Source organism: Falco cherrug, chromosome 7 (assembly GCF_023634085.1).
Source record: "Falco cherrug isolate bFalChe1 chromosome 7, bFalChe1.pri, whole genome shotgun sequence".
NCBI classification, from domain to species: Eukaryota; Metazoa; Chordata; class Aves; order Falconiformes; family Falconidae; genus Falco; species Falco cherrug.
In genome coordinates, this window is record NC_073703.1 from 45,044,707 (window position 1) to 45,116,202 (window position 71,496).

At 47.5% G+C, this 71,496-nt stretch overlaps 2 protein-coding genes across 7 annotated transcripts in view; one reads left to right on the forward strand and one right to left on the reverse strand.

Moving 5' to 3' along the window:
• Positions 1–2,699, forward strand: part of SYT13 (synaptotagmin 13) — a 20,191-nt gene extending 17,492 nt beyond the window's left edge. Inside the window, exon 6 of the mRNA XM_005446940.3 lies at positions 1–2,699. This exon is cut by the window's left edge and continues 3,233 nt beyond it. The gene's annotated coding sequence lies outside the window, so the exon portion shown is untranslated.
• Positions 2,700–6,989: 4,290 nt separating this feature from the next.
• PRDM11 (PR/SET domain 11) lies at positions 6,990–59,312 on the reverse strand. Of its 6 annotated transcripts, XR_008733078.1 has the most exons (9): positions 58,747–59,312; positions 40,064–40,182; positions 39,408–39,511; positions 38,221–38,483; positions 37,165–37,232; positions 21,114–21,301; positions 17,384–17,986; positions 11,876–16,570; positions 6,990–11,832 (listed from the first exon to the last, which is right to left on the reverse strand). XR_008733078.1 is itself a non-coding variant. In XM_055715447.1 (8 exons), the coding sequence occupies exons 1-8, from the start codon at positions 59,173–59,175 to the stop codon at positions 14,406–14,408; spliced, it is 3,939 nt and encodes a 1,312-aa protein (XP_055571422.1). In that variant the 5' UTR covers positions 59,176–59,312; the 3' UTR covers positions 6,990–14,405. The 6 variants fall into 6 exon arrangements, 5 of the variants coding, with proteins under 5 accessions (XP_055571422.1, XP_055571423.1, XP_055571424.1 ...); XM_055715447.1 differs by having other exon boundaries at positions 6,990–16,570; XM_055715448.1 differs by lacking the exon at positions 58,747–59,312 and adding an exon at positions 58,254–58,730 and having other exon boundaries at positions 6,990–16,570.
• Between the last annotated feature and the right edge of the window lie 12,184 nt (positions 59,313–71,496).

Sequence of the window (71,496 nt, forward strand, 5' to 3'; positions counted from 1 at the left end):
ATAATAGTTCTGTGTTCATGATTTGCCTGTAGATATACCTGTAGATTTGGAATAATTATTTCCCTTTAAGTGCAAAATTCACTGTAATGTTGGCCTACTCTACATATATGTTCCGTGATTCTTCCTTCTTTTTAGGGTAAGGATAAGAAGGATAACTTCATGGTATGTGGCGCGATGCTATTTGGCTGGCACAGGAAAGCCTGAAGGGCCAAATATTTGCCTTGCTGCCAAGAGGTTTCTCTAGTTCTGCCTTCTGCTTATTTTAATGAGCCTTTTATAACATCTTGGTGACTGATTGTAAACAGCATTATCTGCCTCTGCCCCTGGTGATTTTGGCACACCCTGTAATTAGATGGCAATCCTATAGCATCTAAAGGCATAGCCACTTGCAATCTGATTTTGCTGTGACAAAATAATGTCTTCTTTTACAGCAGAAAAATATGTGTATACACACTACTTAACAACAAATCTGTCTTACAAGCAAAGTGGTGCCATCAGCATTAAAAAACTGTTGCTCCTTGCTTTGCTGCAACGGAATTTAAATGGGGAAGAGAGGAAGAGTGAAAACACATGCATCTTTCCCGGCTGGATCATTTTTGTTGTCTGGCATTTTAGCCTAGAAAGAATGTTTCTTGCATTTCAGCTCAGCCTGAACAAAGGCTGCCAGGTGTTTATTTAAGGAGGCAGCCATTTGCTATGCTGGGGTCAGAAGCAAGCACAGTTAAGGGTGCTGGCTGTCCCAAGCAGGAGGAATGCTGCCTACGTGTGGTACTGGAGGGGCAGGGATGCTCAGCCAGGGCCCTTTTGAACTCTGTTAATAGGAGTTGTTTGTCATTGCATTCCAGCACCTGCCCAGGGCCTCGCCCTTATCCCTCTGAACACCTATATCACCTGTTTAGCAATGCTTGTATGCCCCTGAGCCTCGGCATCCAAAGGGCTGGAGGTGCTGAACTGGCCCAAGCAGACAAACTGGGGGGAATTGTTGTGGTAGGTAGACGACAACATTATTGACATAAATGCAAAGTATTTGCAAATGCATAGTCCCATCATATCCAGCAGCTTCAGAAACAGAAGCTGTTAAAGTATCACTGAAGTGCAGTAAGTCCAGAGAAATAAAGCCATGGTTTTCAGCTCCTGAAGCTGTAAATACAGGAGCATCAGCGAACACCACTAGCATGTTTTAAGTTAAAAGGTGCTGCTTATAAACTGCATCAGAAGAGAAGAAGCAAAAAAAACCCCAGTTATGGCACTTAATGTTCTTTAGCTACGTGTGTGACCAAAAACAACCATTAGGGTCTCCAATGGCTATTTGGTGGTTGCGCTGATTATTCTGCCTACTATAACGTGTTCAAATGAAGAAGCTGGAAGTCAAGAGACTTTGGGGAGAAAGGAATAAAAACCCCAGAGGGTGGGGGCAGTCCACCTGGTGGAATGAACAATCCTTTTCACAAAGGGCCAGAGAGTTGTGAATTTAAGGACAGGGATGTGCAGTCCCCCGTCCTGTGACAAAACCCGAACAACATATCTACTGTAAATGAGAAACCGCTTCGACATCGCATCCAGCATTGCATGGGAGAGATGCTCTCCTGCTGTGGCCTCTGTTCAGAGGCCAGAGAAAGTAACTTGTGACTACATTAAGGAGTTATTTGGTTAAAATATAGGTTATAACCATGCTGTTTTGCCTCAACCTGCACTCAGATCTAGATCTTCCCAGAGAAATTTTTATTTTAGGCAATTTGTGCTACAGTAGACAAGATTAAAAAGCACAGATCACTGATAGTCACTAAAACATCTCTGGGATGTTTTAGACTCATCACCACCCTCAATCCTCTGCCCCAGTTGTAAGGGGGAGTAGTTGCAGCTGGTCTTCTGTAAGGGTAACACTTTTTCACTGCACAGTTTTCCCCTCACTTCTTGTCCCAGATATCCCTGCATGGTGATAGGAACCATGTTCACTTTGCTATGAGGTAATAGATCAGAAATTAATGGAAAATTCCCTTCAAAAGGGCTGGGAAAATTTTCAAGCTCAAGTATTCTCCCCAGCATTACTGTGCTTTCAACACCTTGAACAAAAGTACTTTGCATTTTGCTAGCATCTGTCATCAGTATTATCTGGCAGTAGTGTCCAAAGACACCCATTTTTTTCCCAGAGGTTTTAATTTGGGCTCTAGAAATACAGCTCAAGGTTTTGCCCAAATTTTCCTGATGCCTGAGATGAGTTGCGCACAATGACATTTAGTAAGGGCTGGGAGACAAGAAGGCTTGGACCACGCTTCTTGCACTGTTTTGAAGGTCACTTTGAAGTTTAATTGAATTGAAGGGCAGAGCTTTGGCAGCATTTTTTTATGTGTTTCAGAATTTAACTATGTCCAAAAATGTATTTCATTCATTTGCTGAAAGATAAGCATGATGTGTAAATATACTTCACACTTTTATTGTTTCTTCTGTTGGTAATAATCAAATTGCACTAGAGTAGTAGCAAAGTGAAATAGTGCTTTGTAGCCTTCCAGCATGAGAAGGTTACTTGGTCCTTTAGTGTCCCAGTGTGTTTATTGTACAGAGCCAGATATTGTTTGTCAAGTCTATACTGTTTGCACAGTCCAAAGCACAAAAACAGAGCATGAGGCTCAGCCATTGCGTCTAATGTTAACAGCACAACATGTACATCACCACAAGTAAATAATTCCAACCTGTATCAACAGTGTGTCTGCGTTGTTTACTCTAGGATAAGACCCCTCTGCTTGCAGCTCATGTCAGGGGTGCAAAGCACGGGGATGAGCCAACATCAGAAGGTCCTTGGAAGGGTGTCATCAAGGGATGAGTGTACAATGAGAAGGTGAGCACTCAGCAACGGAGTCCCATCCTGGCCAAGCATAGAAAACCTATTGGCTTTTTCAGCAAGGTGGCAGCTAAACAAAGCTGTAGAGGCTTTCCTGCAGCTGCAGGGAGGTGACGGAATAGGATCCGGGAATCAGATTCCTCACAAATACTGGCTCCATCTCCAAAACAAAACAAAGAAGTGAGTTTGGATTCAGTCTTTTTGCTGATCTCTGTACTTTCAAGGTGGTGCTGATGATACTCTGTAAACTGTGCATCTCTAAGGAGGAATACCTACTTAGCTGACCTGATACCATCACTGGAATTAGCTCGTTCTGAACAAGACACAGAGATCAAAACCTGCACATAAAAGTAAGAGAAAACAGATTTTTGGGGCAGGAATGGGAAGTATTTACTTCATTGACAGTTTGGGGGCACTCCCTCACCCATCACAGTCAGTGTTAAAGCACGAGGAGAAACAACAAAGTGAGTTTGCGGGAGCCCCAGGCTGCTGCTGGCTTCACAAAGAGCGTTGCCACCAACCTGTCAGCTGCACAGTGAGGCTGATTCTACTGAAGTATTTGCCATGGACATGGAGGGAAAGTAGCTGTGGTTTTGCCACACTGGGAGCTGAACATGAGTGGTGCATTTGCCAGGGACAATCCTTCCTGCCTAGGGGATTAGTGCAGGGTCAATCAGTAATTTCCAGCATGGCATATTGAAAAGCAGCAATAACCGCCACAGAACCATTCTCCTATTAACCCTGCTGATCATTGTCACTTCAGATTTATTAGAAGCCTTTCCCCTGCCACTGTATTTAAAATTTAAAATGGGACTGGCCCATAATCCTCTGTCTGCCAGGAGGGTGACACCTAACCCAGCAGTTGTGTCGCACCCTTCACCAGTGCTAGCCCTGGAGGTTTGCAGCCAGTTCCTCCACTTCCCTGAACTCTTAAGTGACTGCTGAATGTGGAATAAACCCAGCAAGGAAGGGGCTCCAAGAAGCCCCTGAGAAGGCAGCTTAGGCCTGCAACCTACCCTCTACCCAGTTTTCGAGGTAGTCACCTGGAAAGTCACTTTCCCAAGTGTCATCTCCATGCTGTTCTCCCACCCCTGCATGCCTCTAGAGGGAACACCAATCTCCTCAGAAATGGAGCAGCTGACAGCAGTGCAGACAGGATGCTTGTTTTTCCCCTTGAATCAAAACAACTTCAAATAGGGGACTTCAGAGAGCTGAGAAGTCTAGTTAGCACATATGCTGTTCTGCAGGAGCCTTTGATTATCCTTCAGATTTTTTAGAGCTCCTTGTAAATGAGCTGTGGCTCCATTTGTGTGGCAACAGCTCTGCGAGAAGCAGCCTCTGATCCCCTGTGCCCACTGCTCTGTGCCACCATGGAGCTGGACCTGGCACTGCCTCAATGCCTGCCCTGGGCCCTCTGATTTAAACAGCTTGGGGGGCACCCGCCTAAAGCCACTGATGTGCTTGGCTGCCCAATTTCCCTCCTGCCGCAGGAGAGGCAGATAGGGAAGACAGACCCTAAGAAGCACTGCAACCCCCCTCTGGTTATGCCTGCAAGCCCTGAGCACTGCAAGCACCAGAGTCCTCCTCTTTCCAGGAAGAAATAACACATTGGCTTTTTTAGCTAAAACAAGTTTTAAGTGCCAGCTGCTAACAGCCATCTCTGTGAAGGATGTCCTGGACACCAGCAGAGTTGAGGAGGAGGAGTGCACCAGGTTTAATGCTATGACAACCATCACAGAGGAATTTTTCAATTTCCTTTTCACTCATATTGACATGAGAATCAGAGGTCCTAAAAATGAAGGGTGCCTTTAGTCCTAGATCAGATAAATTTGTGCAGGCTTCCCTTCCTGACACTGGCTCAGATCATGCACTTTGCTTGAAGGGTTCTTGCTTTTAAGTCCTTGGTTTGAAGTTATCTGCAAGGAGGCTGATCACTGCCAACCATGGCAGTGTCCACAGCACAAAGCCACTTCTAGGAAATTAATTACAGTCAGCAATGCATTTTACAAGCTGCTCTGGTTCTTTACACACAGTTGAGCTGCTGAAAGTGAAGCATTGTCCTGCTTTATGTGCTGCTAATTGACTAGCAAGGGCAAAACCCCAGAGATGATGTTTCCACCACTGGCTGCCAGGTGCCTTGCAAACCTGGAGCCTGTTAAATTGCAGCTAAGCCCGGACAACCACCAGAATTTTGCTGGGCTTGTTTACTGATCAATTAAATCACTGGCAGTGAAAGGTGCCAGAGAATGGCAAATTGTTTGTAATACTCCGACTGCTTGATGTCTTCCAGGAAGTCACTAAAAGCAACCTTTTCTATTTGATCACTAATTTTGGGATATTTTCACTTCTGAGTCTGGAAATCGCTTCTTGCTTCCAGCCCCTGTGGCTACTGTCCCTGGTTAAAACTGGGCGGCATTCACTCTGAAACAACAAAAGCTTCTGCACAGCCCATCATCTGTGGGGACCAACACATCTGCACGCATGCTTCCCCTGGGCCTAGAGCCCTCTAAGCCCAAACCTCCCTCAAGGCCAGAATTTCCACCCACATTTCCTTCCCTTCAGGATGACCAGCAAGCTGTGTTGCACTGGCACCTTGCAACCAGAACAGCCACCAGTGGGACACAGCTCAGGCATCAGGTTGACATCCAAGACTATGAGCATCCATATGACAGTGGAGCCTCAAAGGGGAAGCGAAAAACTTTTTATGCCATATGCATCCATCACATTAAACATTTGCTAGAGGGCTGAACTGCTTCCCACTTCATGTAACACTGGCTTATCCACTGGTATCCATTCCCAGGTATCCATACCCAAGATCAGTTGGAAAACTGAGATCCCTCCAGACCCAGTTAATTAAAAAGCCAGTCCTCTTTATGAGAGCTTTCACCTCTACATACTGAAGCTCAGCAATACTATCAGTATCAACACTTGCAGCATGCGGTGCAATATACAGGATCCATACAGTCAGCTGCAGAGCTTCCTCCTGTTTTCCGATTCCTCCCACCGACACACAGACACATTTTCAGCTGAGCGAGTAACTGTTTGAGCTGTAAGGGGCTTTTTTCTGCCTGTGTTTCTCTTTAGCTGTGGTTGCCACCCTGTAGCAGGGTTGGCCTGAACCTTTGCAATGCCCTCACTGCTTGCACTGCTCTGCAGACATGCACTGCTCTGCAAACATGCGCTGTAGCGGGGGAAGGACAGCCCATAAGTCCATGCTGTGCCTTCACGGTGGGGCGTATCTCCCGCAGCAGCCAGGCAGAGCCTGAGGAGGCAATGTTTTCAGCTTTGACAGCTGTTTGGTCCAAAAGCACAACTCACAGCCCAGTGCTAGACCATGGACACTTGTACTTGTTTCAGGGGTTGGCTCTCTCACCCACGCCGATTTAGCAGATGTAAGAACTCCTGCATACAAAATTACTCTTATTTCATTGAACTGTTTTAAAAGTTGCACCTTTAGTTAATCCACTGTGGACCCAACCTCAATCAAAATTTTCATGTCGAAGAAGAACCAAATTTAAACCAGCCCATTCTTTTAAGGGTAGAAAAAGTCCAACTTCCTCTGGCTTTGCAGTACACAGAGTTCATGAAAAGACTCTCCATCCTTCAAACCAAACCAGACATACAGGCAAGGTTTTGTCAACGTGCATTACAAGCACAGCCCACCACAGCAAAGCCAACGATACCACCACTGTACCTGACTGGAAAGGGAGACCAGAGGCTGCAAGGGCACCCACTCCACACCCTCCCCAACTGCGGCACATGCCGACATACCTGCGCTGGTGCCAATGCCTGGCAGCCACGAGCTGCTGGGAGGTGGCAGCTCCTGCTCTGCACCCCTGCAGCCCTGGCACAGCACTGCTATAACCCAGCCCATGGTGAAATGACACAGCTCTATCACAAGACATGCTGGACCTGCTCACCAAGGTGAGGGCGTTGAGGGGCTGCAGTTAGGCCCAGCATGGGAGGAAGCAAGTCACCCAGGAGAGCGCTTCAGGGGGCTGCAATTAACCCTTCTGGATAAAATAGCACCGGACCCGCTCCTTACAGTTGTGGGCTGGGGAAAAGGAAATGCATCAGCTTACACGCCCTTGCTCTGGCGAAATGACATTAACCTCCAAGACCAATGTAAAGAATTAGTAACCCAACTTGATAAATTTAAATGTTTTTTTATTAACAATCATTTTACATTACAAGGATAATATGACAAAAGGAAGGTTCTCGTGTACATACTATGATATATCAACATAGCTCTATTCGTATCCAGTGTCCTAGGTCCTTTCACACAGGTACTATAAAGCATAGTCTGTAAAGTAATAACATTTTAATGTTCTCCAAAAGAGTGATATTAACATATTAATACATATGTAGTAATAGACGTCTAGATATTTTTCTCTCATTTTGTGTGTGTGGGTGTGGGTGGTGGTGGGGTGGGTGAGAGATTGCTTGAAACAGTTCAGCAGGGCTGTGCTTGGATGTGGATGTGGAGAGGTCTGAGACAAAACCTCTTGTCTTCTGGAAGTAGAAATACATTTTTGCCAACAGTCAGGTGAGTCTATGAGGATGCCATAACTGGCAGAAAACTCCGTAGCCCTCCTATAGCATTCAGGACATTACAGCATATGAGACATGGTTCCCCCACGTAGCCCAGTGAGCTTATTTGACATGAGGTGCAGTGCATGGGAGCCCCTCGCCGGGCAGCAGCACTGTCGGCATGGGCGGGTGGGCAGTGAGGCAGCGGGCTGAGCCTACGTGAGTGTCAGTGGCATCCGAAGGAGGGGGCTGGGAGTGAGGAAACCGTCTCTGAGGTTTGTGAGGAACACGTGCCAGGGAGCTCCCCACCGGCGCTGCGCGACTGAGGGGCTGCAGTGGAGTGGGGAGCCGCTGGCAAGTGGGTTGCGGCTGAGGTGGATTACCAGTTGTGTGGAGGAGAGAGGCCTGGGAGAGGGTGCTGAGGTGTGTGACAGGGCTTGGGGGGAGCTTGCACAGCGTCTGCTCATGCAATACCAGTGTAACGAGTTATTTGGTCGTCGGAATTACAACTCACCCTCCTCCCAACCGAAGCCAACAACTAAAACAGCGAGGAGTGCAGTGGTTGCCAGGCCTGGTGTGGAGCTGCAAAGCCAAACCTCCATGCCTCCCCTTCGACTCTTGTGGGGAAGCAGTGCAGTGACCCACCACCTGCTGCCAGCCCAGCCAGAGGTGCCTCTCAGGTCTCCCCAGGTGCCCACCAAGGGCTTCACCCTGCAGTGGGGTCACTGTCCTACAAGCGGCTGTGTGAAGGGAGGGATGAGGTGGCTGTCCATCCTGCAGGCATTGGCAGACACCCAGGGAAGGCTGATCCACCCCCAGTCAAAGCACAGAAACACCTGTCAGGTGAAAACAGGTGTCTCTTTGCATGGGCAGGGCAAGAGGGATGCACCCTTTGGTGCTTCTAGTCTGGCAAGGTCAGCATGCCGTGTGTTAGGGCCTAAAGGCACACATGTGCCACCGACCATGCCTTCTGCGTGACCACATCATTCCCTTTCCTCCAGAAAAGACACCCGGGCCCTCAGCCAGGCAGGCTGCTCACCAGCCGAGACGCAGCTGCGAGACCTGAGGGAGCGGAGCAGCTCCTGCAGCAGAGCAGCAGCCAGCCTGACCCAGCAACAGAGCTGCACGTGCCTCACCAGCGGGGCTTGCACACTGTCATCCTTACCACTCCGAATTCACGGCCTCTTCTCATTTGTGCTGCTCCAGCTCTATACACCATCCCTGCCACCAACAACCGTGCAGCAGCGACCCTCCCTCCACGCAGTAACGCCTTTGCTTTCCTGCTGCCTTTACCCCAGCACCACAGCCGTGTCACTGACTGATGCCCGTGAGCAAACCTACGCTCTCACTTGGTGCGGTGTGAGCGCCTGCTGGCACACGGTCTCCCTGGCAGCGTGCCGGCGACTGCCGAGGAATGCCGGGCAGAACAGCAGAAAGCCACGTTTTCACAGCACCAGTACCCGCAGTTGCCAACCGCATCCATGCAAAGAGAAAAGTGCATATGAGGGTGGGATATGTATCTGTCCAAGCCTGTCCACAGGACCTCAGCCAGAGGCTTACTCGGGAGAAGACAAGGACACTCAATCATTTTCCCCCCACCAAGACATTCCCCTATTACACAAATCTTATTTAGCACTTGGTTAACATGCCAGCAAGGAAACCCCTTGCCCTAACCACAGCAAAGCCCCTCTCCATAGAGTGCTATACACGTAAATGTAGGCCTCAGTGTATGGCTAAAACTATCCCAAAGTCCAAAGTCTTCAGTGTTACATGCCTTGTGCCTGAACACAGGGCCAGCCTTACACAAGGGTGGTTGAGTCTATCTCTATATTATATCTTTATATCTATCGAAAACATAGAAATATATAAATATATAGGATTTTATTTATAGATATATAAGCATGTGATTTTAATCTTTTGTACTGTGTGTATATGTACTGGGATGTGCGTATATACAATATATAGACCATATGCGTATGTACTGTATACATACACTAGCTTACATGCACACACATCATACGTGTCTCCAAGGGAGACAGGAATTGCATAGGCATTACTGCATTGAATACAATGGCTGGGGGAGCAACGTACCATTTCTCTGCTTTTAAGACCTCTTTCGACAGGGCTGAGGGGAATACGCAAAAGCAGATGCTGTTGCTGCTCATTTGCAAGCCGGCTGTCTAGGTTGTCTTACCCACTGGTCAAACAAACACCAGTCTTCATGAGACAAGAAAGAAAGGGGACCCTGAAGACCCCACGGGACACCTGGTTGAGTTTGTGCTGTGAGAAAGAGATGGACCGAGCCTGAATCATGTCTAAGGAGTCATGTCAGCAAAAGTGCGACCAGAACAGGGGACCATCGCTGTGGTCAGCTCGAGACCCAAGGCAGATGACACACTGGGACCCTGCCCACTGCATCCCCTCACAACCTCCTGTGGCATCTGCATACTTTTGCTGGTATGGGAAGAGCTTTGGTCTCTTGTGAGGATTATCCCTGCTGAGTTCAGTCTTGTGGCCGGAGGGTCTGGACCTCTGCAGCCACTGGTGAGCCCTGCAGAAGGACATGTCTGAATGTGCTTCATGGATTTCTGCTTCACAGCAGGGTAAAAGAGGCAAGGAGCCTGAGCAAAAAGTGAGGAGAGAAAATGGCAACCAAAAGGCCCATGGGCTAGAAATACAAACCCAATGGTCTAGAGAAGTGTGCATTATTCACAGTCAGATGCCATAGCAAAGGCGCAGGGGGAAAGAGAGAATAAAGAGCTCATTTGAGAAAAACTAAACCCTTCTCTCTTTGCAGCTGAAGCACTTCAAGATGCTGTGAACGTGTTCAAAACAACCTCCTCTTGCTCACTCAGGGCAGCAGGAAAGGCATGGATTAAACCTGATGCGTGGCTATCTCTGAACAAAGGTGGCCTCCCTCTCTGCCATGCTGAGTGAGCCCTCCCCATGCCTGCCGCTGCCTCCTGAGGTTTGCAAATAGGGCACAGAAAAGCACTTGCTCCCGGGAAAGGCTCAGCAGGCAGGCCACTGGGAAGCCAGGGGCACTTTGCATTGGTATTCCTCCCTCCTCCCTATCTTGCTCATGCCGGCAGTCACAGCAGTCACGTTTATCCATGGCAGTAATAGCTACAGATCTGAGATAGGTGGGTAAACCTACAGGGAAAGCTTTCAAAGCACCTGCGTTTGTCTAGGACAAAAGCTGGGCTTATTTTCTGACTTGGGGGCAATCAGGAATTGTTTGTGTTGTGGGAGCTGGGCTGGGCCAAGCCGGCTGCTCCGCCAAGCACTCATTTCCCCCCTATCACCAATGCAAGGGGTCTCTGAGCCTTCCCATCATGGGTATCTGCAATATCCCATGGCAGGGAATCACACTTCCTACTGACATCACTCACAGGTGCAGGCAGTTATTTGCAAAAGAAACCAGCACTTTCCCCTTGCCACCTGACTGCACAGATAAAAAAGCCACTCGCTGTGCATTTCGCTTTGCCATCAGGAATAAGAGCAGCCAGTGAAAGCTGTCACTGATGAGAGTGGGATCTGCAAACGCACCAAAGGGAAGGAGTGACAAATTAGAGGAATCATTTCTGAACAAGGCTCTGGCAGCTCTAACCTCGCTGACAAGGCAAGGCACCATTTTCTCCCCAGTGGCAAAAGTAAAGAGGCTCAGAGCAGGAGTTGTAAACAGGCCTCTCAGGTGCTCAGGACAAGCACTGGGGGAGCACTCCTGTCTGCAAAGGTGTCTGGAGACTGTCTGCAAGTGTCCCTTCCCTCCATGTAGGCCAGGCACTTTGACGGGCCTCTGTGACAGAGCCATGTGCAAAGGAGCTTCCACTGCAGCAAACAGAAAGGCAGGTGTTTTTTAGTTCCCCCCACAAAGAGCTATGGAGTTCGGCAAAGGAAAGTGAAAAAAAGGGGAGGACGGAAACTGTCTTTACAGCCTCTCCAACAACCACGGCAGCCTGCATCAAGTATCTTTGTTACTTTTGCTTCTACTGCCTGCTGTGTGCATGCTCGACAAGGAAGACTGTCCCCCACCTGCCCATTCCCTGCTGGTGCATCAATTCACTTCTTGTCTCCAACATCTACGTTCACCTTGCTCATTTCCAGGTCAGAGACTGAGCAGCAATTCTTCTACCTTTTCTACCTGGTTTTTTTTTTTTTGGTGGGGTTTTGTTTTTTTTTTTTATCTCCAAAAATTCTAACTAAGGAGGGAGCCTGCCATCTCCCCAGCAGGGAGCAGCTTTGCGACCTTTGTGGCAGCACCCTGAGCAGAGCTGAGTTGCCGGGCCTGAAGGGCTATACAAGCACCTCTTGTGGAGAGATCCCTATTTTATGGTCAGGCAAACAACCACCCAAGTCTGCACAGCTGGCGGGGGATTTCTAGTTTAATTTTCACTCCTCTAAATGAATGGGGGTAAATCTGATCACATCATTTATTGGGAAAGACAGGAAAAAATGCAAATCTGATCACATCATTTATTGGAAAAGACAGGAAAAAATGCAAACAAAGCCTTTTTTTTTTTTTTTTTTGCTTGCTAGGTGTTGCATATTGACACCCCAGCGCTGCAACGGCGCAATGACCTGACCTAGCTTGTGGCGTTCCCATGAGGACCGCAGGGAGAAGTGCCCAGCGCCTGCACTGCTGCCGGTGGTTCAGCAGCAGGCCCTGGTGCAGGTGCCCCCCACTGCCCGAGCCAGCCGGCAGGCTGCACATGCCATCTGAGGTAAGGCAGAGGGGACAGGGAGTAAGTGCTACGGAGGGTATGCCGCCTGCCCAGCCCTTGCTGCTACATTCGTGGGGTCTGCTCTGCTCCCTTTGGCCTCTCTGGCCAAAGAGCCCCGTTTTACAGCAAAGAGTGCAGAGTCAGGACGCAAGGATGGACCAACACTAGTGCTTCAGGTGGGCTCAGTCCCTTCTCAGTCCCACAGGGACAGAAGGGGAACACTCCCAAAACGCTGACCAACACCAGTCTAGCTGTTCCTGTGGGGTCTGAAAGCTGAGCCAGTCCACAGCGGCTTGGCTGTACATCTCTGCCTGGTGCTGGCTGTGTGGTTCTGCTGAGGGCAAAGTGGTTAGCGGGAGGTGAGCAAGACCTAGGCAGAAGTGCGTGTTTTCCCGGGGAAGACAGTGTGTGAACCCTGGCAGTGAAAGTGACTCCAAAAGAGATCGGTTCCAAACATGCTACATCTCCATTGAAAACAAACAAAAAAGTTTAAAAAATAAAATAATATTTTTTATATATATATATATTTATATAAATGAAAAGCTATCAACTAGCAGCAACGGTTCTAGAGATATCTTAGCACCAAGACCAAGGGCAGGGGGGTAACAGGAGAAAGGAAAGGTTCAGTGTTGCTGATACCACCATCATGTTTCCAAACAACACAGCTTGGCACAAAGCTCATCCCTCTGGGAAGTGAGATCATGTTGGCTCGGACACCTTCTGGACAACAGGTTCTCACTCCCATGATGGTCTGGTCAGGTTGGTGCTGTCCATGCCACATCAGCAGGGCAAGGCACTAGCATCTGTGGAGTTTTTGCACCTTTTTTGTGTTTTTTTTTTTTTTTGTTTGTTTGTTTTTTATTTTTTTGCTTTTCTAACCTGAAGTGATATTGTGTGAATGCCTGGAGCTCATTTACTTTAAAAGAATAAAACAACGAAGAACCCCAAGCCCACAGAACAATCTCTTTGTGATGGAAGGTGCAAGTCCCCCATTCACATTTCAGCTGGACTCTGCATCTCTTCAAGAAAGGAAGAAACATTTCGCAGGAAGAAGCAGAGCATCCCTTCTTCCTGCTGTCATCAGGCTGCTGTGCTGTGGAACATGTTACCTTGGTCACAAGAGAATACGTGAACCTTTGTAGGACATCATCACATGAATATAATCCAAGATAATCTTGCATTGATAGCTCCTGCCACCAAACTGTGGCAGGTTTTTCTTTCAGTCATTCCAAACAAAACGAAACAAAACAAAACAAAACAAAAACCCCACAACAATCTAGGATTATAAAGACGTAGTATAAATAATGTAAATTAGAATATAATTTTTAAGCCTTTGAATCTCTGCCCAGAGATGGCTCTTGACTCATTGGCTGTCTAGCTTCCACAGCAGCCCTGGTTTTGAATGAATAGTTGTATATATATATATATATTTATCTCCTACAATATAAAAATATAAATGCAAAAATTTCCCCCTGCCTTCTCTATTTTGCTATTTTATAGTCTGCACATGACACCATGTAATAATATATGTATGATAGACTGGTACTATGGTTATCATAAAAGGAGCTGAAAGCCAAGTATTACTCTACAGCCCAAAAGTAGGGAGAATTGAGAAAGGGGCATCACAGTTTAGTGGAGGCATTTGTTTCTAAATCAGAAGAAAAAACCAAAATAACACCCCCAGCCTTTCCCTCCTGCCAGTAATCTCTGTAAGGAAAGCTCCCACTTGAGTCAAGAGAACTGGGTGGAGCTGGAGAGCCAGGGGCAACATAAACGCACAGGATGCTCTGTCGGAAATCAGAAATCTGACGGTTGTCAACAAAAGGCTCAAGTGGCTCAATAACTGGACTGAACAACGGAAAGAGAGGCAGAGATCAAAACCAAGGGGAAAAAGAAACAAACAAACAAACCCCGAAACAAAACAACACAAAAAAACAACTCAACAAACCGACAACACACATACAAAGGAAACCGCCGGGAGGCTGAGGCTGACAAAGACCCGTCATCTAGCTTATAGATAGTTAGGTTTGAACATGTAGAGTATGGCCCCAGCACATGCTTCTAAAGAATGAAATGTTGCCACCTACACTGCAGCTGCCATGGTTGGAGACACCAGTAAATGTCTAAACATTGTCTCAATCTTTAAAATTCTGCTTAGCTTCTATCAGACGCACATCGTCTAAACTTTTAAATTTTCAGTGTGGGTTTTTCCTTAATATAGATTATATATATTTTTTTTTTATAATATATCAAAGTTTAGAGTATAGATTAAAAAAATTATTCAACAGCTTTCTGATCTGAGGCATTCCTTCCTAAATATCGGGGTAAAACTCAGAGCCATGGTCCATGCTCTGCAACATTGGCTTCTGATCAAGAGATGACATCCGGCTCAGCATTTCGGCTGACAACGCGTAACTATTGCCCGACTTCTCCTCGAACCAGCTATCTAGCGCCCTTTTGCAATCAAAGTTGGCAATAGGTGGCCCATTAACAGCAATCGTCAAAAGATCACTGAGCTGCTCCAGCGTGAGCCGAGAGCGGTTGTTTTTGCGCACCCTCTGCAGGGCGGTGCGCCCCTTCTCACAGCAGGCCGATGAGGTGGGAAGGACTTTGAGGATCTGAACTATTTTATTTAGGAGGGGGAATCTCTGTTTGTACTTACAAATGTGACTGAGCAAGTCTTTAAAACCATTTTTGGTATAATAATCCACTTTGAGTTCTCGCCACTCCATCAGCAGACTCCCTCGGGTGTCCATCCCCTCTCTGCAAACCTCTCTGGAAAATGATGGGACCGTCTCCAGGTGTTCGAATATTTGTACCATATCCTCTTTCCCATAGCTCATGAGCTCATCAGTGCTTCTGGGCCAAGCTGCGAGGTCAAATACCTGACAAGCCTTCACAAATGTCCGGCTACGGGAATCGAACCTTTGGGCTAGGATCACCTGGGTCTTCTGGCAGATCTTTTCTCTGATCGACTGGAATTTGGCTTCAGCCACCCGTAGGTTTTTCACAGCAATGCCATTAAAGCTTTCACGGAAGTTTTCCTCAAACTCCTGCAAGTACTCCCCAGGCGAGTCTGCTAGCCGGCTGATCTCCTGGATGGCCTCCTCTATTTTATCATCCACCTGTGACACAAGAAGGTACTCCCCTTGGAAGACGTAGGCGAGGCGTGAAAGCACAGCAATCACATCCAGCAGGAAGTAGATGAGTTTAATTGACTGGTAGTCCATCAGGAACTGCAGGAGGGCCAAGGCAATGGCAGATGCATCTGCCCTTTGGGTCTGGCCGCTGACATCTTTGAGATGGGCCACAACCTCCAGGTAATCTTTGATTAGAGCGTTGAGCACATTTTGCTCCCCAATGATCCACTTCACTGCTCGAATGTCCCCTAAGAACTCGGTCTCCTCGCACAGAGTGGCAGCAGTCACCCTCAACTCACACATGAGTCGGGGAGAGTAACGATAGAAACTGAGCAGTTGCTTCAGGTTGTTTTCTAGCTCCTCCAGGCATGGAAGTTCTTTGCCACTGATTGCATCCAAAATTTCCAAGTGTGGCCTGTGCACCATAAAGGGCAGGCAGAGAAGCCAGGGCAAGGTCTTTCTGATTGTCATGAACAAGTTGGCTCTCAGGCTGGCAGTAATGTTAGCACCATCAACTCCCAAACCAATTGTTGGCTTCTCATCCTGCAATCGTATTCCAAGGCTGGAAAAAGCCCTGTCTAATGCCTGGAGGTAACTGTCTGTTGTAGAAAAGCCCAGTTCCTGAAGAGACAGGAATTCAGTTGCCGGAGGCCCATCGCTGCTCGTGTACTGCACATAAACCGCGACCGTGTCTGCAAGCAAGTCATCGCTCTGCCCATCTAGAATGATGCTGAGGAAGGGAGACTGTCGGATGCGTTCAACCAGGTCCTCTCGAAGAGCCCGGGCGATATGGTGGATTAAGATTTGGCAGTCTCCCTCATTCATGTATTGATCCACCACCTTGAGTTCACACTTTCTCAGTAGTTCTGCCAGAGGCCGAAAGTCATAGTAGGGCCTGCCCTCCAGGGCCAAGTGGTAGGCTGTATTGAAGAGTAGGGTCATATTTCGGCACATCTCTTCTGTCTTCTCTGGGTGCATCCTGAGCTTGTAAAGCTGCAGGCACTTCTTGTGGAGGTTGCTCTGGCTGTGAAGCTTTATTGTGTGTATCTTGAACTGCTTTGAACCAATGATGAAGGCTGAAGTCCGAGAGGATTGCACTGTGTACTGCCTACAGACGTGGCACCACATTTCATTCAATGTTGGGGAGTACCGCAGAAACCAAAACTTTTTAAGCCACTCCTGCTTGAACCGCCGTATCCTCCGGCCTGTCGCAGAAGACATCTTGGAAGGCTCGTCTGTAGCAGCAATCATGTCATTGGAAACCGATTCATCAGCTGAGTCCACTTCTTGGTCATCGTCCTCCATAATCGTGGGAACAGAGATGATACTTTCTGAAGCTGTAAAAAAAAAAAAAAAGAAAAAAAAAGGAAAAAAATACGGTATTTACAAAGTTGCTAAGCTACTGGTGACCGTAGAACATTGCCTGATGAGCCGGCCACAACCTGCCCTCTCCTGCCCACAATGCACTATGGGTAGAATTTGAATCATGGCTTTTTGAAGGGAAAATAAATCAGTGTTTCTACATATGAACTTTGTCTCCAACATGCCACAACAGACAGCAAGAAAGGACACTACATGATATGACCCAAATATTCCCTTTGGTGAAGGTTCTTGGCTGCTTGACAGCACGTTCCTGGAGGAAATGAAATGTATCTTCAGAAAGGGACACATGGTTGTGTTAAGGCAGTGGAGGAAACAGAGAGGGCCTTTCCAACAAGGGACACAGCAGGACATCATTTCATACACAAAGAGCACACATTTCAGTGTTACCACAGAGTCATTCAGACTTTCTTGGTAGCATGTGAGGCACTGCGGAGGGGCTTCCGCTGAAAGAGAGTGCATCAAAAATACAGCAAACAAACTGTCTGCAATGGAATGTCTTTTTTATTGGCAGTGCATTATTGATTACAATGGCAACAAATAGAGCAAGTTGTCATACAGAGTCTTTCCCAGACAGTGGTTTCCACTGTGCCCACAGCATCAGCTCCTGGCCCACCCAGTCACAAAACCACATGAATGAACCTTCCATGGAACCACGTGTTCACCTGAATACTCAGAGTAAAACACTTTAGATGGGTACACAGCACACAGGCATCTCACTACTCTCCTTAGGCAGGGTTTGGAGAATGCTGTTACTCGGCAAGGCTTACCTGTGGGGTCTGAGAACTCTTGGAGCTCAGGTACCTGGGGCGGTAACACAGGTGGCTCAGGTAACTTCCCAGATCTCAGCATGTCTAACTCTGCCTGCAGCTCCCGGATCTTCTTCTTCAGCCGGATGCAGTTGGGGCAGAAGGAGGTGGTGGGGATTTCGTGGGAGTTGCCTTGTGCAGAGGCCAGTGACAGCTCGGTTGGGCTGTCTGCTTTGAGTAACAGGGGCTCTTCTTCCTCGTCTTCAAGGATGCCCACCTCTTTGGCTGAGCTGAAAGAGGAACTGTGGGGGACCTTCCACTCCCCCTCACTCCGGTTTCTGCTGAGGCTCAGGGAGCCATGCTGCATGGCACTGCTACACCGCTCAAAGATGTCTTCAGCCTGGTTCTCTTTGAATTTGGCAGACTCCAAAGAAGCCTCCAGGACATCTTTGAAGATGAGGTCAATCTTTTTTTTCTTTGTTTGGGGGTGGAATTCCCCCTCGTCACAGCTGCGCTTATAGGGGCTCTTCCCTTGCTTTAAGGTGGCGAGCTGGAGCGGCCCCCTTGCGTCCTCTTGATTTTCCACATTCTTTTCTGACTTTTCCCTCTGTGACTTTTTGTCTCCTAGAAAGGAAAACGAGGGGTGGGGATTATCACTGGGAACCGAGCAACATCCCTCAATCTAAAACTCAAACGAAAAAAGAACAAAAAGGCAGGCTGAATCCCTGCAGGTCTGCATGTTGCATTACGAACCAGGGAACTGACACAACTCAGTGGAAACCGAGGCTTGTGAGAGGAGGAGCCCTGCTAATGGGCACGTCTGCAAAAACAGAGACAGTCCTGGGTAGCCACAGCAGAGTAGAACCCACACGCTTTAAAGAGAAGAGAAACTACAGGCAGCTTGTTTAACCTGAAGGTATAACCAACCTGTGCTGGAAGAGGACTACGAGGTGAATGACTGATCACAGTGGAACCTAACGCCCAGAGCCCAAGCGCCATTTTGGCTGGCTGGAAGACCTGTGTCTGTTTTGACTTGGTAAAAGGTATCAAGTGTACAGCAGTGCAGCGAGAGATTCGGACCGTTTCATGACAACCCCAGCGTCTGTGCACGCTACAGCACAAAGTTTGCAAGCCTCTTTACTGTCATCAGTTTGGAGGCTGCTCCAGAAATGCAAAGGTAAAGGAGTAAAAATAACTTGCACTCTTAAACCCCAAGGTACTCATTGTTAACTGAGCTACAATAGGTGAATGCCCTCCAAGAATGGAACACATAGCTTGTCCCAATGGAGTCTAAGAGCGTGGCCATTCAGTGATTTAAGAAAAAAAAAAAAGGCAAAAAAAAAGCAACCTCAGACAAATTATTAATTGCTTAAAATAAAGGGAATAGCCAGATTTCCTTACCTGGAAATTCAAAAGACGATAGGTTTGGCTCAATTTCCATCATTCTTCTATCTTGTAAATAACTTCAAGCATTGATGGCTTCCCAAACAAGACGCTGCTTTATGCTGATTTTTTGGGGTTGTTTGCTTTTAAAGTGTATTCATGCTTTCATAAGAGTTACGGAGCAAAAGCTACCATTCCCTCTCTAAGGAGAGCAATGCTAAGAATGCAGAAAAGATGCAAGACTCGACACAGTTAGAGTAAGGCACCGTAAAAAGGGCTGGCCTGAATGGCAGGGATTTTGCACTGGGTTTGGATGCTGGCTGGCAAATCTAGCCACTTCTTGAGTGAATCCATAACAACAGATCTCATTTTCAACACACTGATGAGAATTCCTATGGGCAAAGCTTTGAATCTCTGCCTTAGTATTTCCCCTGTTATGGACTGTAACAGCTACTGGCAGAAGTAGCAATTTAGAGAATGGATTCCTCTTCTTTCTCAGTGATTTTTTCCCCCAACCAACTGAGTGGTTCAGCCCTATGGAAAAGCCAGAAATCACAAGACAATCCCTCATATTATTGGTCTCAACTCCCTTGAGGAGGCGGGTCAGAAACTACCGACAGCAACAAAACCCAGGAACCATGTTATTTTTCCATGAGTTAATGAAGTGTGCCACGTCACGCGACAGAATCATCTGCAGGGGATTTCAAATCTTTTAAATTGAAAGTGACTCAACAGATTTTGGTGCCCCTCGCTGACCACCTCCCAGTGCCCTCCCAGCTGAGGCTGCAATGTCTCTCACAAGTCTACAACAGCCCAAGTGATGCTCCATTTTGACAACGTCTCTGCACTCCTTTTGCAAACACAGGCTGAGGCCAGCTTGCCGCAGGATGAGCCCATCAGGATGTCAGGGGGTTTCTAGGATGGTCTCCGCAGCCGCATGGGATTCAACCCGACTGTGTGGTAGGCTACGGCAGGTCCCGAGAAGCCCAGAGGCAGATGTTCACCACACATGTAGTGCAGAGCAGGCTGTGAGTCACCATTCCAGCTCACACAAACCATGACACCATGACAAACCATGACTAAAGGCATGTCTGTATAGCAGGGCAATAGCTCATAGCCTTGGTGCCCCTCCAGAGCAGCTGCTCCAAGAGCACAGTCTTTCTCTTGCCGTACTTTCAGAAAGTACTAAGCCATCCAGACAACTAATGTGTGCATGTTACACAGCAAAATCACTGCAGCCTGTACCTATCACTCAGTGCTGTTCATTAACATAAAAAAGCACATTCATACCGATGTCAATTCAGAAGTGGGAATTGCCCAAGTACAGCCATCAAGACGTAACACTGGAAGTGCATAATAACTCTAAGGTGGTAGAGGATAACCAGATTTTTCAGGACATCTTGTCCACCCCATGATTAAAGAGGAGACACCTTTTACCAAGTCAAGGCAGCAATAGCAGCTGTGTAATAATATACACGGGAATCTTAATTAGAAAGTTATATTTAGTGTGGCTGCCCCTCTGAGGCCCTGCCATTCTGTGGCTAGGCCTGGAAAGAAATGCCCTTAATTAAATTCAGGTATCAGGATTGTATAGATGAATAGATGCATTAAGAATTTTTGCCCTCCTCTGAAGTTTCCTATATTGCTGACATGACATTGACCTAAAGAACTGCTGGTTTTGTTCCAGCATGGCTACTCTTAAGGTAAGGTAATAATTTTTATCCAGGGAAGAATCAGCCTAACAAAGCCTCCTGTATGTTGTACATGCACTCTAAGGTTGTGAGACTAAGGAGTCTCTAGCTGATGTCGCGCTGATCCCAAATTATCTTTCTGAAGAAAGAGGAAATAAATTAAGCGAGGAAAATGGACATACAAACACACCAAGGAAATCTCTCTTTCATATGCACACAAACCCAGCCGGAGCTCCCTCAAACAGGCTGCTCACAGAAGCCAGAAAAAGCAGCACGTTCAGAGGAAAAACCTAATGCTGTCTGTGGGATCACCAGCTTGGCAATCTTCAGGCCAGAAAGTCTAGTGATGGGGGAGCTCGGTGATCCCTGGGCTTTGCGTCAGGCCCTTGCAGCGCACACACGACACGGCACAACACAACACATGACATGACACGACACAGCACAAATGTTTCTTTCGTGATCTCTTTGACAGTGGTTATCATTGTTATATATTGTACACTCATCCATCCACACCACACAGAGCTGGGGGCTCTCATCCAGAGGTGCTCTTCTTCTAGAAACGCAGCCCTCCTCACACAGCCTGTGCGCCACCTACTACACCCACTGCACTTGGTCAGACAAGTGTGGCAGCCCAGGGGCATCGAGGGAAAGGGTGGAAAGGGAGGGGACTCACTCACCGCTTGTGAGATTTCTGTTGATGGTCTCCTGGGACATACTGTGCAACCGCTTCATGTAATCCTCACTGTACCAGACCCGCAGCTTCTCCCCAGGGCAGATGTCGCGGCAGGCACGGAAGTAAATCCTCTCGCTGTGCTGGAAGGCCATCAGGTTCTGCTCCCTCTCCTCCCGGGAGATGATCACATACCTGAGGGTGAGGTGACAAGGCAGGTGTCAAGCACAAACTTCTCTCCTGTGCCCCCTCTTGTACCAGAATGACAACCACAATGAAGCCAGAATGACCTTCAGAGAGAGCCATCAACACAGCCAGGCTGGAAAGCATGGAGTTATAAGTAATGGTGTGCAAATTGCCAGAGGTACAGGACAACAAGCATGGACACCCAGGGAACACCAAGCCAGTGGGTCCATTTCTGCTGGGGAAGGGACAACAACAACGTACATCCAATCTGAAGGAGTATCTGCCAGTAGGGGTGACACAGACTCTCATGGGCAGAAACCTTTGCCTAGTGATGGAAAGAAGGACACCTGGGCTCCCCACCACCAATTCACATCCCAAGGCCTCCTCCCTTGTTCTCAGGAACATCCAGAATACGGCAGGGTCCCTCTGCCTGTCTCTTTCCCCAAAACATCATCTTCCTTTTTAGTAGATACCGGATTTCCTTGCTTCTCTCCTCTCAGGCAAGCAGAATTGAGCTACCCAGGACAGAAACAGAGACACCTAATGTGCATGAGGGTATTCGCTGGTTATCCAAAAGGAGACCAAGGACATGCCAGTACTGGCAGTTTTGGTGCTGGGGCATTCAGTGGGATGGGACACAAAAATACAAGCAGCCCTGCAAGTGGAAACCCCAGCACCACTTTGTGGGTGTCTCCTGGCAGTGCTGACAGAAAGATCATTTTCTGGGCATGGGATTTATTTTCCTGATTTAAACCAGCTAAATTTCCACTCAGCAGAAATGTATTAATTTCCCACTCCAAGCAACTGGCCCTCTGTGCAACTTGCTAAGACAGTGATCTATAGATAGGATCATATTATCTGCTCTCACACTCCTCGTGTTCTTGCTAGAGGACATGAAAAAGGCTTGGTAATACTGGTTCCAGCTGCCACCAACATGAGCTCGTAACACTTGCCTAGGACCAGGAGGAGACTCCGTCACTGCACGTACAGACCCAAAAGCAGATATGAACAGTTCATAGCTAAAAGCTTTTTCTTCTTCTATGCCATTTGCCTCTATTATTCAGCACTTCCTGCTGTAGTGACATCAATGAAGGACAGTGGCATATGGCTCCTCTGACATCTGCTGCTACTAGTCTTTGCTCAAACATCCCCTTATAGCTCACAGGTATTTCTCTGGCTTAAGAAACCCATCAATTTTCCCTTGAACACTCTCCCCTTCTCCAGCCATATGCATGTACAGATAAAGACACAAGCCCACCTCACCTGCACGTGATCACACTAACCCAACACAGATACGGTCACAAATTGGTGAAACTTCCCGCGAAGCACAGAAAACAAGCCTGCAGTGTCTCAGACTGCCCGATGCTCCAGCAATTCTGACTTTCATGTTAAGCAACTGTGCCTGTGCCTGCAATCAGCTGTTTTTCCTAATGTATGCCACCCAGGATGCTCTGCAGTCTTCAGTAATTATTTAAACAGCAAGCTCTGGCACTGCCAAAATTAGCCAAACATTGGCTTTTATTAACCCTTTTTTTTTACTTTTGATCACAAAACAAAAGTACTTTTAAACAACCGGTTTGAGTATTTCAGAAGGAACGACCTGGGCCAGTGTGGTAGGATGGAGGTCCTGAAAATGACACACAGCTAGTGCTGCCAGGCTGTCACTTCTGGGTGTTAGCAATCACTCCACAAAAGGTGTTATCAGGCATTCAGGCAGCCATGAGATACTCAACCCCAGAGATACAGCAATATGCTGCAGCCAGTCTGATGCCCTGCAGCACAGGAGGTCCTAGAGGATGTCCTCCCCAGTCCAAGCAAAATGCCGGGATGCTTCCTAGCACTTGCTAAGTATTCTTAGCAGTGCTACCATATTCCTGCAGCTGCTTTGTATCCCACTGCTAAACATCACCCAGAGCAATGACAAGATCAGGCTGCCCTGTGAAGCAGCCTGGTTACCTGCAAAGATTTATTACCCTGAAGTCGCTTGCAGCTCCTTAATACAACATACAGGGGACACAGCCCCACAGCTAGTGGCACTGAGGAATCCATGGGGCGGTGGCAGGACAATCCGGTGCACACCCAGCAAACTGCATTTGACAGCAAGATTTAGAGAATTCTCTAAACGGCAACTTTGCGTGGGAAGGGGAGACCCTGGCTAACTATTCCCACCAGGGCTCACTTTTATTATCAACTATTTCATTAAGCGTGAGAATGCTTTTCCTGTTCGCTGCTCCCCTCCTGCCTCTAAAGCCTCACAAGTTTGTGCCTAAGAGTATCCTTCAGCTCTGCTGCCCCACGTCCTGTGGCTCCAGCCATGTCCAGGAGCAGCAGGAAGGTGGGAGGAGAGCGCAGGCTGGAGGGTGCAGCTGCGGTACTGCTGCAGCCCTGCAACACGCCGCCATGCCACCCGCTCCCATCCTGCATCCTGCAGCGACCCGCACTGCTGATTTCACCAGGAGGTATGAAGAAAGCCCTTAACAGAGAGTTGGGGAATAATCCAGTCACAAACACATTTCTTCACAGCTGCTGGCAGCTAGTAACTGGTTTACGCTCCTAGAGAGGAAGCTTTACATCTGCGATACTTCCCTGAGGTAATGTAAATGGAGATGAGATCATCCATATAAATGAACTGCTTTTGAACCAGCTACCCAGCCCGGCTCCCGTGACCACAAAGACACAAATGACACGTTACAAAGGATTGCACAAAACCCAAATTCCATCTGTTGGTCTAAGACATCTCGTGTGGCTGCACACCACAGGCCAGAGGCAGGCGCCTTCCCTGAAGGATGGAGGAAGTCAGCCCACGAAACAGGAGCTGCTTGGCGAGGCGAGGGCACAAACTGCCTGCTGAGGAGAGACTCACAATCTGCCTGCACTGGCACATCTTCCCGAGGCCCAAGCGCTCACATCCTGAACAGCCCTTACAGCCCTCCCTGCGAAGGCTGGAAAGCAGCCAGTCCGCCTCCCGATGCCAAGCGCTCAAGCTAGACTGAAGCAGGAAGGGTACCTCGGTTTAGATGCCCAGACAGGCACGGCTAGGCTGACACAAGTGCTGCGCACACACGGGCACAGCCCTGACGGCAGCAGCGGGTTTCCCAAGGGACTGTGATCCCCGGAGGAGGAGCAGGGTCGGGACTACCACTGGGGCAGACCCAGCCACCCAGAGCTGTTCCTGTTCCTGCAGACGCATTGGCACTAGCTGCAAATGGGTCATTTCATGTCCTGCTTGGTCCCTGGGATTGGCCAGGCTCAACACCACCACAGATTCTGCCAAGGCTACTCGGAACCAGCCACTGCACTGATGGAGACCATTTATGACCCCTTTGCAGCTACTGGGGCTTGGACCAACCCCACAGCTGTTAGAGGTACAGGTCCCTGCTCCACAGGGCCACCTTTCCCATAGCCTTGCTAGCTAGCAGCAACCAACCATCCTCATTTCCCCTTTTTTTAAGCCACAACCCACTCCTGACACTAAATTGCCAAGTTTTAGGATGGTCCAGTGAGTATGCACAGAAAAATGTCACGGCATTTTTTGGCAGCAGGGACCAGTCCTCCCAGGAGGGGAATAATGCAGCCAGAAGAAACAGGAAGGAGGATGGAAGCCCCACAGATGGAGGGAGGCTCAGCCCCCTGCAGGATTTGCCCCATACCCCACGACTGCCCACTGGCCCCTCCATCGCTTACCCTCCGGCTGGCCCTGGAGGTGCTCCTCCAACACCCTGCCAGGGCAGAGCACCACAGGGAAAAAGGCCACTGGCCTTTCCCAAATCAGCATCAGGCACAGAGCCAGGGCAGGAGAGCCCATGCAAGTCAGCTGCCAGCAGCCCAGGCAGAACGGGGTGCTGTACCTGCAAACCCTGCCTCGGCTTTCCAACACCGAGTGCCTCCAGGAGGTCCTGCATCTGTGACAGGCTTGCTACCGACTCAGGCAAAAATTGTATGAGAGAAACAAATGACTCACCCACAGCTGTGTTAAAAGAGTTATATATTTATTGCATTCTTAACAAAAATACTTTTAAAGAGAGAATTTTTTCAGCATGTACAAGACATGGAGATACTGAGGTTAAGCACAGCAGTTTGCTTTGTCACAGGCACTTACTTCAACAGCCAGTTAATATGATGGGCGCAGGAAGAAGCATCAACCTTTGTGAGCCAGTACAGAAAAGCCACTCCACCGACGGGTCTACACAGGTAGGAGATACATGCCCAGATCTGAGCCAATCTGTAATAGTCCACAGAGGAAACTGGGGGAGACATCAGGTAGTTTATAGTACAAGGTCCTTTCTCCCAGCCAGAGCCCAGCTTTTGGAGGTTTGTATCCAAGGCTGCGCATGCTGCATCAGGCTTCTCTCTAAACACATCAGCGTGGGCCACCTGATGGCAGCGATGATGCCAACTCCCTCCAGTGCCCAGCACCTGTAGGAGTCTCCTCTGCAGATCTGAAGGTTCCCAGAAGGGATGCCCCTGGACAACATCAGAGGAGCTAATCCTATCAGTATATCCACGGAAGAACATCAGCAGGGACAAATTATAAAAATATAAAATACTACTTCTATATAGCAGCAGCACTATATTGACTCAGAAAGCCTTTAAAATATATCACTATTTTTTCAGTTCTCTGTAATTCATAAATTAGATCCACTTCTATCAGATTTCCCAATCTTCCCTTCATCTGAAGAGAGACTGTGACTTTTGCAGTACACAATGTTACAACAGAAGTAAAATGACATCTTCAGAGGAAGGTGAGCAAGTACTGTTCTGGTCTGGCACCAGCACTATGAGGAACACCCTCTGCATGAAACCGACATGGGTCGTTCCTCAGAGAGGACTCTTTCTCCTTGCCAGACCTCTGCTTTCTTGAGCAAGGGCCTTTCACTGCACCACTAAAATAAATTACTTGAATTAGAATTACAGAACAATTAAGAAGAAAAAAGGAAAAGCACATCAGGAATACCTGATATAGCAGACATACAGTGAACTTTCCAGAAGAGAAACTAGTGCACTGTTTTCAAAGGACAGGCCAGAGAGATTAAAGATCCTTCAAGATCACATAAAACAAGCCATCCTTCTGTTATACTGCACTGTCTATGTTCAATTCCTGCTGAAGTTTATGCAACTTTTTGGCCAAGTCCGTAGCCCAGACATGGCATGACAATGCACATTCATATTAACTTGAATAGCTTCCTGCAACCCACATCCACATCCAACAGGATAGCCTGGAGATCAGCGGTGTGCTAACTGTATGTGGGCAACACCCCGGCCCTTTTCCCTGCTGAAGCATATCATGCAATGGCCCAGATTTTTCCAGAGATGAGGGTAGCATGGTAGGTGCAGAAGTGCAAATCAGGACAGACATGTAAAAAAGCTGCCACGTAATGTTACAACCACCTGAGGTGACAGTATTAAAGCCTAGTTTCAGAATCAGGGTTGTGCAGGGGAACTTCATGCAGCACTAAAGCAATTCAAATGTAACACAGTTCTTTCTTACATCTGTACGGGGAAAGAAAGCAGTACAAAACCATCGTGTCTACTATTTTAACCTATATAGCTGTGAACTTAAATTGTAAACTCTTCAAGAAAGGAAGACACAGTACTGATCCCACCCTAAATAACACTAAATGAAAGTAATTGTACTGAAGTTGACAGAATTACAGTGATATAAAACCGAATTGTTCCCAAGTTCAGAAGCAGGCCCTGTATCTTTCCTTGTTCCTGTGTAGTCTCTCACATTTTGAAGAGGGTGAGGGGGTTCAAAACTGAAGATTATAGCATGCAAGAAAATAATTATATAGTTCTCTATAAATGTTCTTATATTATGAAATAATTGTATTTTAATTGCAACTGTGAAGGGTAGGTAGGGGTTTCAGACTGGAGTAGATGAAAATTAAACTCTTTGATTTAAGTGCATGTGGTACTGCAGAATCCAGGCACATGCCATAGCAGCCCTTCTCAGCAGTCTAAAACCACAGTGCTCAACCTGTCCTCCTGTCCTCGGCCTTCTTCCCTTCCCTTGCACAAACTCTGCTTTTACACCCCTCTCCCCAAACTGTGTGTAAATCACAACAAGCCCTGGAATGCTCATTATTGCTGAACACAAGATAAAAATAACAATCAGTAAGTCTTTAGAGCTGTAAAGATGTATGTCTGCACAGCACATATACTAATTTGCAGGAAGATGATGGGAAGGCAGTAGCAGGGTAAATCTGCAGGCTGATTGCAAAGGGAGCTCTGTAGGACACTGTCTTAGTGAATAACATGTCACAGGCATGAGAAGAGATCAAGATAATGATTCCTATTTGCATCTCTTAGCTTATAGAGTATTCAAAGCACGGGGAAGTCAGTGAAAACTCCTAATCTCTATGAACAAAAAGATGTCCCACATCCCAAGCTCTATAAGATATAAGATTCCTCTCTGCCGTTGCACAGGGCCAACCCTACTATTCAGCTGCCATAATTCATACTGCTTGTTTAGCTAGCAGGGGGATGGACGGGTTGGGGCAGATGTTGACCTTCCCCACAGAGTACTCTTACATATGGAGAGGCCACGTGAGCATACAGCAGCTCAGGAAGGTGCACCCTTCTTTACTTTTTATGACACAGACTAAAAATGGTGTTTTCTCTTTCTTGACCTGGTAGTCCGTGCAGGAGGAGTCTGTTTTGAGGGGTTTTGGTTAGACTCTGCACTGGGCTCAGGGGGCTGTTTTGAGCAAGCTGCTTGCAGAAGAGACCCCTGCGTGATGCTAGGATCCTGTATCCTATGGAAAGCCTGGACCCCATCACGGATTTCCGATAGGGTCTGGCACATCTGGCCAACCTGGCTGGTGAGGTCAGCCATCCTCTGACTGATGACATGCATGCTATCTGCCATGTCTCTGTGAATAGCCACCAGCTCCTGGCAGAACTGCCTGAACAGGTCTGTTTGCTGTGTGTGAGAATGGAGAAGCTGGTGATCGAAGCTGGAGAGGGGTGGGCTCCTTGCGCGGGGGTGCGAGGGTCTGCAGGACGTGGTGGTGCGTGGGGATGGACGGTGCAGTTCCTGCCTTTGGCTGGTAGCTTCCAAATGGTCTGATGAGGAAGAACTGCGGAGGAAGGAGGGCCCAGAGAGCTGGTTGACTCCTGCACTGGCCCTCTGCAGTGATGAGAAGCGGTGTTCCTGAGAAGTGCCTGGCATCTCTTCGTCCTCGTCAGCTTAAATAGAAGAGGAAGCATGAATTATTAACGTGAAATCTCTCACAACCCTGACTTCTGTTTCATGGTATCTCAACACACATGGAAAAAGGGGTTCCCCTTCCCCCAGTCTGCCAGTTGAGACAAGCCTGTAGCTCCTGATGCATAACTCAACATGCACATGCTGCAACGTTAGCATCTGGGTGACAAGCTTAGCCATAAGAGGCCCCAAAAGTGGGCAAACCCAGTCAGCCGAGGAGGAATCCAAGCTGCCATGGTATCCTGCATACAGCATTGTTCATGACTAGAATACAAATCCATTTCAGACAGTAGGATGGCTTCCCTTCCCCAAAACCATAAGTAGATAGAACACTCCAATATTTTGGAAGGACAAAGGCTCCTGGCTTTTGGTCCAGTCTTGGAACACCCTAACACATTTGGTTCCTCATACCAAAACCCTGCTCCCATGTCATTTCTCTACATCCTCTCTACTGAGAAAAGCATAGATGCAGTATCTGCTGCTCACAAAGTCTATAACGCAAAGCCACTGTGTGGCTTGGCATCAGTAAGGTAACCAGACTGAGGCATAGCAGCAACAGGACCCTATAGTAATCGGGCAAGCATACCTGATGCAAAGCCAAACCCAAAGCAAAACACCATGGGAAAGTTCTCATTAGTCTGATAAATATCTAGTGATGTGCCAGTTCACCGGTACAGGCACACCAAGAATAAGAAGAGATGATACTTGTTGCAACTGCCCACTATCTCCTTGCACAAGCTGCATTCATTCTACCTCCGAAATAGCACAACTGGCTTCCAAGACAGATGCAAAGAATGACCACGTCCCACTTTGTCAGTTCTTGAAGCCTTTTGTCCTTGCTCTCCCACTAACAGCATTACATCAGATTTGAGATAAGACCTAATGTGGTAGGACAGTGCCACCCATGAAGTTTTAGTTAGCTCACTTCTGAAGAAGTTATCCCCTCTTTCTCTCCTTTGTATCCCTAAAAGCTCACAGACCAAGAAGCTGCACCTCCACAGAGGAAAGCCATATGTATGCAACTGGGGAAAGAATCTGCAAAAAGCAGCTTGTGGTTCAGCACTGTAAGGTGCCCGAGAACTGTGGTTTCTAAGAAGATTAACTTAGAAAGCACGGCCAGTAGTTTCTTAAAAAACAGTGAAGAAGGAAGTCATTATCATCTACCTTTTTCATAGCACTTGTGTTGAGCCTTCAGACCACTAGTGAGAAACCAGTAGTGGCCTGGCCTCACAGCATAACACCTGTGATGACTGAGCCCCCGCAACAGCCCTCTTGGAAGATGGCTACCATGCAACGATCCCCTAGTGACTGGCAGATGATTCTCAGCATGACAGCATTGCTGCTTTACTGGAGCACATGCAAGATGAAGAACTCCTAATCCTTTACAAACACTTTTTGACAGGCATGAGGTAGTTGCACTTCAACTACAGATGTTCCCTCATTTGTAGGATTAGTTCAGACTTACGACCCGTTAGGAAAGTAGAATCTGAACAGTATCTACCCTTAGAACTAAGACAGTATAGAAATGGATTAGATAAACAGATAAAGAAGATGACGTTCACTTGGTAACAGCTTACAGCTTTCCCTCAATCCATCTGAACACCCCATGACCACCAGAGCAGGCTGTCTTGAAACCAAACACAGCAGTAGGACCTGACTTTACAGGCAACCCAGCATCTCACAAAAACACACGCCACTTTTCTGGTGTCAAACTGTGATATGCAAGCATAAGACAAAGAGGTGTTAAGGCAGTGATACTTACAGCTTGTTGACAGGCTGTCAACCACGTCCAGATCCGCTCTCCGGAAGCTGTGTATCTGGTGTGACGAATGCAGCGTTGACTCGATGGCTCTCTCGTGGGCGGTCAGGACAATGGCCGAGGGCCGCCCCGTGCTGCTGGGGCTGGAGAGGGACCTTTGCATGAATGCCAGTTTGTCCTTGGTCCTTCTCTTCATGTCGTCCCATCTGTGTTTAATGTCTTTTACAGATCTGGGGACCTGGCTGACTGATGTGATCTGCCTGGCTATGCCTTCCCAGATCTTGTCCCTGTCAGCATGGGATAGACGCACTGTCTCCCTCCCAAACAGCATGGCTTCGTTTCGGGTCACCTCAGTGACCAGAATGTCCAGTTCTTCCTTGGAAAACTTGGGCTTCCTCTTTCGTTCAGCCATGTTCCTTGGGTTGAAGATCCCACAAAGCACAATTGGGTAAAAGGAAATCAGCGCAAAGCATCCCCCTGCATCCAACCACTTGGCCAGTGCAGCACTTGGGGCAGAGGAGTTCGGTGGGATCCAGCTCCCCCCACCCGCAACAACCTCTCCGTTTTCCTCAATTGGACCAGGAAAAGGCAGCCACTTTGTTTTTAAGAGGCAATTTTCAAGCTTAAGAAAAAAAACACCAAGCGACACTAGTGTGAAGGAGCCTTCTCAGCTTTACAGTTAAAATGAAATTTTACACTTCGTCTGATGCCCTGACTTATGTCTGAGAATTTCAGTACAGCTTCACATCACTTGCCACAGCTTGTGCACAGATAAAAGCATGAGAATTCACAATCACTGTGATAAATTAGCTTCTAAGGTGACACTGCTCAAAAATGTGTTCTTGAGGAAATTTAGAAGTCTGAAACATACCTTATTGTTCTGCCTGGCACAACATGCAACGCAAACTTTTACATCACCCTTTCTGTTAAGACTTGCAGGATGTCATGCAAAGGCTATATCAAATTGGATCTTTTTCAGGGGAGAGAGATTTTGACTAGTCTCATGGGCAACTTCTGCAACTTTTTTTTCATAAGGAAATGTCTTTTCTTCAGCACCAGGGGTACTGCACATCCAGAATTCATCTGCTTCACAGTAAGCTCTTATTTCACACAGAAATAGTTGCTGTTTCCCATTGTTCTCAAAAGGAATGAGGCCACCCACTTGTTTTTCCTGGCTAGGCTTTGCTGTCACTGCTGCTGACAGGAGCCTGCACCCAGTTTCTGGTGCTTCAAATGATAACTTGTAGCCTCAGCCCACTGAGAAGAAGAGGCAGCCATCCTGAGAATGAGCGGTTTTGTCCAAAGGGGGATGTTGGTGGTAACTTTTCCAGCCACAGTTGAAGGAAACTTTAAAAATAAACAAAACATTAGTCCTAACTTTTGCATTTTACTGGGGGGGGGGGGGGGGGGGGGGGGGGGGGGCGGAGGGGAGGGGAAGGTGGCAGCAGATCTATTCAACAAGGAAAGAGGAAACAGACTGTGTGAACATGCAGTTTTGCACATAAGCAAAGTGCGATTGCGGACAAGGGAATAATCCGCAGCCTGGGCAATGATCACACATGTATAAACATGCAGACAAGCACAGAAGAGATCAGAGACCATGGAGAAGCAGAACTGCTGGGAAAACTTGCCTTGATGTGAATTACAGCAGAGTGAAATAAAATGCCAAAATGGTTATTCTAGTGCTACATATTACAAAAGATTACACATCTTTGAACAATTAGAAGCAGGGATGTCAGGAACTTTTTTTGAAAAAGGTCAGCCTTTTTGGTGCTCACGTCATATAGTTCTTAGTATCTTAAACAGAAGTTCTTGCATAGAAATCTACATCATCACGGAGTTATGGTGAACACAACCCTCATCTGAGGTAGAAGGCTTCAGCGTTAATATAAATTGTCCCAAAAAGCTGTCACTATAAGCCTAGAAAATAAATGCTTAAAAAGGATATTAAGATGTAACATACAAGAAATAAGACACCCTAATAGATACGATGCCTAATAACTGTAACTCTGAAGTGACACCATGGGAAGGGAATAGACCCTGGCTGGGATAGCTCAGACCCTCCTCTTTCAATATATTACATTTAATCCTACAATTTTGGCTGAATGCCCTATCTCTCACAGGCAGACTTTAGCCACCCCAAAACACCTTCTGAAAAGTTGGTATAAGCAAAGGCCTCAGCATTTTTCCTCACTTGCCCCATGTCTGTGATGGCCCTGCTGGCACCTCCTCAGAGATGGGTTCCTTCCAGCATTGCGGTGGCCCAGCAGAAGAGAGCTGGTTTGCAGTGCGCTTGTGTGAAAGGTGCTTGTGGGCTTCAGACTAAGAAAAACCTACAGAAAGGCAGTGACCCTTGTCAGATGTTGTAGTTTCTCCTTAAGTGCCGTTACACTGATGTTCTATGAATCTTACTGTCACTGCTGCCATCCATCAGGGTAAGTGGTAGAAGCCGTTAATCTTGGTTAAAGCTGGAAAACCAGCAGGAAACGGAGATCAAATCCAGGCCACATACAGGGACAGCTGGGAGCTAAGTGCACAGATGCATTTCACTGGGACAAAAAAACACATCCTTGAGACACTGTTTTGGTGGATCTTCATTTATGGAGGGACAGAAGAAGTGTTTAAGGAAGATGGTAATGAAATGACAGAAAGCAAGCAAAGCACTCGCTACACTGACCTCAAGAAAAAAAACAACCAACAAACCAAACTCAAAAGGCAAAAGGAGTACTCCCAGTTGAACACTGGAAGAAGGGAAAAGGCTATGTGTAACTGAGCAAGGGAACATTTATGGTCTGATTTTTATCACATTCAGCAGAACTGGGCTTCATGTGTATTCCCCACAGGTACCCAGGACGGCACAGTACCGTCAGTGTCTCCATGTGGTAGAAACAAACCTCCACTGACAAAGTGCTCTGGTGAAAACAAGTAACAGTGTTCTGCAAAGTGCCCCCGGGGAAGGGGTGAGCTTGCAGAACTCAAGTGTCTCCACAGCTGCTCAGAGCTGCTGGTGGGGTCAGGAAACCTCCATCCCCTCTTCTCTGCTGAACTCACGGCTGTTGTGCCTAGCAAAGCTGCACCAATGGGGACTTAGAGCCTTTTTTGCAATTCCCAGACAGGACATCCCATCAAATGCACTTAGGACAACCTGTAGTAGACCTGAATATTTAGATTTCAGAGTTTCCACTCATTTGCACCAGCATGACTTGGGACAAAATAATTTTAAGATAGCAAACTCACGACACAGAGTAATGAGTTCTGGTAGGTTTTAATCACAAATTCAATTAATGTTAGGTTCCCAGAAGACACGTTAACCTCCTCCTTATAAAAATGCAGACAGTATTACTGTCAGAAAGATCCGCTTCATGTGTTTCTTCTAGCATACAGTACATCCCTAGGAGTGGTCACTGATATTTGGAAGTACCTCTCTGGGGATGCTGTGTGGGTTTCACCAAGCTCCAGAGGAGCCCAGCTATGACACTGTGAATTCATACCTCAGCCCAGGTCAATCTGGAAGTGCAAGACGGTACAGAAGTTTCTTTAAAAACACGTGTGATGTTGTAAACAATGCGAACAGTGGGCACTTAAAGATCAAAGACATCAACCAACGCCACTTTTCCTGGCCTCTGAGAAATAAGTACAGAACCTTTCCCATAGCTCTGAATTATTTTTTTACAGGGATCACAGTTCTGCAGTGCTTCAGGATCCCTTTGCTCTGCATAAATTTCAGTCTGTAACGGATAAGAACATTTGCTCCACTTGCTGTGCTGCAGGATAATAGAGACCAGTTTACAAAGTTCAACAAAATGACTTGTGCATAGGCTGGTGGCTTTTACTCCCCCTGAACACATGGGCAGACATAGTAACTCTGACTTTTAAAGCTCCCTTCCAAGCTCAATTATTGTATGAAGATCAAGTTGCAGACATCTCCATTATCAGGAGATACAGGAAGACTTACGAACAGTCTTGCTCCCCATGACCTCTTTGTTACTATGTTTGGAGGGGAAAGGAAGCAAGGGGGATGGCAAAGGAGAACAAAGTGAGGGAGTCTTGCACCAGCCTTTTCACACGGGCTGCGGGAAATGATGAACTTGAACTGTGCCAAAAGCCTGAGAACTCAGGTACTCACATGTAAGAAGGGATACAGATTATAGATGCTCAGACTAGCCTGGAAACCCCACACGTGAGGCACCTCACTCTACAAATTCAGCTAGGTGCCACCAGTTTGCTGGTACTTCCTAGCCTGCATCTCAGTCTTGGCCAAGTGGTACATACACAGAGGGATGTTTCCTGGACTTCCTGAATTACTTTCATTTTAGGACAGATCTATTTTTATTTTTTTTAGAGGTTCCCAACAACTCAGAGGTAACCAGGAACAACGGCTGGTTCTGCACAATCCTTCAGAAGCCCCAAGAACTCCCATCAGCAGCAGTTTACAGTTTGTGTCCAAGAAAGCACCGATTTTGCTTGATGTTTGCTGCAATCCATGGTAATCAGTTACCCTGAGCCCCCAGAAAACTAAAAACAGAGGAAGAGGTTTACACAAATCCCTGCAAGTCAAAGCCATGGAGTTATAATAAAGTACTGGAAATAACAACGCTTTACTCTGGACAGAGATGAAGGGTGCATTATCCTTGTGCCAGCAGCCTGCTTAGGAGAACATGCTCCCAGTATCAGGAGTTTCTCTCGACTGACTGATTGATGAGGGAAAGGGGAAGAGGATGTTACCATTGCCATGCCATCTGCCACGCTTCATACTCCTTCCTCCCTGTCATCCACTGCGCTGCATGAACAGTCACTTGAAATTAAACCAGCAAGTGGTGCAGTGTACACATTGTCCTCAGTGGGAACATGAAAATGGACTCAGATGTGGTAGTCAAACAACAAAAACAATAGCCAGATCTACAAGGAGAGAGAGGATTCAGCCCAAGCTGCCGTCCCCATGCCATACCCACCTACCCAGAGGGTGAGTAGATCTGCTTTGCAAAGCACTCCATCTGTGAGTGATGGCAAAGAGCACCATCTGAAAAACAAAAAGAGCGCTGTCTACAGCGTCCTGGAAGTATAGTTTCTTTGGGTAATCTCCACGACAGGTAATGTCCTAGCACAGGATATTGAGCGTGCCTCAGTTTAAAAGTTGCTAACAAAAAAACCAAGGCTTTTTGAGGACCACTATCTCCCACCTGAACTGTCAGTCATACTCTACACAATACTGCTACTAGAAGCAATTTTCAAGAGTAAAACTGGAAAGATCAGCAAGACTGGTATAGCTTGCACAGGTCCTTTGATAACACCCTTCCCCAGAAGAGCTGCAAACATCCCCCTTTCACAAAACCGTAACCTCCTTGCCTTTCAAGGCTGTACAGAATGGCCTAGACCACACTTGTCTGAAGACTTAACCATGGCAAATACAAGTTTAGACCAGAACATCCTGGTTTTGCTGCTGGGACCATAAGTAGTGCCCATTTAAATCCAGACATCAAGCTTATGTTCATGGCAGCAGGAAGAAGAGTTAATCATAGGATTTTTGCCTTTCAGGACTGTGTTTTCCCCCCAGTTTCACTGTCATCCAGGCCACATAAAGATCCAGATCTAAGAAAAAAAAAAAAAAATCGCACCAATTTTTGACCTTTGCATTCTTTACTTCAAGATAGGTGTCCCCCTACCTATCTGTCTACTGTACCACTCTTCTTTTAGAAGCAAGAACTCCAGCCTCAGCCCAGGTCAAGTGTTTTCTCTCATCCAGTAGTGAACAACTGTAACAGCTGGATTTCTTACAGAAAAATGAGATACTTCGTTGAACTTTAAGAACTCCAGTGTCAGAACAGCTGCTATGCATGTGAAGACTCAAACAGAGCAAAAATGGTACAACCAGATTTGACCATCTAGGTCAGTTTTGCATCTAATCTACCTGTACTTCGTGCTCTCTCTTCCCTTAGGACTGACAACTGAAAATCCTAGACATCCAGGCCAACAAACTAGTTAATCCCCATGCTGCTTTACTCTTGTATGAAATGCCTTCTTGACAGCAACCACTTCCCAAATTCATTCCTGAAAGCAGGATTGGTCCATATATGGGACAGGCCTCGGTATGCAGCAATGCCCCGTTCTGGTGACTCCCCATACACACAGGGCACTTCAGCGCTTTGCCTCCGCCTCAGGAGGCCGCAAGACTGACCTACATTTTGCAGATATGTGCCAATACTTGAAGCACTGCATCATGGTTAAACATGTTCCCTTACTACCGCAGTTAACAGATCAGAGCCAGCCCCACTCCTGGTTTAGTACTGACTGGTATTTGGGTTCTGGTCTACTAAGTCCCAGTGCCGGCAGAGGGAGTGCAAGCACATGCATCTTTTCTGTGTTCACAGCTGCAGCAACTCCCTCCATGTTTCTCCTAACACAGTAAAGCTGATGCTACCAATGAGCCACCACAGACAATTGTTTCAAGTGAAGCCCAGAAAGAAAACAAAAAAAAATCACCTCTTTCACTGTCTGTCAAATGGGAAAGGAAAAAAAAAACCAAACCCAACCAGAATCAAATATTACCTTGAGGATTATGCAAAGCATTTTGCAAATATTTGAACATAAAGTAAATTAAAAAAAAATAAATGTAGCGAGACCTGTCAGTGTTTGTAAGAGTGGATAAATAGGATCATCTTTATCATTTGTCCTCATTCCAGAAAATAGCCATCCTCCATACACGCATCCTCGTTTTAGTCCCTTATATTGAATCTGATTCCAAAGATTCTCATCACAATAAATACTGAAAGAGCACGAATACACCCTTTACAGAAGGGGTTGTGGCGTTTTGGTTTGTTTTTCTGTCACACAAAACAAGGAGTGTTTGATGGCCTCTCTCTGGAAGACAGAGCTGCAAAAGGGAAGGCAGAAGAGAACTGGTCTCACCTCATCCAGTTTGCTTTGGTTTCATCTGTCCCATCGATGGATTTGTAGCGGTTGTTCTTATCAACGATCTGCAGAACAAGAAAACAGATAAAGCATGTCAGCTAGCTGGTCCAGACAGGAGAAGGTCTATGCCTCTCAAATCACTGCTTCAGTTCCAGCCTTAAGTCAGGACATGAAACTCTACGCCATGAATCTCAGCTTTCCTAGTACTACAGACTGCTACCCCGGACGTGTGTGTGGAAGTTACTCTGAAATGATTAAGAGGCATTTTCCTATGTACAAATGTCCATAACAAACAACTATGGATGCAGCTGATAGGACTGTTAGCAGTTTTGAGATATACAAGATGAACTTCCCTTTCAGGACAGGGCTGAGACACACATTTATTTTACAGACAGGAAAGCATGACCAGTATTTTGTATCAGCAGCTCTCGATTTTTTCCCACCTATAACTCAAGTCCCACATCTCATTTCTCAAAATTAATATCCATTGGTCTAGTGACATCTCTATCTCATAGGCTAACCAAGGCCTGTAGTACTAGGGGAAAAAAAATAAAGAGTTTGGTGCTAGAGTTTGCATGTAGATCAGTTCCTGATGGACTGGATCTCCTCTTTCCTGGCCTCCTGGGCCACCTGCTCTGCTCAAGCAGGCTGGGAAGGACTGCTGCAGGCCCACAACAGAGCTCTGCAATCTCTAGATACAATCCTTCCTCTGTCCTCAAAATGATGACCAGAGCAGAGAAAGGTACTGGAGGAGCCCTAAAGGTTGAGGGCGGATGGAAGACACAGCAAGGGGGAGAGGAGAAGCAAGCTCTGCTTCCTACAGCTGTGAACCAAACTCAGGTGCCATGGCACCTAGTCTGCTTTCATCTATCTATACCCTTATGCTGCTAATAATTATGGTAGGTCAATGTTCACCTATTGCCCCTGTGGGTCAGCGGAAGATCTTCAGAGAAGGGGGAAGACTGCTGAGGTTTGGCTCCACAGGCCCCCAAGTCCCCCAGCCCTGAGCTGCATGGCGGGGGTATCACTTTGCTGGGGAGACATGTCACTCACCAGCCACGAGAAGAATCCTGCGGACTTGTCCTGGCTAGAGATCTGCCCCTCATATGGCCCGAAGATGTGACCTTTGGGGATCACCTCATTCATACAGCGCACATCATTCTCCCCGTTGGGCTCTTTCACCACCTCCATTCCAGGCGGGATGGTCAGTGCTGCTCGGTCAGGGTTGCCAACGGGCACCGGGGTGTCAGACACGAACACTGGGGGACCATGGTTCGGGCACTCATCCACGAAGTACTCCTGACAGGACTCGCAGACTGCGGGTGTGAGGGAAGCAGGAGTTAGAGTGGTCAGATATGATGCCTGTACAGGCTCACAGAGCTCATAGGACGCACAACACAAAGGCCAGCATGCCCCAGCTCCCCAGTATCCCCCAGGCCTGGCTCAGCCCCCTCCCCAAAGCCCAACCTCCAGGCACACAGGCACTTCACCGACTGCTCAGTTGTTTTGCCACACATCTCTCAGCAAGGGCCTGCCCCAATCCATTCCTGCCTAATGCCTGTACTTGCATGAGCCCTGGTACCCTACACAGATTCACCACTGACAGCTACAAGGACAGGGAAAGGCTCCATCACTGTCTGCAGAGACAGAGGCTGGGGGCTCCTTGCACATCCCCAGTTTGTAGGAACATCCTCAAGCCAAAATGTTTGATTCCCCACAAAGCAGATGGGAACTAAAATAAAGCATCCCTGAAAACAAATACCCTCATCATACAGCCTTCATTCTGTGCTTGGGAGAGAGACAAGCATCTTCAGGCACTTGCCCTGTGTCCACACAGGCACTCGGGCCTACAATTTGGTATTTTGTAGGTATGCAAATGTAACCAGCACCAGTTTTCTTTCCCTGAACATGCGTGGAAAGAGCTGTGATCTGTGCAACGCTCCCTTCACAGTTTCTTAATTCAAGCCTTGGGGTTTTGCAAACCCTTGGGGTTTTCCCATGCACATTTTCACGTTTCCAGCACGCTTTCTACCTCCCTCCCTGCTGCTACATAGCCCCACAATGGACAAGCTGCTTTTGTACAACAGTTTCCATATCAATTGTGCTGGTCTTTTCAGGAGAGCACACAAATTTGTCCCTGGCTGTTTTCTTCCCAGCTTCCCACCCCAAACTGACAGGGTGCCGAGCAAAAGTCTATACAAGCAGTAGCGCTGCTTTTCCCTCACTCACAAAACACTTACACCAGAAATCCACTTGCTGAAAGCTCTTGGTCATGATCAAATCCCGTTTCCCTTTCAGTTTCTTGGGCTCCACCTCCATGGACTGTGGGTCAGGCCTTCCAAAGCTGGGGAGGGAACAACAGAAAAATGACAATAACCTACAAAGACACTGGGACCGCATGCAGAGAGGAGCGGAGGCAGCAGGGCCTGACCAACTCCTTTAGTCCCTACACCAGCAGCAAACAAATGATTCAACTCGCCATCCAACCTGCCACAAGCTGGTACCTGAGAAGTTTTCATGCCAAAGCCTACAGCAGGTAGTGGCTTCAGCTGGAACACCTCCACACCTGGCATGTCCCACACTGAGCACAAGAGTGGCAGAGGTGACTCCCAGCAGCAGACAGGCATGGCTTCCCTGCTACAGCCCAAGGAACGTGCTGCTCAAGGCGTCAATGCAAGGCATTGCCTACAAGGCAGGCCAGTACTGCGCACCTCACATGAACTAGCGCACACAGCAGCCATGACCACCCTTGTCACACGCCTCAAGGCAGATCTCACAGGGGAGCATTGTAGTAGCTTTGAGAATTGCACATATAATTCTCAAAACCAACTTTAAACTGGGGAGAAGGTGGAGAGAAGGGGGTTGGAGTACACTGGGCTGAAGATCAGTCACGTACCAAGGCTGTCCATACTCCTGGTCCCGGCACGGAGAGCAGGTCTCTGTTTTTATCGTCACCATTTCCCCTAAGGAAGCCTGGGTCTGGATCAAACAGTCCTTCAAGTTTTCACTCATGTTCTGAAAAAAAATGAAGGAAGGTAGGAGGAAAAAATGAGCAGCCAGGAAATCAGAACCTTCCTGTCCCAGGCCAGGCCAAGGCCAGCAGAGCAGGCTCCCTCCCGGCACCACGAGCCGCCGTCATGCACCAGGGCGCCTACACCGCACGCATGTGGAACCCCTTTCTTGTGCTGAGAAGGAAAGAACAGCTCAGTTGCAGGTCAGGTAAAGAGCATGAGACAACATGGAGCAACCAGAGGCACGGGGAATGTGAAGTACGCTCCACAGTGCCCCTTAGAAACCTTGCACGTGGAATTTAAGATGGATGGGTGGGACGTGTTAATGGAAACATGGAGCACCACTACTCAGAGTAGGTCTCTGGGGATAAAACGACAAGGAAGAGGAACGCAGGCTGTGGCATGAATCAGGATCTGTCTATGACTATAACATATGCCAGTCTCCATCTGGGAACACAGCGCAGTTTACTACAACCCTGCAGATGAAGCTTTCTGTGTGCCCCAGACACACCTGACAAACACCTGCAGGACTCCACCGCAACTGCACAAGTCATGCTCTCCATCTCTTGCGAAGACCAGAGCTGAACTACCACCACCCTTCTGGCACACAAGCCGCAGTAGTGAAAATGCTTCTCCCTCAGCTCAACACAAGAGCCAGGAACCACTTAATGATGTCCAAGGACAGCAAGCTCCAAAACAATAGTACTTCCCTCCTTCCCCCATCATAGGTTGGTGCTGAAGACCAAATATTGGTAAGGCAAATGATAATTCAGAATCGGTTTAATTAATACTAGGATTTTTGGAACGGCTGCTAAGCTTCAGAGCATCCCTGCTTGAAACAAGGAATAAAGCAGAGCATCACATATCTCTTTCTTGCATTCATCTTAAGACTTCCCCCAAGACACACAAACAGGCTGCTCTCAGGCACCATACCAGATCAGACAGGCCCACAACTGCTCCCGACGAAATCTCCTGCAAGCCCCCTTTCCATGTCCGCTGTCCACTGGCATGCTCTGTTACACTGCATACTCACAGTGCCCAGCACAGCGGCCTCAGCAGCTAATCAGACCCCTTCTGTCAGGTGATCTGGTGGAAGAGCCCATCCCCACCACAACTCAGTTCTGGACATCCCAAAATTCATGTTCTGAGGTCACAAAGCCCTGACAACAGGAATTTTCTTATTACACACATGCTTGTATGGGACTGAGCACCACGGAAGTCTGGTCTGCATTTGTGCCTGTTTACAGCAAGAAGGAATATTATTCCCAGCCTCTGTGGCTCCTCTTTGTGCCAGGGGACAAATGATTAATTTTTCCAGCCTGACTTCTCACATGCCAATGTGCAGGCTGAAAGACCTTTATCAAGCCTGTATCAAGAAAGCACTAGTTAATATTCATATAGTTCTCTGAAAGCCAAGCCTCAGCCTAAGTACAACTAGATACATGCAAACATACACACTTTTAAGCCATTTCAAGATGCCCAAAACAAGACACATTTTCTTTCAGAATTCCCACAGTCAGTCAGAAGGAAAGCAATATTAAGGGCAAGGAAGGGCTCATTATTTTGGCAGCCTGAGCCTCTGGTCTGCACTCTCTGGAGCCAGAGGGAAGCTCTCCAGGCCTGTCCCCGTGCACCAGCTAGTGCTACAGGCAGAGGCTACCTGCCTTTACCAGAGAAGAAGGAAAAGTCTTTCCTGAAAAGTCTGCAGTAGAGGAGCTCAGGAGGGAAAAAGCAGCAGCTGATATGATAGAGGGGGAAGATGTTAAGGAACAAGAAGAGATGGGTGCTGCCCCAGAGCTGGTTATCTGTGGGGCCTGAGCTGACACAGGATAGGCAGATGCTGGCTTCGGGGCAGACGTTCTCAGTCATAAAAGCCACCCATTTTGGAAAACTGAAGGACAGGGCACCTGCAGTTAAAACACCCACATCCCCAAAGCTTCAGTAGGAAGAGATGGAGACATCTGTCTCTGAGGAGACAGTGGCTTTTCCTTTCCCACTCCTTCCTCGTGGAGACTCCTCAATTACAGAGTGAGAGAGACCCTATGATGGTGCAGTCTAACTTCCTATGCAAGACAGGCCACGGGGGTTCCTTCAGTGAACTCCTGGTTAAGTTACAGTGTACCACCACCAAGACAAGGGTGAAAAAAAAAATTAAAAAAAAAAAAAAAAAAAAGAAATCCAGTGTTTATTTTACATATGCAACTCCTCACTTTACTGTATGGCTCATTTTGCAGCCCTCCCTTCATGGTTCTCCCTGAAGTGCCTCCAACTTATCAGCAACATCCCTGCACAGCACAGGCCACAGCACTCCAGCACTGACAGCAGCAGCACCTTGCACAGAGACAACAACCTCCCTGCCCCTCCTCAGGATTTCCATGTTTGCATCCAAGTACTGCATTTACCTCCTGGTCACTGTGCACAGCTGGGGTTTAGCGTTTGGTGAACTGCCGTGCTGCCATAAGAGCTCTAGCTCCTGCAACAGGCCACTGCACACCCCTTGCCAGCTCTCCTACCTGCTCAGCAGCCAGGTGCCCAGTTTTAAAACATTCACACAACTCTTTTGTTGTCTCAGCCAGTACGCACACGATCGCAACTCCACCACTAACTTGCCTCTTTTCATTACTTGCGATTTGCCCAGACTTTGCATTGCCCACAAACGTAATCCAAATTAACTTTGTGTCTTCCTCCAGGACACTGACAACCTTAGAATCATAGAATCATTTAGACTGGCAAGGACCTTTAAGATTGAGTCCAACCATAAACCTAACACTGCCAAGTCCAACACTAAACCATGTCCCTAAGCACCACATCCACATGTCCCTTAAACACCTCCAGGGATGGTGACTCAACCACTTTCCTGGACAGCCTGTTCCAATGCTTGACAACCCTTTTGATGAAGGAATTTTTCCTAATATCCAATCTAAACCTCTCCTGGCACAACATGAGACCATTTCCTCTCATTCTGTCGCTTGCTACTTGGGAGAAAAGAGCAACACCCACATCTTGACTAGCATCAAGTAAAAAAAAAACAATTCCCAGCTGACACTACTAGAAATACACTATCAGCAATGGCTCTCCCTTTTGGTGTCACACTGTGACCTTTCATTTAGTCAGGCTTTCACTTACTCCTAGAATCGTGGAATAGTTTGGGTTGGGAGGGACCTTTAAAGGTCACCTAGTCCAACCCCACAATGAGCAGGGACATCTTCCACTACATCAGGTTGCTCAGAGCCCCATCCAGCTTGACCTTGAATGTGTCCAGGGATGGGGTATCTACCACCTCTCTGGACAACCTGTTTCACCACCCACACTGTAAAAAAAATAATTCTTCCCAACATCTAGTCTAAATCTACCCTGTTTTAGTTTAAAACCATTACCCCTTGTCCTATTGCAACAGGCCCTACTAAAACGTCTGCCCCCATGTTATTTACAAGCCCTCTTCTAAGTACTGAAAGGCTGCAGTAAGGTCTCCCTGGAGCCTTCTATTCTCCAGGCTGAACAACCCCAACTCTCTCAGCCTCTCTTCACTGCAGAGGTGCTCCAGCCCTCAGATCATTTTTGCAGCCCTCCTCCAGACCCGCTCCAACAGTGTGTGACACATTGAATCATTCTAGCTGCTTATCCTGGTAACGTAGCACACCTTCAAGTGCATTAAACAAACAAGATACACCAACACTTTTACCTTTATCAAGCAAAATTATAGCAACATCAGAAAACCACACCATGTTAGAAAAAGACCTATTAAAAAAAAAAATCTGTACAGACTGCTATTACAATTAACACCCCCTTAAATCATGACCAATCCAATCCCTATCAGCTATTACACTATTTTACTGGACACCAACATCAGACTGAAAGTAGCCTAGTATTCTAGTTTGTCCAGATTAGACTTCATATTAGCTTATTTGTTTATGATTAACACACAGCATTCTTTTCAGTCTAACTCATTACATATACTCTTTTAAAATTAGCATTTATGGCTCAGAGAGCACTGCTCAGCCAGTTCTTTTAAAATCCCTGGATGCAAGTTAGCAAGAACAGCAAACTTAAAAATGTACTGCTGTAGTAGCTGCTGTTTGGTAATTTCCCATGCTACTACTACAACAGAGAGCATTATGCTGCTGCTGTAACTGGTACCATCCACCAGCTACAGGAAAAAAAGTATTTGACATTTTTCCAGTTCCAGACATCAGTAGATGACTCTGCTTTTAGGATTATTTTAGCTTCTGATGTGTTTAAAGCTGCTTTTAGTTTTTCCTAATTTCACCACCCATTAGTTTCTCGCCCTTGCCCCTTCTCCTCTTGCTTCAGTTTTCCACAATTACAAGAGTCTAGTTCACGTTCTGCACTTTTCACTCCCTCCACTTTATTGTTTTGGGGGCATTGGGCAATTTTTATAGTTCTGTTTGTTCTAACACCTAAATATGATGATCCTCTGAAGATTTCAGATGATGTGGAGAAGCACCATGTAAGCATAAGCAGAGCAGACTCCATAGTTACTGCTGAGGGTATTCTAAGGGGGTACTCGACCTCCTATGTGCATGTCCCTGTGCCCATCAGGACACTCAGTCCTCCCAATGTCAGTGCAAACAGAGCCTACTGCAAAGTCCTGGCAGGGTGTCAGAAAGGACAATCCCTAAGTGAGAGGGATGCTGTGAAGATCCCGGCGCTGTCTGCACACGACATCAAGTCCTTTGGACAGCAAAAGCAGTCATGGTATGAGGCACAAAGGTCTTCAGCAGGCCCAAGACACCAATGTGACCACTACAAATCCCAAGAGGCATCCCTGGGTTCACAAGTGGTGCCATATAACCTCTCCTTTTTCTTTACAAAGTACGCAAGGACCTGCCATGTTTCTGCATGACATGCTAAATACTCCAGTGGCTTTACCATACTGCTCACAGAGAAGTAGAAAACACAAGAATATCTGAGCTGTCAGTCTCTAAAGTGGGGAAAAAACATCCAAATGGGGTTAAGCACAAATGAACCTGTGAATTCCCATCCTCAAGTATGCCACCTTTATCACTGCCCCTCTTGTAGTTATTAGTTAACAGCCACAGACTCTTATCTGTGTGGATCAGCCTCCAAAACAGAGCTTTAATTTTACATTTTACTGGCACATTTCCCAGATTGGGACATTCTTGCATGTGAAGCAGCTGTATAGGAATCCATCTCCTCCTCAGCACACAGCTCCTTCACTCAGTTTCTCACTGCCAGCCTTCTGGAGGTCATCCCCTCTTCTTTTAAGATCGATCTTGCATAGCTTGTACCACATTTTGAAGTACAGGCCCATGGTGAAAGACGGACTTGAATTCATACGCTTTTTCTATAGCTGCATATTATTAACAGAACTAGTAATCCAGAACAGTCAGCTACTGACGAGCTGAGAAGGGGGAATAAAGCAGCACATTCAAGGCTCTGAGCTCCCCTCCAAATAGCCACGAAAGACCCAAGCTGACTGTTTTTCCCGACATGAATTCCCTTACCAAGGTCCTCGGCCATGCCAACCATTTCAAGTCACTTTATGAAGTACCAGTTGGCTATGCAGCTCACGCTGGCAGCCAATGCAAACACTGAAACATCCCACAAAATAAGAGAGAGAACCAGTTTGCTCAGAGGACCACTGTCCACAGACATACTAACCCCATGCTCGACTGGGAAAACTGCTTTTGCCGCGACAGTTGCCACAACACTGGCTTAATTTCCCCCACTCCAAAGCATGACACTCCCATGGGTGAAGCTGTCCTCCATCTGCAGCAGAGCAGCATCCTGGCATGGTGAAGGCTGGTGGCAGGGCAAGACCTGACGACCTGCCTCCCTTGATGCAAGGCCAGGGCTCTTCTCTGACAACCACAGAGCAGTGCTGAATGCAGCCTGCACAGCTGGAGACAAGCTGGAGCAGTCACAAATTCAAACTTAGTAAAAATTACAGGGCATGGATGATGCAGGATTTGAGCAGCATGGGCTGCAACTAGGACTTGTTTAAATCATTGTCAATTACACCACTACAGTCGATAGCCATGAATTCACCAGAAGAGAAGTATGAAGCATTTTCTCTGAGTTTTGAATTCTGAAGACACTGAGGAAGGCCAGGACTACAAGAAAGACACCTGAAAGCACCACCGGTTTTGCTGCAGCTTTCTGAAGAAACTTGGAGCACAAGCTTCAAAATCACGAGACTTAAACCCATTTTACAGCAGGGCGGGCTGAGAGTTCCCAGTGGTTTCAAAGATTTGCTCAAGACCAGCAACTGACATGACAAACAGCACTGGGATGCCACAACACAAACTTCCTGGTGTCATTCTGCTTGCAGACAGGCTGGAGACTGGGAAATTCCTGTTTGCCAACCTGAAACTCCTCCTGTCACTTCAAATGGATGTGAGATGCGCTCACACTGTCACTCTTACATGGTTCATTGGCAAAACACGTCATCAAAACCTGCCATGATCTACTTCGTGACAGACACATTTCAGAGGGAGAAGAGGAAAAGGACATCTGAAATAATCCCTTAAAATTGTCTTGGTGGCCTCTAGTGAAGGTGGAAAATGCTGCTGACTTTACAGGATTTGACACAAAATTCCACATTATGATCAGTCAGGAGCGTTTGCCCTTTGTTGATCTTGGAGTAGGAAGCTAGTATGGATCAGCACAAGCCTCTGCAAACTGGGCATTATTTGGCACAACTTCTCTACGTTAAGTGTTGAGTAAGGACTCAACCCAGCAGGATGCTGACAACATAAAGCTCCCATAGAGCCTAAAAGCCTCTGAAACAGTACAGCATGCCACAGAGCCAAGGCAGCCACTTACTGCAGCTAAAAGAGTATGTGACTTGCATTTTTTAAATATATTAAAAATAATTCCCTTAAACTGGGAAGTTCTAATTTTTGCTGCATTTGGCTCCCTGCATTCATCTCAGATTCACAGTTTAAGGGTAGAAAGGAGAATTAGGTCAACCTGGCTGATCCCCTATATGTCACATGCCCTTACCTTTACCCTACAAACAGGAAAAAATCTCCATCTGAGCCTAGCAAGGGGAAGAGAAGCCAACACTTCAGAGTACATTTCAATTGTTAAATCCCCGTCACGGACAAAGAGTATGTGAACCTCTCGGTCTGGGCAGCAGTTCTTTCAAAGAGCCCTGCAATCCGGTGAGAAAGGCTGAAATACCCAGCATGTTGGGACACTGCTTTGAGCAAATGGAAAGAATTGCTTCCCAGGTTAATGGCTGTAACAAACCTCACCATCTTTGGTCAGGACTGCCAGCTGCACTTTTTGCCTTTGGCTTCTTCAACATAAATATATACCTACATTTGTAAAGTTAAAACAAACAGATAAAAAACCCTCATACTAAACCAACATGCTATTCCACCAACATTTTTCTCCCCAAGGATAGAATAAGAGTACAACCAACTGGCAGATGTAAGCCTTGTTCCTTTAAGACACTACTGAAAGGTCTTCCGAAAGCAATAGTGATAAGCACTGAATAAAAACACAGAGATAGCAAAGCCCTGGATATGCACCCATGCATTATTTTCCCACCTTTCCAACAATTTTCAACATCCTTCTATGTAACTCTTCTAGTCTTCGCTACATTACTTGAAGATGCTGGCACCAGAAAGCCATGCTGATGTAAGACTGAGTCTGAAGTAAATGTAAAGAGTTACAGGCACAAAGCTACCTCCTCACCCCTATTATTCATGACTTCTCCAGTTACGTGTCCAAATCATAGTTATCTTTCCCAGCTAGGCCCTGACACAGAAACTCCCCAGAGCTGCCTGCCCATTCTGATCCCCACATTCTCTCACACAGGACTGGTTGGGACACAACCCCCCTTTGCAGATCATGTTCGGGGCATGCCTTTCCAGGTTTATAACTCTCCATTTGTCTGCATGAAAATTATTTTGTTTCAATGGTTCCATTTACCAAACAAACTGTGTTACTTCGTTCCACCCTATGAATAGCTACAATTCACCAAACTTGTTTCATCTACACATTTGGCCAATGGTGAGTCATGCTTTCTTCTGCATCACTGAGTAAGCGTCAGGCAGAATTGGCTTCTCTCTTCCCCTCATTTGAAGGGAAGGGTCATCGAGTCTACTTCTTTGAAAACACAGTCTCCACATATCATGTTGCGGAGAGTCTTCTGTAAAATGATCGAGCTCTAGCTTAAAATAGCTGAATTATTTGCTCCCCGTGTCTAAGGCAGCAGTGCCAGAGCCTTGATCTTCTGACACTGAAAAAAACATTTTCTACGTTCATCTTGAAGTTAATCTACAAACAGTTGATTTATTAGCATGCTAATACTGTCCTTTAGCTTAGAGTATCCTTCATCCTCCTTACTGTTTATACTGACACTTCAGTTTATTTATTGGATGCTGACTCTATCAATCACTACCTTCACTTCCTAAGCCACTTGTATTTTATTGATATTCTTTGGCATTAGATATTAATTGGATTCTCATGCACTGAGTCAACTGCCTTATATACCTAAGTATATCATGTCTATGAATCTTTCTTTAAACCAACTGTAAGCATGTCAAAGAACAAAATCAGACCTGTTTGAGGAGTACAAGACACTCTGCATGACATCAAGTTTCAAACATGAATTACTTTTTATTTACCCAGGATTGGTGTCATGCTACCCAACCTATCATTTCCTGAGCCATCCACTTAGCAATTTTCAGAACCATCTCAAAACAATCACTCTTCCAGTCTCTTGGATTAGCTGTGATCCACCCAGATTGATTAAAAATGAACATCAGCAAGCTAGAGACCTCCTCCCGTTTACCCAGTACCCACTCTGCTTCAAGAGAACATGCTTTTTCCTAAGCAGAGCTGCCAGCAAGACTTCGCTTACCCACAGGACTCATGCTACGCAACTCCCACGTGGGTCCCTGGATACCTACTTATAGGGCTCAACTTTTGGATTATCAATTTTGCCTTTCCTTTCTGCTGGCCCAGATGGCAACCTCCATGGCAAACAAGCACACACAGCTCCACAAAGGTAAGTTATGTTTGGGTCTCAAAAAGTTAGGTTTTTCATCACACAGATAGTTCTATAGAAAGCAGAGATGTGAATTTACTTACTAAATGACCTGCTCTTACCCATGGGGAAACAAAAAGCTGCAGTGAGGAAGCACTTGGTAGGCACGCAGCAGGCAGGGTCACCACAGCACTCCTGCTCTTCTGCCGTGCTGAGAAAAAACACTGGAGTGCCTTTAATGTTTTATAAGGCACATGCAGGAAATCCAAGACTCCCCAGTTGAGTCCTGCCAGCCTCACCGTGTGCCCGGTGCCCTGCCACATAGCACTCAGCACCCACCTGTGCCCACCACCGCCGCCGCCCAGCTGCCCACCATGAGCTCATGTGCATCCAGAGGACCCCTGCACTTGTGTAGGCTGGCCAGCCTAAAAATTTCTGTGGGTGAGCAACACCAGTGATTCACGTACTTGAACGCTGACAGAGGTAAAAAGGGAAAGGGAAAGGAAGGTGTGGGGGTGGGTAGGAAGCAAACCCCAGACACTACTTTCTAAATAGCAGATGTGGCTATTCTGGCCAGCAAACCTCCACTTTAATTTCTAACCCACAGAAATGGGAAATGATTCATGAAAAATCAACAGGATAAAATTAGCTGGAAGGCAGAGAGATAATTCATACAACCAACCGTCATGGGCTGAAGTGCCAGCACTACCAGCGCTGCCTGGCATTTCAGCCTCCGGTGCCCTTCAGTGACTGGCACCCAGCCAGCAATCAGCTCCACAGATATTTCCTTAGTGTCTAAATTAGCCCCTCTAGAGAGCACATCCATCTTTTAACAAGACGGCCTTTCACTCAATGCTCTTCTAGAAGTTACAGCCTTTCCTTTTTTTAAAAAAAAAACCCAAAGATTACCTGCAGTACTCTTGTCTCCTTCCACTGGTGAATGTTAGTGGTGTCAGAGGACACAACAGGATGGACTGACAGGATGGACAGGCTTGCACACACATCTGTAATCCATGGCCAAGCTACACACAAAATTGAAACTGCCCCACCAAGTCAGAAAGCTCAGTGCATTTCACCAGAGCAACCTTCCCCTGCACAAAGCCAACAAAGCACTCAACAGAGACAACCAAGTGCTGGTCTGCCTTTATAAACATGGTGTTTTTTTCTAAGACTGACCTTAAATTTTATAACATAAAAAGCACAAACAACAAAACACAATTTTGCCCTTGATACAGCCACATGACAGAAAGTTTCTTACGCATACTTCCAAATCACAACCCAAAGCCCTTTATCCCAAAGGCAGATGAGAAATCCCCACCTCTTCAAAAGACCTCTGGACTCTGATTATTGAGCAGTGCCCCTTCCCACCACCCAACTCAAAGGCTTCAGGAATATAATGTCAAATTGTAAAGCCTCAGCAGCACCAATACCTCTAGGCAGGCAGTCTCAGCTGCATGCGGATCTCCATTCAATTGGGACTTGTGGGTACAGATCCAAAATGAAGATAAAATCCTGCTTCAGTACCATTTGTCCAGTTGGCATCTGTTCATTGCTGTTGAAGGATGGTACATAATGGTTCCTCGTAATTTTTCATTTTTGTAAATTTTTTTGGGGTATTTTTTGTTACAGTGGTTTCACTGTACTTGGGCTTCAGGACACTCAAGCAGCTTCTTTCTTCTTACTTGTTCAGTAAAAAGGGAAAGAATACTTGGGAGGGATATGAGATGGTAGGAGCAAATTGTATTTTCATTTGTTCCTAAAATTCTAATAAACTAGCTCAGTCCTTTAAAAGCACAAACACACACACCAGGCCGAACTAGAACAAATCAACTGTTCCACAAAATGCAGAGGAAGCAAAAAGAACAGCCATATTTATTTCTCCTCATTTGTACCCTCTTGCAGTCCATTATGGAGATAAGATCTCACAGTACAACAGGACATTATTCAGGGCTGGGAAATCTGTCTGCGGGTTAGGGGCTCATGTTACACACTTGGATGAGTGCTGGCTGAGCATGGGTCATACCGACCCCCTTTTCCTTGGGGCAGGCAGCAGTCCAGATACTCCTAATGTCAGATCTGCCAAGAAATCAGATATCCGTGTGCTGAATTCACCACCACCACCATTTGATCTGCACATTCCCTTCCATAAAGGGAGAGGGGTGTTCAGACCCTGTATATCCTAACACAGTGAACTACGAAAAAAATTTCCAGAAGAGGCCAAGCACTTCTGGCCCATTCCTTCAATCCCCACTCCTCAAGTGTGTCTTCTGCACAAAGGTATTGGGTTGCACAGAAATACCTGGTTCTCCTACCCTACGCACATTTTAAAAACACTTACTAGCAGAAGCATGGAAAGCCCAAGAACTCATGCGATTCTAGTCCAAAACCAAGGAGCACGTCACAGTGACTTCACGTATCCAGGTCACTGAGAGCCTACAGAAGTTCACCAGCTACCCTAAGAGAATTCAAAAGCAGCATTTCAACACCTGACTACAGAACGAGACCTAGCTAAAAAAAAACCCACCACCAAACCACCAACCAACAACCAGTTAAGTCTGTCAGACCTAAAGAGGATATGTTAGCATCTGATTTAGTTGGTGCTAGCTCTCAACACGTCTAGGACATACAGTAAGGGGATCCATCTTTCTGGAGGTACTGCCTTTGCAACAGCAATGCAGCGTTAGCTAGTAGGATTCTGCACTGAGGGTCACGTACCAGTGCACCTTCACTACATGATTTGGGAAAAATTTCTTAAGGAGCAAAGCAACGTACACATATACCATACATAAATTCTCTTCCCAATCACAAAGCGAAAAGAAATTCAGTAATTAAAAAGCTTCTGTTCTTCAAAAGCCAATTGATCTCACTTGAGCTCAAAAAAGATAGTCTGCATGCATAGGTGTGCACACATGACAACTCTAGAACATATTTTATTGTTCACAAAAGTATGTTCATGTGTCACCAGTATTGATTTTTTCTTCAGCAGTTTCCAAATGTTTTAATTTCCTCTGAAGGGATAAAAGGACTAGTCTCCACAAACTGGCATATTTAACATTCACATTAGCCTTTCCAAGTAAAAGGTCTCAAATTTAAAAAAAGCAGCAGACCACATGAAATATTCCAGCAGCCTCAGAGCAAAAGAAAAAAAAAACCCAAACAAACAAAAAGCACCAAACAACGAAAAAGGCTAAATTCCCTGATATACACAATGAGGAATTTAAGGTTTATCCAAATGAAGGGTGTGAAGAAGAACATGCTAGGGGTGGAAAGGTAACCTCAGTCAAACTTATGACATCTTTCAAGGAAGATGCTATGTACACTTATACTGCTCAGCTGTTCTGAGTCTGAAGTTGAAGGACCACATTTAACTCCACTCAGCATATTATGACACAGTTTGTATGATACAACTTCAAAATAAAACTTAATTGTACTGAAAAGGAATGTACTGGACAACATTTCATGTTTGTTATTAGCGTGGAAACAGCTGATGTCCCTGACCAACATTAGCTCCAATTACCGGCCCTCAACACTCTGAAACACCCTGAAGGGGTGTCTGCAGGGGACCAGATGAGCTGCGTGCCCACGGTGGCCTGATCCACACTCAGGAGCCTGGAACCAGTGTGCTGCAGTATGCAAGGATGACCTGGCTCAGGGACCAGCAAAGGATGCTCAGTGCATTGGCTCCCCACTGCACAAGGCACGAGCACCACCGGTTCTCAGGGCTAGCTAATTAAAGCAATTCTAGAGCTGCCACATGAGATAATCCCTCACATCACCTCCCATACACTTTCACCACTCTATCCTCATATGTCACCCCCAGTACTCATGGTCAAGCTTCCACTGGCAAAAGCCATCCACCAGCTGACGGCAGCACAGGCAGCCCTGCTGAGCCACCGGCAGTGCCAGCAGCAGCAGGGCTCGACACCCACATTGACTTTGGAACAGCAGCCCCTCCTCCAAGAGGAGTCACTACAGTTGAAGGAAAACTGGCCTTGGAAGAAAGCCTAAGTTTAAGGAGGAGAAAAGAAAGGGAGCAGAGAAACGAATCCATTTATCAGAGTGTGCTCAAATTGGACAACTTTGCTTATGATACCCTTCTGATGGGCCCCTTATTGATGGCTGTCCGTGACCAAGGGACTGCACTGAAGCGGTCTTCTGCAGTATGCATTACTGATCTCTCTCAGGAGGCTGCCAGTTTCTGCAGCTTAAACCTTAAATTATACATATAATGTTTTTACCTTCTGACTGCAGAGAAACAGTTCAGTCTGAAACGCCAGAGTACTACCTCCCTGCGCTGCAGAGAGAGGCCTTTGAACAGCTCCCAAGGATACAAGCCATCCACACAAACGGACCACTAAGCACAACAGCAAACCTTGAAGTGTCAATATTTTTAATTGCTTGACAGTCTCTCAGCAGAAACACAGGTTCTTGCATTTATGTGCAAAGTCTGGGATGGAAGGAGGAAAAACGCCATAGCACCACCCTCACTGAGTCTAGCCGAAGTCCAAAGCCTATACGGTGAGGACAGTGACTAGACCTTGGAAAACCCACATTGTAAACGTGATTCTAGATGCCAAGTCAAAATTTACCACATTCATTTCTGCTTTTTTTCCCTACTTGCTCTCAATCCTCCCGTCTTTTCTATTAGTGCCTATCACATAGCAGTTATTAAAAAAAAAAATTCTCTAGCATGGGATGCTTGTGTTGCCCTCTTCACCAGGTTTCTTCTCCACTGACCTTGGCTGCTCCCACCTTACAATGAAGCCACAGGACTGCCTTGCATTTTCCATCACTCTTTGTTTGACCTTTCACCTGCAAACTTCCGCCCTTTCTGAAGCAGTTTTCCCTCACCTTGTTTCTAAAGATGCCATGCAAGGTGACACAAACCTGCCTTTCAACTTGTCCTCTCTGCTTTTTCTTTAGGAGGTTAGACTTGCTACTGGAATCCACTTGCACAGGCAAGTTTAACTAGCAAGGATTCCTGAAAAGCAAGATTTCACTACGCAGCTTTAGAAGGACCACTGCTCTAGAGGCTTTATTTAAAAACACCTTCAGCAGCAGAGAAGAGGTCACAGAGAGAACAGAAAAGCCTGTGAAATTAAAGCCTTCTTTACTTCACTGTTGCAGAGGTCAGTGCAAGAGGATGCACCAGAACAGTCTGCAGCTGCACAGCTCTGGTCCAAGAAACTTCACCCTCTACCACAGGGCTTCAGGTAGAAGCGCTGTACAGAAGCGCTTGCGATGAAATACACCACAAGCATGACAGGGGGCAAGATGCCGAGTAGCAAAGCTAGCATCCCACGGCAGGGCTGCCCAGCGGCAGGCTGGGAGGACTGCTGCCCTTTGGCCAACCCTCCTCCACCAGCGATGCCTGTGTCTCAAGCAGCTCTCAACCCTGGAGCCCAAAGGACCTGTGCTCAGGTGAGAGCCCAAATCAGAGAACTCAATGCTGATGCAAGAAGATGCATCAAGAGTACCCAGATACATGTCCAAGTGACTCCAGATTTCTTAAAAGGCCACAAAACTGCAATCCAATCTGCGGAATAAAACCGATGTTTGCTTGCTTTGGCTTTCTTAGGAAAACCGGTTGTTCATGGTTTGAGGCCACACCTCAAATACTGCGTTCAGTTTAGGGGCCCTCACTTCAAGACACTGAGGTGCTGGAGTGTGTCCAGAGAAGGGCAAGGAAGCTGGTGACGGGTCTAGAGCACAAGCCTGATGAGGATTGGCTAAGGGAACTGGGATTGTTTTGCCTGGAGAAAAGGCAGCACAGGGGAGACCTTTTGGCACAGGGGAGACCATATCGCTCTCTACAGCTCCCTGACAGGAGGCTGTAGGCAGATGGGGGCAGGTCTCTTCTCCCAGATAAGAAGTGACAGGACAAGAGGAAACGGCCTCAAGTCGCACCACAGGAGGATGAGACTGGTTATTAGGAAAACATTTTTCACTGAAAGGGTGGTCAAGCATTGGAACAGGCTGCCCAGGGCGGTAGTAGAATCACCCTCTCTGGAAGTGTTAAAAAACCACATAGATGTGGTACTTAGGGACATGGTTTAGTGGCGGACTTGGCAGTCCTAGGTTAATGGTTGGACTTGATGATCTGAAAGGTCTTTTCCAACCTAAACTATTCTATGATTCACAGGTCTCAGAAACACATTCACAGTGCAAAGTAGGCATCAAAAGTTCCCACCTGTACTCATGCCACTGGGAACAAGACTTATTGCTTCTTACATCTACCTGGCCTCGTATCTTCAGATCAAGTTTTAGCAGGTTATTTCTTCCTTCTGAGGGTCCCCCAGTCAATCTACGGTATTACTATTTGATTGTCAAACACACAAAAAAAAAACCCCCAACAACGTATTTTGTCTTTGGGACTATGCTTAGTTTTTCCATGTAAATTTTCATACACAAGCCAACAACACTGGATTGGCAATAACAATTTTAAATATGCTACTCCAAAATGTCATGAACATTAGGCAGTATTTTAAGAGCTCTGGAAATGGTTAGTAGCATATATAGCCAAACCAGCAAGAGAGAGGCCCTGCTAACAGCAACATTAAGAACAGAAATGTAAAAGCACATACTTCTCTTGCATAAAAGGACACAGGGAAAGGGGAGGACATGACTCAAAAACCCACGACTTTGCTTGGGAATTAACCCACATGAGACAGAAGTTACAAAAGGAAAAAAGAATATTAAAAAAAGATATCAGAAGGATAAAGCATACATGGTACTCCTTATTAAAAAACCAAAGACCTCTCTTGCCTGGACTTGTCGTTTTTCTCCTCAATATACATACTTTACTCTGATTCCTGACTCAGGGCAGCACCTTCCACTCACTGCAATACTTGTGGCCCCCCGATTGCAAAGATCCTGCATCAGAGCAGCCCTCCCGCTTCAGGGTCCTCTTGCAGTGTTCATGGACACACAACCTTACCCACGTCCTACACACTTCGAGCAGGTCCATTGCTTTCCAGCAAGAAATATGAGCGAACAACCTGCCCCCACACCATCCCAGTAAGACTGACTGACCTTGCCTCAATACATCAAAAGTAAGGTTTCAGACAAATCTTTGCTTTTGTCCTCATTATTTAATATCAGGTATTACCCTCACAATAATCCTCCCCCTTAAATTGTCAAAAAAGCGGAAGTAACTGCTACCAGCAATCAGTAAGGCTCACAGTGACAGAGTCCCCCATAAACTGCCACAGAAAGCACGGTGCTGCATGCATGGTCCACAAAGATGCTAGAGGAGCAACAGGCTGCTCTGCTGAAACCAGCAAGTTCCGCACTAAAGCCAGCACTGAGCTGGGAGCTGCAGGTCCTCCCTCACGTCCCACGGACAGCCAGAAGGAGCAGCAGCTTTTGACACAACTCCCAGGCAGGAGGGAACAGCAGCTTCCCCTGGTCCTGCTGCTCCGCAGTGCAATGGGATCAGTCAACTCAGCATGTAGCCAAGAGCCAGGACAACCTTCAGCATCTCCTGCAGTGACCTTGAACCCTCCTGGGTGAGTGGTTCAGCTAACCAGCCTTTCCTCTGCTAGCACAGTCCTTCCGCCGCTACGCCAACAGCCCCCACACTTGAACCCTTTGCAGACTGCACGTGATTCAAGAGCCCTGCGTCGCTCAGCCCCGTGCTAAACTATTATTTCTAGAGCAGAAGCACCTTTGGTCGAAGCACCCCTTGCAAGAAGCAAGCGCACATCACCTGAATACTTTCTGATTGCAACTTGCACTTGAAAACAAAAAACACACTGTCCCCATCAGGGATGCACAGCTATCTGTTGTGGGGTTTATACACAATACATTAGAAAGTTAAAAGAGTCATTTCCCTTTCCACCTCCATTGCTTATAACCTCGGTGATTGCACAAACAGAAACTTGGGGAACAAGAAGCCCAACCCAGGCATCGTGCTCAAGCTTTGCCAGTCTCATGGGGAACACACCTTGCTGGCAGCACCGGATCCAGGGGGCTGCTGGATATTTGGGGCGAGGGCTCCTTCGCTGCTCAACAAAATGCCACACACACCTGCAGCGCTGGAAAACAGCCCTTTCTTACGGTCAGGTCAGTATTTTTTTTTAAGCTGGTTCTGCCAGTTCTCCTCCCATTAAGGAGAAGCATTAATCACTGGAAAAAGAGGAAGCAACAGGGAGCCAACAGTTTTGCCCACAGGCCAACTTTTTTTTTTTCAGTGATCTGAAACGGGACGCTAGAGGCATCTTCCTTTTCCCTTTGGAATACACCAAGGGATACAGGAACGAGGTTTTAAAAATATAATCTATATCTATAAAACTCACGCTGTTCTGGAGCGTTTGCAAAGAATCCAGAAAGATTCAAGAACTTAAAAAAAAACAACACCAAAACATTCGGAATGAAGGCAAAAGAAATGTGCATTTGGTGAAGTTTTTCCACGCGAGTCAACAAAGTACGCTGGCCCCGCGGCGCACGGGCAACTCATCCGCTGCACTCTGCGGCGGACCCGGGAGGCGCCACAGGCACGGTGCCTGCAAGCCGGGTGCAGCTGCCGCGGGGCTCCCGCCGCCCCCCGCTCCGCTCCGCCGGGGAGCCCCGCGGCGATGTGCCCGTGCCCGTGTCCCGGCCCCGCCGCAGAAGCGCCGCGACCCGCCGGTACCGCATCCCGCGGGCTCCCGCCGCCGCCGCCCCCGGGGAGCGCCCCGCGCCGCCCCGCCCCCGCGTTCCAATGTGGCGCGCGCCCGCCCGCCCCCGCCGCCGATTGGCCGCCGGCCGCGTCACTCGCCGGCCACGCTAACGGCCGCGGCGGGGGGGGCACGACGAGGGGAAGGGCGGCCACAGCCGCGGCGCGGGCGGGAGCGGCGCGGCGGGGAGCGGCGGGGCCGGGCCGAGCCGAGCCGAGCCGAGCCCGGCGCCGCCCGCCCCGTAGGGGAAAGCGGGGAGGGGGGGGGCCGCTACCTGTGCCCGCGGGTCGTCGCCGCCGCCGCCCCGCCCGCTGCCGGCACCCCTCAGCCGGACCTCCCCCCGCGCCGCGTCCGCCTGGCTGGGCCGTGTCCCCCCCTCCCTGCGCTCCGCAGCCATTTTCGTGGCCACCTTGGCTACCAGCGGGGCTGACTCACCTCGGCGCTGCGGGCGCGGGGGGCCCGCCTCGGCGTCGGGGGCCCCACTCCGCCCGGGGAGCGGGGAGGGGAGAGCCCGGCTGGCTGCGCCCTCCCTCCCCGCCGGCCCCGCTGGCTAGTCCCAGGCGAGGACGGGTCCCGGGGCCGGGCCGGGCTCGGCGGAGGCGGCGGCGGCTCCCTCCCTCCCGGCCGTGACCACCATCTTATTAGCACAGGAAATGACATGGAGAACGGAAGAGAGGGGCGTTCGGGGGCCGAGCCCGGGGACCCCCCGAACCGGGGGGAGGCGCCGCCGGCCCGCCCGGCCCGGCCCGGCCCGCCAGGGCTCTCCCGGGGCCGCGGCACTCCTGCCTGCCCTGCAAATACCCGAGGTAGAAAGAGAGGAGGCGGGGGAAAAATAATAAAAAGCAAAGCCAAAAAGCCGCACAAAGCAGGGGGGGGCAGAAAAAAGCCAGAAGGAGCCGAGCGAACCCAAACCGCCCCCGGTTCCCACCTCCTGCTCCGGAGTCTGCGAGTTCCGCGCGGAGCCGGCGGCGATCTGCGGCCGGGCAGGGGCTCGCGGGGGGGGGGGGCGGCTCTTAAGGACAAAAACCGCCCGGGATGCCCTCGGCCATAGCGCGGGGGGAGCCGGCGGCCGGAGGGGCTCGGCCCCGCGGAGCCGCTGGGCTCCCCACGGGCGCTGGCGCGGCCACCACCTGCCGCCGCCCGACAGCCGCCGCGGCGCCCCGCGGAGAGGGACCCGGCCGCACCCTCGGGGCCGCCCGCCTGTGGGGGACGGCGGAGAGCCGTGCCCCCCGGCCGGGGACGTGCCCCGGGGCTCCTTCACCGGCCGAGGCCACCGCCTGAGTGGCCCCGGGGCGGGCCCCTCTCCCGGCGGCGGGACCGCCGGTGCGCGCCTCCCGCCGCCCGTGTGCAGCCCCATGCCCTTCTGCGAGCAGAAAGTGAATGTGGAGGCGCGGTGTTTCCCTGGCTCTCCGGGCTCGATCGTATTTCAGATTACCCCCTAAAAAAGCAACCCACCCAGCAGCGACCAGAACAACAACAACAAACCCTACCCTCGAGCGCTGTGCAGAAATTACGGGAGACATGACGGATGGCAAAAAGTAGGCATAATTTAATAAACGGGGGAAGCATGTCTCACCAATAAAACAAATTCTAAATAAAACCATCTGCAAGCATTAAATTTGAAACAATGCAAACTGTTCAGCTGCTTTGCCAAAAGAGGCACAGCAGGGGGTAAAGAGAGGGATGGATAAATGGCCATAATTTTCCAGTTCCTTTAGTTGACAATGGGCTTGTATGCAAACAGGGCTGCAGTGACAATGTGCATGCTTGGACACTTGGAACACTTCCCTTCTTCTGTGGCCCTAGAAATACCCTTTTCTGCAGCCCAAAGAAATACAATTCTTTCCTAATACCCTCCACCCTGAGGTGCCTGCTATAAAAGAAAAATTGGCGAGGACACCAGTGAAAAAGGATGCAGCCCAAGCAAAACTGAGGCCCGCTTCTCCCATCCTTGAGCTGCTTCTGCCATCCTTGAGCTGCTTCTGCTGCCGTCACTGAGAGCTGGGGGGGGGGGGGGGGCAGTACTTCAGGATCAGGTCTCGATGCATCACTTAAGTCAGCAAAAGATAATTTGTCTGGCAAAACAACGAGGAAGCTAATCAACTCGAGTTCAAAACAAGCTTGCTTTGCAAAGGCAGCCAGTGTGGCACCAATGATTATTCGGAAGTTCAAATGAGTACCATTCCCCAGATCCCAGCTGTTTTGTGCTTTTTGTTCCCCATTTCTAATCTCTGGGGAGAGGATTCCTACTCAGAGTGTAAGCATGCTGTGTAATTTTACCCCTTCCAGTAACTGCAGAGATAGATGGACTTTGAGGCACTTGCACTTGCCTGGGAAAGACATACCATAAGCTGTCAGCACCTTCAGACTCCTCAGAAATATTAGAGATCCTAATAGAGCTGCCCTACTTTGCAGTTTCTGTCTGTGTGCTGAAATGTGTGAGAACACTGAACTGGCAGCAAGTACAACAATGGGCTTGTAAGTATGATTGATGAATGAACCAAGAGAAAAAATAGTAATTAAAAAAACAATAAAAATCATGGAAGTAACACAAATGCACAGTGATTGCCGTGCTAATTTGGAGTAATAGTTTTGTTGTAGCTGTTGTAGTCTAAGGTTGTAAGAGCAGGCTCAAAGGGAGGCATAAAGCTTTTATTTATAAAAAAATTAAATATGTAAGTGCAATATAAATAACAGCTATTATGTCTTCTTGCAGTCACAGGCATGCTAATTTATCGTGAGGGAGTTGCCTTGTCTTAATGTGTGCCTGCTATCTCTATACATTTAATAGTCAGGTGTATGTTTGTGTGGCAAGATTTTGGTACCGGGGGGCGGGGGGGGGGGGGGGCAGGCTTCAACGGGGGCTTCTGTGAGAAGTTGCTGGAAGCTTCCCCCATGTCCAATAGATCAAATACCAGCTGGCCCCAAGACAGACCCGCCACTGGCCGAGGCCGAGCTCATCGGTGACAGTGGCAGCACCTCTGGGAAAATGTATTTAAGGAGGGGGAAAAAACCCTGCACAACGGCAATTGCAGCAGGAGAGAGGAGTGAGAATATGTGAGAGCAACAGGTCTACAGAGACCCGGGTCAATGCAGGAGGAGGGCAGGAGGCGCTCCAGGCACCAGAGCAGATTCCCCTGCAGCCCACGGCGAAGCCCACGGTGAGACAGGCTGTGCCCTCAGCAGCCCACGGAGGGTAATGGTGGAGCAGGTCTCCCCCTGCAGCCCCTGGAGGACCCCACACCAGAGCAGGTGGGTGCCCAAAGGAGGCTGTGACCCCTTGGGAAGCCCATGCTGGAGCAGGCTCCTGGCAGGACCTGTGGCCCCATGGAGAGGAGCCCAGGCTGGGGCAGGTTTGCTGGCCGGGCTTGTGACCCCATGGGGGACCCAGGCTGGGGCAGCCTGTGCCTGAGGGGCTGTGCCCCATGGGAGGGACCCACACTTGAGCAGTTCGTGAAGAACTGAAGCCTGTGGGGAGAACTCATGTTGGAGAAGTTCATGGAGAACTGTCCCTGTGGGAGGGACCCTGTGCTGGAGCAGGGGAAGAGTGTGAGGAGTCCTCTCCCTGAGGGGGAAGGAGCAGCAGAGACCCCAACCCCCATTCCCCATCCCCCTGTGCCACTGTCGGGGAGAAGGTAGAGAATTCATGAGTGAAGTTGAGCCTAGGAAGAAGGGAGGGGTGGGGTAAGGTGTTTTAAGATTTGCTTTTTATTTCTCATTATCCTACTCTGATTTGATTGGTAACAATTTCCCCAAGTCAAATCTGCTTTCCCCACTTCGGTAATTGCCGAGTGATCTCTGCCTGTCCTTATCTCGACCCACCAGCCTTTCATTATGTTTTCTCTCCCCTGTCCAGCTGAGGAGGGGAGCGATAGAGCGGCTGTGGTGGTGCCTGGCATCCAGCCAGGGTCACGCCACCACATCAGGCAATGAAATCCCCGTGAAGAAGATTTTGTCTTTTCTGTCTAGAAGCCATTTACAGAAGGAACACAGTGCAAATTTGCACTCTCCCTTTGCAAAATCTTACCTTTGGGGCTTGGAAAGGCTCCCCCTTCCTCAGCAAATCTCCTCTTCACTTATTAAGAAGACTTAGGTTGTATTTTTTTATAATGAGTGCTTCAGCTCCATCACCACAGCAATTCCCCTCTGTCTCCTGGGCTCTTGGGAAAAACTTTACAAACGGCAGCATCAGTTAGGAATGAGGTAATTAGGTGCCAGCTTTCTGGTGTTAGACTGTTAAATCTGTTCCTGCATGAAATGCTTGATATTCTCCTGGAGATGCAAAAGGGTTCTTCTACTGATGCTGAGTTTTTAGTCAATGGTATAAAAAATAATGCGCACAAAAGTGTGTAAACCAGAATCCAGCTTGTCAACAACTACCCTTAAAAGGTCTTCAGAGCTCAAGATGCTGGGAGTCAGGCGGTACCTCCATCAGCTGCAAAGCCTGGATGTATTTTGCACGAGCAAGTCTTTCCCTAAAAATGCTGGGTGGCTCAGACAGAACACTGCAAATAGGGGGTGAAGTCAGGAAGTGTGGGGGGGGTGGGCTGCGTGCCCTGAGGATGCCTGGTTGTTTTCAACAAGGTGCCCAAGGAAAGGTAGAAAAGCATTCGGGTTCTTCTGCAAGTCACTGTGCATGGCAGCTGTCATGTTACTGAATATTCTCTCGTTTAAGATTTCAACATCCTACATAACTACATCAGTACCAAGAGGCTGGTGTCTGCTTCCCAGGCTTTGAGGAATGAGTTGCGTGGGGCAGACTGCCTTTTCCTCCAGGAAAGGTTGCTCAGTTGCAAGCAGAAAGGAAAGTCCTACTGCCATTACCCAAACAACACCTTTCCTGCACAGGGAAAAGATTCAAATCTGCAGGTTCACTGTGCTGATGCTCTCAATCAGTGTGTACTTAGCTGGCTTTAACAGGCTGTTAACCAGTTTTTAGTGTTAAAAACACTGGTAAGAAGCCACACCAAAATCAGGGACACTTCTCTTCCACGCTGATATGTTGTTGGATGGTGAATTGGAATACAGATTTTTCCCTGTGAGAATCTGAAAATGTCCCACAAAAGAAAAAGGAAATTACATGACTGAGAAGGAAACTCAGCCAGAAACCTATAGTCACAAATGGCTGTGGCAGGGTGGGACAGGCCCTGAAAGAGGCATGGGGGAAGAACTCTTTGAAGAGAATGTAACTGTGCAGAGCTGCAGCTTGTGTTTGTTTTTGCTGTACAATAGAAGTGGCGATGACCTTGACCCAACAGTGCTGTGTCTTTTTCCTCATCATGCTATCTGAGTCTTTCACCGTTACCAGTAGAACAATATGAATGCTTTAGCAATGCAGTGCTCTCCATGAATTTTATGGATGTCACTGGATTAAGCCTGATGGACCGCCCTCTAAGGAGGCAGATAAACATTGCTGAGTTCAGCTGGAAAGCAAGAAACTTCTGGGTGCAACTTTCTCCCCCTTCCTCTCTCCTCTGCACCCTGGCAGTTGTGCCACTGTCTGCTGAGCCCACCTTGAGAGCTAACCTGAGCCTGCTCATCCCCTGGCCAAGGCAGCTCTGATGCTAACAAGAGTGGAGGGAGAGGCACTGTTAGGGACAGTGGGGAGGGTGAGATGGTCCTGCCTGAGGTTTAGATCAGTGTACAGAGCCAGGGAGCCCTCCCTGGGAATGCTGTAGAAGTATATGGGAATTTGAGGGTATAGTTTGATGATAAAAGATGCTGAGATGCAGCAGGTAGGTAGAGCCACTTTAGCAGGCACAGTCCCTTAGGCTAGTACTGCTGCCCTCTCTGAGCTGGCTGGCTAACCCAGCAAAGAATTAGCCAGGCAATAGCCAGTACCAGCAAAAGGCGGTGGTGGGACCGTGCTGTTGGGGGGCACAGAGGAAAGCCTAACCACTCCCATGGCAACAACGAGCCACTGGGTCAGCCTCTGCATCTTGCGCCTCCAAGATAGTGCTGGCTTTAGGGTTTCCTGCTCTGCGGTGGATGCTGCCATGGCTGCCCAGCCCCAGCCACGGTGACAAGGCTGCGTGCAGGCCATGAACTGGAGCAGAGAGCTGAACTGAGTTAAAAATAATCCACCAAAAAAAGAAGAAAGCTGCTTAGTTATCATAGTATTAGTGCATGCATGTGGATTGCCTTTTACCCAGATCGGCGCCCGTGTCTCGGGCTGTGGGGATGGCAGCAGGAATGAGCACTCAAGCCATGAGCCAGAAACTCAGAGATTAGATCACCTGCCCAAGACCAGTCCTGAAATCTTTTGGACTAGAGGAAGCACATACAAATAGTGCCTTTTTCAAACACTGGGGTTTGAGAATTTGCACTGGTATGTTTTTGATGAATAATCAGAACTCCTTTTGCATATGAAATGGCCTCTCTGTAGCTGGCCCAAGGACTGGAAAGCGAGGAATGTCTCTGCTCACAAGCACTTCAAAATTCAGTGGTTTTTTTCTAGGCATCCGTCACATGTTTTGGCAGTCCATAGGAATGTGCACTTCTGTATATCACAAGCAGCTACCCTGCCTTGAGCCAAATAACTTGTGTTTAACTATAAAGCTGGCTTTAAGAAAGACACTGAGTTCTGATCTGATGAAATAGAGAGATAAAGAATTTATCTTTCCCTTTGTCCTCACCCTCCTCATTATGAACATGGGCTTGGATTCTCTGTATTGAGGGGATACAATTCTCTGGATTTGGCTGCATTCACCTTCTAGCCACTAGTTCTTTTTATGCTTTTCTTTATACTTTGATACATTCTTGATACTTTGATACATTTTTGATATTTTCTTCTTGGGTGCTATGCTGTAGTCTAGTCAACTCAAAATATTTCTTTCTGGATAAGGTAACAAATTGATCTCTTTAAACCTCTCAAGACATTTTTGTCAGTCCTGGCATTTTTTTCCTGGTTTTCCTGTGAACCCTTGCTCAGTTTTTCAACATCCCTTTTAAAATATGGTTGCCTGAACTGCCCCTGGCAATCTAGGGTCCACCTAACCAAAAATACACACAGATATGTACAGATGTCTCCTTTACAGCTATGCTTTCAGGATCACCTTAGTATTTCTTCGTGTCATGACACTGCAAGTTCCCCATGAACTGTTACCCTTTCCAGAGCTGCTGTTACCCGGGAGATGTTTTGTCACTCCGTGGGAATGGCCTGTGCCTGCACCGCCGTGCATGGCACTGCCCGCAAAACCCCTGTCTGGGAATGGGCCCGTGCCTGTGACATCAAGCACTCTCAGATCAGATAGTGCAACACCTCCTCTTCCCTAGTTTGCTAATCTTGATGTCACCTGTGATTTTTATCAGCAGTAATTTTATATTTAACTTTCTGGTCACTGATTAAAATACAGAAAGTCTTGCCACATCACTGTCTTTGTTTGCTGGGGATTCTCCATGGACAATTTAGATTTGAGATCTGAAAGGACCCAGTTCTTAATCTAGTTAAAGGGTGTGTTATTAAAATGAACGATGCTATTCTGGATTGATTAAAATGTCATTAGTACTAAGTTACCAGGTTTCTGTAATGCTGATAATAGGCAGTTTATTTCTACTCCAGGGGTACAAACTCCTGGCATTGGCTTCTAGGCTGGAGAGAAAATAATTCTTCTTTTACACGCAGCAACGTGGGTTTCATCTATTCAGGATACACCAAATCTGAGTGTGCACCCCAGCTCTCTGAAGGCAGTTCCTTCCATGCAGCTGGCATAGCGGAGCCCTGCCTGACCTACCCGGCTGCCAACTGCCTGGGCTTAGCCCCAGCGCATGACAGCAGGTCCAGCTTGGTGCTGGGTGCCATCTGACAGCCCACTGAGCCAATGTTTGCTTCCCTCCAACTGCATCCCAATTGGTAGGACCCCAGTACCCTCTGCTGCTCTGTACCATAGGACCAGCACATCACTGAGAGCAGGGAGTACTTTCAGCTCCCTCCTGAGATCCACAGCATCGACTGTGGCATGGGGGGAGCTCCAGATGCTGCTGCATCTTTTCCTCGGGCTGTATATCCTCTCCTGGGGATATTTATCCATTCATTACTAGTTAGTTTTTTATCTATTGCAGTACCTTTTGAGGCTGAGCTTCTGAGCAGGGGACATAATTTGAGAGAGGTTGTCATTGCTCCAGCCCAACTCTTGCAGTACCTGATGTAGTTTTGTTCCACATTGACCTTTGCTGAATGCTCTACCCACTCTTCTTACAGGGAGTCGCAGCTGCTTTTGGGAAGGCTGGGGGATGCCCTTTGCTGCTTGCTTCATCATGAAAGGATGGCCCTCATCAGGCAGCTCTTACAGTTTGACTTTAAGACAGCCAGATGGAATGCCTCTTGCACACAAAATTTATTAATATTTCATTATATTTCATTTTACTGGGGGGAAGGGGGAGGGGGGGGCAGGAGCGTTGCACTTCCACAAATGCTAACACGGTATGTTACAGACAGTCTGCGCTACAGTTATCTGCTAGCCAAAGGTATCCTTAAAAGACCATTTTATTAAAATAAGTTAATTCAACTTCATGACCTGAGCAGAGAGCTCCAAAGCAAATAGTTCCAGCAGATTTTTACAGGCGGGGCCTCTGCCATTCACTGCTGCACTGGTGTATTATGTTACGAGCACTACATCATGAGAACATGATCTATAAATCTCAGGATTCTCTCTTCCAAATTAAAGACGTGTTGATCACATTTAGCTCTGATTTAAAGTTTTATTTAAAGTAACCAAATTAATCTACATAAAATAAATACTTCTGTGTGGTTTTGAAGTCCTAGAGAACAAGATTTTTGTATCAAGTAATTTGTCACCTGGGTTTTTTTGCAATTCAAACCACTGCACGTTATTCTAATGTAGCAGAGTCTGAAAATGGTTGTAACTGGAAGCTAATAATAAACAAAAATCAAAATGACTATCTAGACCTTATTGTAAGTAATGAGAAGAAAATGGGATAAACCTTTGATTTTGTCATGAATCTCAGCTGTTGATAATTGCATAATTGAAGGTAATCAAATTGCTTTGTAAAAAAAGCATTCACTTAAAGAGCAACACATTGCACTTAACTATGGTATTGAAGAACGTAAGGGGAAATAATCTTTAATTTTGCATTAAAAACAGGATCTGAAGAAAAATAGTGGTAGGGAACTACAGACTTACCAAGTCTCATGACACTTGGTATTTTCCTTAAAGCTTCTGATTACATGGGTTTCTCAACTTTCATTTTAAAAATAGTGCTTTCTTGTCCTCTGGCTAAGAGGTTGTAGAAAGCCTGAGCTTATGTACAAAGTATTTAAAAATTCCTAAGCTAGAAGTAAATAAAAGGCAACCACCTTTTTATTATTACTTTAAATGTCGTGATTTTAAAGCTAAATCTGCCTGCTCAGTGGCTCGCTCCCCCCCAAACTATGCAGGCTGCCTGCACTCCTGCCTAATGACTGTGTTTAAGTCAAGAACCACCTTTTTTTGTATTCTGTGTTTGAGTAGCACCTGGGCCATCTTACAGTTGCTATATCTTCCGTTAATACAACTAATAATAATGACTAATACAAGTAATAATGATGACTATGGTACAGGGTACTTTTAGAGCAAATCAAAATACTTTATCAAAAGCACAAACACTAACAGTGTTCAAGAAGAAGAACTTCATCAAAAAAGCCCCCCTGAGCTGAAAACAGTGTTTCCACAGGTAAGACCTGTGTGGATAAGATATTTCAAAAAACACCTTTTTTTGAAAATGAGAAAAGATTTTTTTCTGATTTCTTTACCTTATCTTTTTTAACACAAGTTTTGTCTTTCAGCGGAGCTAAAATACCATGTTTTTGCCCACTGGAAGATTTAGTTTCCCCCAAAGGCTGAATGCTATTTTCCTTTAGCTAGTAACATTGTTAATGACTGGCTTATCAAAGAAAAGGCTGTTTAGATAACAGAAAATATCAGAAGTGGGTTTAATAACTATTTCAATTTAAAAAAAAGATAAAAACAGAAGATGGAATCAGTAAAAGCTTTGCAATTCTTTTTTTTTACTGTTTCAAAATCAAAACAACTTCAACACTTCAAAAAATTTCACCGAAATGGATTTTCATGTTTTGATCCGTTTGAAGAACGTGCAGGGGAAGAAATGCTTTAAAAGTATGAGGTAGATTCAGTGGATTTTCCTACTAAGAATGTTTTTATTTTATTTTAAATTTCCACAATCAGTTTCATCCAGGGTTGTCGGAAAATCGTTTGTTTCATGTTTTTATAACTAGCCCTTCCAGCAGGAGGAAAAAGTAAGCAGAAAGGGTTTTTTTCTCCCCAATGAACTTGGTGGATATGATAGTACGTATATACATATGTACAATGTATGAACGTACATTGTGTACATTCCCTTTCCTTGTTTCCCCAGTACGGGCACCAAGGCGGTTTCCCCTGTTCCTGTGGGTCTTTCGTATTTTAGAGAAGCACTGAGCAGAGACGGCGGCAGGACGAAGCCCCTGCCCTCAGGCTCGCCAGGGGCCCGGGGCGCCCTCCCGGCGGGCCTGCGCGCCGTGCCCCGCTGCTGCCCCGGGCCGGGCACTCTGCCGCCGGGGGCCGGGGGGCGCGGGCGGAGCCCGAGGGACCCGCTGGCTTCATTCACCGCCACTTTCTGACGCGGGGCGCTGCCAGCGGGCCGCCCGCCAGAGTGCTCCATCCCAGCCCCCTTCCTCTCTCCCGCCCCGCCGGCCGGGGACGCGGGCTGGCTCCTTCCCAGCAAAACCCACGCTGCCGCCGCGGCCGCTCGGCCTCTCCCCGGCCGGCCCGGCCGGCGCTTCCCTCCCAGGCGCTCGCTGGGGCACGGGCTCCAGCGCTGCCGCACCCAGCCCCGACTTTTCCAAGTCTTTATCCCCAGGGCTCTGTTGCTACCCCCCATATGTTCTGTTCCCGACGTCCCTCGCCGCGGGACCTTCCTGCCGCGCTGGCGGCTGCCGCGCCGCGGGCCGGTGCCGCGCTCCCCCCGCCGGCGGGCGAGGCCGGGGCAGCGCCCCCGCGTGTTGGCGGCGCCGGGCCCTGCTGCGCGGCCAGAGCCCGCCCTCTGCTGGGACCTGGGGCGCCGGCGGCGTGAGGACGAGGCGGCGTTGGCCTCTGTCGTGGTTTTAACTCTGTCCCAGCCGAAGCTGTGCCCAGTTCTGGGCTCCCCAGTTCCAGAGAAACAGGGAGCTACTGGGGAGGGCCCAGCGGAGGGCTACGAAGATGGCTTGGGCCTGGAGCATGTCTCTTGTGAGGAAAGGCTGGGAGAGCTGGGCCTGTTTGGCCTGGAGAAGAGAAGAATGAGAGGGGATCTCACCAGTGCATACAAGTATCTTGAGGGGGAGTCTCTAGAGGGTGGAACAGGCTCTTTTCAGTAGCACACAACAGGACAAGGGGCAACGGGCACAAACTGAGACACAAGAAATTCCTTATAATATGAGGAAAAACTTCTTCCCCCTGAGGGTGCCAGAGCACTGGGACAGGCTGCCCAGAGAGGCTGTGGAGTCTCCTTCTCTGGAGGCGTTCAAAACTCTGTGCAGCCTGCTCTAGGAGAACCTGCTTTAACAGGGGCTTGGCCTAGACGATCTCCAGAGGTCCCTTCCAACCCCAACAACTCTGTGATTCTGTGTGAAACCATGTCAACCTGGCAGGCACCTGCTGCCCAAAACCCAGCAGCACGCGGAGGTGCCCTGCAGCTACCCTGCACCCCCAGCGTGCTGCCTTGTGCCAGGGAAGGACGAGTATCAGGGGGCTCAGCTGCCTCAGCAGTGCTGATGTGAGCAACAAAAAATAGCCAAGTTTTGAGTTTGTTTTACAAAATACAGGTGTAATCATCTTGTAACTTCCATTGCTCTGTGCCCATTGGTCTGGAAACCTTAATGAGGCCTTTCAATACTTAAACAGGACTTGGAAAGATGGAGGGAGACATTTTGCCAGGGCCTGCAGTGATAGGGCAAGGGGTAACTGTTTTAAACTAAGAGGGTAGATTTAGATTAAATATAGGGAAAAATTCTTTACTATGAGGATGATGAGACACTGGAATGGGTTGCCCAAAGGAATTGTGGATACCCCATGCCTGGGAGTATACCTCTTTCATGATCGGCGTATACTGATTTAAAACAATTTATGCAGGAGACATCTCTGGCAGTTTCTAAGCATTTTCTTTTTGGTTATTTCCTTTGCATCTAGCTGGTCTTCAATGCCATTTAAAAACATGTTTTCTCCTTTCTAGTTTCTTAGTTTATACACTTACTCCAGAGAAAAGTTTTTATTATTTGTTTATTTATTTTTATTATTATTTGATAGAACTAGAAAATCTGATAATTTCTTACAGAATACAGAAATTTCTTTGGAGAGTAAAAATCTTTTTTCACCCTTGCAGTTGTCAGAAATGTGTGGCTGCGGCTGCTTACAACTTTGGAAAATTAAGAATTAAACACAAGGATGTCAGAAAATTAGTCATTCGTTTATGCAGGACCTAGGTTACAAACAATTTGGTTTGGGTTGCTACAGAAATTTAATCACCAATTCCCTCTGGGCCATTCAGTTGCCGTCACTACCAGCAAGGAAAGCATAAAGGAGGAAATGAAATGTTAAAAGATGAGTCCACTTCATGCTCAGTTAGGAACACATTAAATGTTTGCTAAATGCTTGGGAAAAAAAAAAAAGAAAGATATTTTAAACAAAACTGGACTTCAGGTTTCCTGAAGACTATGCAGACAGAACAGCAGCTTTAGAGCTGGGTCTTGCAAGGCTTTCTCTGGAGATTCTTCTTCACCTGAAACACAGCAAGTAAAGTGTAGTATTCCTTCTGCAAAGGGTGGTGTTGTTTCTCTTACATTTGGTGAACCAGCAGGTACAAACTGATCTGTGAACGCAGTTTTGTCCCTAAATATGGGATCTTCCATATTTTTCCTACCCAAGTTTGCTTCCAATGAAGGTGTTTCCATGCCTGAGCATGGAAACCAAATCAGAGTAAGAGGGAATTGTCAGGAAGGTGTTTTGGCACTGTACCAGTGAGAAAACAGTGCAGGACGAAGGAGAGGGGGAAACACAGCACAGACAGGAGAGCGTAGGGTGTGGAAATAAAACTATCACATCACATTGCATGGTAATGCTGAACCCTGTGAAGCTCCTTTCTACACGGCACTGCTGATCCTTCAACTAATGGCAAAGCCTTCCAGATGGCAGTTACAGAGCTGAAACTGCCCACATGGACAGCTGTCTCATGTTAATGTAGTATTATTTTTTTCTACAAAACTGCAGCAAGTCAAAGTCATTTCTCTTTTTAAAGGTCATAGAATCATAGAATACCAGTTTGGAAAGGACCACAAGAATCATCAGATCCAACCTTTCTTGGCAAAAGCATGGTCTAGACAAAATGGCCCAGCACCCTGTCTAGCCAAATCTTAAAAGTGTCCAATACTGGGGAATCCACCACTTCCCTGGAGTTATTATTGCATTCTCATTGTGAAAAATTTTCCTCTGGTGTCCAGTCAGAATCTCCACAGGAGTGACTTATACCCATTACCCCTCATCTTTTCCACGTGACTCTTTGTAAAAAAAGGAGTCTTTGCCTTCTTTGTAGCCACCCTTTAAATACTGGAACATGGTGATAAGGTCTCCCCTAAACCTTCTTTTCTGAAGGCTGAACAAATGCAGTTCTCACAGCTTTTCCTCATACGGCAGGCTTCCCAGTCAGTTGA

Coding starts and splice junctions, on each gene's coding strand:
- PRDM11 (XM_055715447.1), bottom strand. CDS start 59,175: ATGGGGCTGCACACGGGCGGCGGGAGGCGCGCACCGGCGGTCCCGCCG. Junction 39,512..40,063: donor CAGGAGTATGGACAGCCTTG/GTACGTGACTGA, acceptor TTCCCTCCCCAG/CTTTGGAAGGCCTGACCCAC. Junction 16,571..17,383: donor AGAGTTCTCAGACCCCACAG/GTAAGCCTTGCC, acceptor TTTTTTTTACAG/CTTCAGAAAGTATCATCTCT.